This window comes from Blennius ocellaris (assembly GCF_963422515.1).
Source record: "Blennius ocellaris genome assembly, chromosome: 5".
Classification (NCBI taxonomy): domain Eukaryota; kingdom Metazoa; phylum Chordata; class Actinopteri; order Blenniiformes; family Blenniidae; genus Blennius; species Blennius ocellaris.
In genome coordinates this window covers 21,980,788-22,049,679 of record NC_137654.1, presented here as the reverse complement: position 1 = coordinate 22,049,679, position 68,892 = coordinate 21,980,788, and the positions used below count along the sequence as shown (strand labels likewise).

General features: G+C 42.3%; 6 protein-coding genes across 10 annotated transcripts; 3 read left to right on the top strand and 3 right to left on the bottom strand.

Annotated features, from left to right (window-relative positions):
• The first annotated feature begins 10,628 nt into the window (after positions 1-10,628).
• On the top strand, positions 10,629-16,451 carry LOC308130036 (transmembrane protein 198-like). The gene is made up of 5 exons (XM_080496214.1): positions 10,629-10,760; positions 11,911-12,223; positions 13,839-14,414; positions 15,668-15,795; positions 15,939-16,451. Exons 2-5 carry the CDS (start codon positions 12,070-12,072, stop codon positions 16,086-16,088), a joined length of 1,008 nt encoding a protein of 335 aa, XP_080352340.1. The 5' UTR covers positions 10,629-10,760; positions 11,911-12,069; the 3' UTR covers positions 16,089-16,451.
• Positions 16,452-16,936: 485 nt separating this feature from the next.
• Positions 16,937-21,573, bottom strand: LOC308130083 (matrix metalloproteinase-19-like). Of its 3 annotated transcripts, XM_080496271.1 has the most exons (9): positions 21,401-21,573; positions 20,649-20,737; positions 20,428-20,558; positions 19,416-19,628; positions 19,026-19,271; positions 18,886-18,945; positions 18,028-18,192; positions 17,737-17,864; positions 16,937-17,653 (listed from the first exon to the last, which is right to left on the bottom strand). In XM_080496271.1, the coding sequence occupies exons 1-9, from the start codon at positions 21,491-21,493 to the stop codon at positions 17,414-17,416; spliced, it is 1,365 nt and encodes a 454-aa protein (XP_080352397.1). In that variant the 5' UTR covers positions 21,494-21,573; the 3' UTR covers positions 16,937-17,413. The 3 variants fall into 3 exon arrangements, with proteins under 3 accessions (XP_080352397.1, XP_080352399.1, XP_080352398.1); XM_080496273.1 differs by lacking the exon at positions 20,649-20,737; XM_080496272.1 differs by lacking the exon at positions 20,649-20,737 and having other exon boundaries at positions 20,428-20,548.
• A 1,211-nt stretch (positions 21,574-22,784) lies between these two features.
• On the bottom strand, positions 22,785-25,969 carry pym1 (PYM homolog 1, exon junction complex associated factor). Its single transcript, XM_080496754.1, has 3 exons — positions 25,645-25,969; positions 24,390-24,483; positions 22,785-23,812 (listed from the first exon to the last, which is right to left on the bottom strand). Exons 1-3 carry the CDS (start codon positions 25,673-25,675, stop codon positions 23,305-23,307), a joined length of 633 nt encoding a protein of 210 aa, XP_080352880.1. The 5' UTR covers positions 25,676-25,969; the 3' UTR covers positions 22,785-23,304.
• Positions 25,970-30,356: 4,387 nt separating this feature from the next.
• On the top strand, positions 30,357-45,545 carry spats2 (spermatogenesis associated serine rich 2). Its single transcript, XM_080495967.1, has 13 exons — positions 30,357-30,493; positions 31,373-31,452; positions 33,047-33,155; positions 33,607-33,656; positions 33,842-34,064; positions 34,269-34,427; positions 34,640-34,775; positions 39,218-39,276; positions 40,478-40,587; positions 40,676-40,778; positions 41,518-41,669; positions 41,750-42,020; positions 45,483-45,545. The coding sequence occupies exons 1-12, from the start codon at positions 30,469-30,471 to the stop codon at positions 42,017-42,019; spliced, it is 1,476 nt and encodes a 491-aa protein (XP_080352093.1). The 5' UTR covers positions 30,357-30,468; the 3' UTR covers position 42,020; positions 45,483-45,545.
• A 1,706-nt stretch (positions 45,546-47,251) lies between these two features.
• On the bottom strand, positions 47,252-57,602 carry pan2 (poly(A) specific ribonuclease subunit PAN2). Of its 3 annotated transcripts, none has more exons than XM_080497015.1 (26): positions 57,526-57,602; positions 56,378-56,683; positions 56,102-56,271; positions 55,857-55,977; positions 55,661-55,738; positions 55,312-55,582; positions 54,824-55,169; positions 54,000-54,096; positions 53,730-53,849; positions 53,437-53,556; positions 53,215-53,343; positions 52,722-52,921; positions 52,484-52,632; positions 52,285-52,391; positions 52,100-52,198; positions 51,906-51,985; positions 51,591-51,735; positions 51,020-51,157; positions 50,865-50,924; positions 50,698-50,788; positions 50,453-50,610; positions 49,702-49,845; positions 48,248-48,427; positions 48,046-48,139; positions 47,635-47,838; positions 47,252-47,523 (listed from the first exon to the last, which is right to left on the bottom strand). In XM_080497015.1, exons 2-26 carry the CDS (start codon positions 56,660-56,662, stop codon positions 47,489-47,491), a joined length of 3,621 nt encoding a protein of 1,206 aa, XP_080353141.1. In that variant the 5' UTR covers positions 56,663-56,683; positions 57,526-57,602; the 3' UTR covers positions 47,252-47,488. The 3 variants fall into 3 exon arrangements, with proteins under 3 accessions (XP_080353141.1, XP_080353140.1, XP_080353142.1); XM_080497014.1 differs by having other exon boundaries at positions 57,486-57,576; XM_080497016.1 differs by having other exon boundaries at positions 47,647-47,838; positions 57,486-57,576.
• A 7,010-nt stretch (positions 57,603-64,612) lies between these two features.
• Positions 64,613-68,180, top strand: ormdl2 (ORMDL sphingolipid biosynthesis regulator 2). The gene is made up of 4 exons (XM_080496087.1): positions 64,613-64,667; positions 65,707-65,880; positions 66,646-66,797; positions 67,546-68,180. The coding sequence occupies exons 2-4, from the start codon at positions 65,707-65,709 to the stop codon at positions 67,679-67,681; spliced, it is 462 nt and encodes a 153-aa protein (XP_080352213.1). The 5' UTR covers positions 64,613-64,667; the 3' UTR covers positions 67,682-68,180.
• Positions 68,181-68,892: the final 712 nt, after the last annotated feature.

The following is a 68,892-nucleotide window of genomic DNA, read 5'->3' as shown; positions in this document are numbered from 1 at the left end:
GTTCGGGAGTCTGGAGGTAATGACGAGGAGTCTCTGATAGCAAATACATCAGACGCAATTCAAAACATCTGCCGACTCAGACGTGAAAATAAAGTTGGTGTTTTAGCAACAGGAGATGGACGGCAGATCTGACGGCGAGGGCATTATTGAAAAAAACATATTGTGATGATAATCACCTGCGACAGGTTTTCTGACTCTGCCCGGATTATTGCTCTCTGCTGCATCGCTGCATGTCTCTGCATCGCCATACACTCTGTTTTCTTTGTTTAAACAATGAGAGAGGCACCAATATAAAAGCTGTGTAGAAAAACTCAGACTTTCCGGTGTAGATTATATATTTATTCTGTGTTTAAAGTTCACATTTTATAAACAGCTTGTGGGTTTTTGCCTGTAGAGTCTTGGATTAACAAATATTTGTTCACCCCTGATTGTAAACTTCCTCTTTATTTACGCCAGTTCTGTGTGTTTAATGCAATAAACCTTGAAAAGATTCAACCAGTTGTATTTTTCTGGGGGATAAATTGGAGATTTAATGTAAATTTGAATATACTGAAGATGCTCGAACGTGTGCTTTGACCTCGAGAAGCACGGTGGGTGTACTTCAAATTCCCCTTTCTTCTGATTTGCATTAAATAGATTCTATCCTCCTGCAATAGAAACATGCTTGAGGCTTCTTTTAGGCATAACATTATGTGGTTAAAATCTATATGGAAAGATTAAAAAAAAAAGTTGTCAGGCGATTAGAGCAATAGTTTGTAGCGTCACCTCACAATAAGAATACAACAGTTTGATTCTAGATTAAAAGTTGTTTTTTATTTTTGATGGGGAAAACTGATGGACAATTGCTAGTTTGCTGTTGAGATATCGCTGTGGTCTACGATCTTAAGACAACCTGAAACGACTTCGTACTGACGTTCTGAAAAAGCTAATATATCATCATCACGGCGGTTTGTTTATAGAATGTGATGATAGTTCAACTAAGCGAATTAGTCAAGCTACAACTGAGTTATTCATGGAAATGTGCTACCCTTCCCCTCATCAGAATAAATTAGACAGCCTTTCCGTGTTGAATTTGCACCTTTTCCCTGAGTCTGTGTGGATTTTCTCTTTGCTCACTAGCCTCTTCTCTATTGGGATCATTGTCGGGTTAATCGGTGGCTCTAAATTGGCTGTCGGAGTGATTGTGACTTGCTCCGTGTTGGCTGTGTGATGAGCTGGAAACCGATCTGTGGAGTACCCTTTTACCCATCCTCAGCTTCGATGGGCTCTAGCTCCCATAATGTGGATAAAGTAGGTGTGGGAGGAAAATCGATGAATGTCAGTGAGGACTTGTAGCAGTACTGATCCACTCAGAGCTCCAAAGTGTGACCATGAATGGTTTTGTGAGCGGTTTGTTTGTTCTGTGTGTTGTGTGGCAGAAGAGAACAAGGTATTCTTCTGTAAATAGAAAAATACTTCTGTTCTTTTAGATTACCTTCCAGGTGCCCTTTTCAGGACCCTGGGGTTCACAGTATCTGCGCAAGATGCATTTAGTCGCATTTAGTGAAAACTGTGAAGATAAACTGACTATAAATAATGCTGACCACTTCCTGCTGACTGCTTTTACAGCAACAACTCTGACAAAATGGTGCAGGGTGTCCCATTTTGTCTTCCTGTTTGACAACAGTAATGGCAACTCTAAATATGGAGTGGCAGAATCGCAGATTTATTCAACCTCCTCCTGGATTCACCCTGCAAGGTGATGTCTAAAAGCAGCCCCTCCTCCACACTGAAGTGAAAATATTCAACAACCCCATAAACAGTTCAGAGTGACAATCAAGGTCTTTTTATGGTAATTTCGCTCCAGTTGAAAGATCCACGTGCTCTATTTGAACAGATTTGTCGACACACGCAGTTTATGTGGCTCATTAGAAATGTGTTTTTCCACCTTCTTTGTTCCACACTCCCACAATGAAAAAGTGCTCCAAACCTTTCACAGCATTAATGACTCACAAATGTCACCGAAGCAAACAAACGGTACACAGGAAACACAAAAGCTGCAATTATTTCACACCAATTTCAAATGTTAATGAAGTGTGGCTCATTTGAAATTGAAATGTATTAGAAGGAAAAAAAAAATGTTGTCGAACAAGAGAAACAATGGAGAGATTAACAAAAAGAGCTTTTATACTGTTTTTAACCTCACAGTTTCTGCATGTTTCTTCTCTCAGCTTCTAAAGGAAGGAATCATTTCAGCATTAAAATATGTAATTAAAAAAACAACAGCTCCTAATTAACTATATACATCAGAGCTTCTTCTTAAAACAGTTTGAAAGTAATTCTACAACTATTTCATTATTACGTCTACTATAAGAATCCTTTCTGAGCAGACACGCCGTTCCACTGCTGTCCCTTATGTGCGAATGAGGAGTTATTGTCCGTCAAAACCCAAACATTCATCATATAATTAATCAAAACTCACAAAAGCAATCAAAAGGATATAGGATAAAGGAACATATTTTACTTTTTATACCTATACATATTCATCTGACAAGCAAAACTAGAATTTACAGATGTTATCTTAACAGCAGGTTATCAGATGTTGAAACTCGTCTACAGTGCAAGATACAGTGAATGTGACAACTTCTGAATAGACATGATAAAACCTGACACCGTTTGCACTCCGACTATTATTTGGTGGCAGTCATTCTGGCTACTACTTATCTCTTCCTATGATAAAGAGAAGTAGTTGGTAAAGTAACCTGTGTTTCTTTTACTTGTCTAGTGGCAGATGTCCTCATTAAATCAGGTAGTGGGAGCTCAGATTGTTATTCTAGTCTGTTTAGGTTAAGTGGATATTATGGACAGTAAGCTCTCTCCGCTGCACATGGGCCTGTGAGGGTGATTTGACTGTCAGCAGCATAAACAGGCTGCAGTAAGGAACCATTTGTCATGTCAGATAAATTATCACACGTCCACGTGTTTATCTTTCAAACCACCACTAAGTGAAGCCTAAGTTTTGCCAGCTTTTCTCTCTTTGTTGCTCCGGATATGGAGATTTTTGCCGCCAGCACCTCACCTGTGCCGGCGTCAGTTCTGAACACCTATTGATCAAATGTCACTCATTAGCAGCCGAGTGTGGGATCGAGGCAGCTCATTTCTGAAATCATTAACTTGTCCGTGTTTCACTTTGGGTCCGGCGTGAGGCTCCATTTCTACGACAGTGTTTTCAAGCTGCGTCAAACTCTTTACAGACAGTTTAAAGGAGCTAGAATGTTTGCATCATACTGTTCTCAACATGCATTCATGTGTAGTTTTATTACATCAACACAGCCTCTACTAGAGTTCCTACATGAAACATACATTACAATTGTTTTCTACAAATTACTGACATTTAAGGAACCTTGTTTAAGGAGGAATGGTCCTGATGCTTTCAGTGGTGCAGGGATTCTTTCTGCCTGTAGATTAGTGGAAGTTTGTCCGGATGGAGGGAACTCATCTCCAGGAGATCAATACTTGAAATAAATTAATGTTTAATGTCAATCAATCAATTGTTTTTCTTAAACACATTAACATCGACATAATAACCACTGAAGTCATCACCTGATGAAGTTCAGATTAACTTCAGAGCAGTTTGACCTCTCACATTCATCAACAGTGCAGTAATAACAATACGGTGCACTTTTTTTCTGAGAACAAAATGCTTCAAATTGGTAAGGTAACAGCAATATTTCCCAAATATTTCATATCAACTTACATTACACAACATCATTCCATTTCTGAGTTTTAAAGCGGTTCACTAAAGAGGCCGTTGCCGTGAATAAAGGATTGTTTTCAAAGCAAGTCAAGGCTGTCATGTTCAGGTCTGTGTTTTTCTCTTTAAATGAGATGATATCTTTTGTGTATTTCTTTCCCTTTTGTTCTGATGACACCGCAATAGCATCAGTTGGAAAACAGATGAAATCATTTGAGAAATTCATTAAACAATGAATTGAACGCTGCAGATGGAGGTGAAGAAAACGGCTCTATCAGACCGAGCTTTATTCACAGACCATGAATAAGTCATGTGATGAGTAACAATGAGGAAGATAGGTAGCAGCAAGTATCATACTGTGTATTCTAACCTCTTTTGATAGTGGAGAACATGACAAGCTGTTCGTCTGTGGCAATAAATTATTTATCCTGCGTCTGTCAAGAACTCTAGTCTTCTAAGTATCAAAACAAATAATCAAAGGGCACCCAGAGTGTTGTCTGTTGTTTCAGGAAGCCCATTACACTGCCACTGGTATTCATTATTGCTCATTAATCCCCCCCTTGTTGGGTTGAATGTGTCTTTTCTAAAAGCTTTCTTCCCTGGAGAAATGCAAAATACAGCGAGCAGAGTTTATTAGAGCACAAAGCATGGACGAAGGAGAAGCATGTCTGACACTTTATTCCAGAGCTTTCAAATCTGTAGCTTTGCCTCCGTTTTGTTCTACAAAAGAAGTCTGACGATGCTCTGAAATAAGTGTCCTGGGGGTCTGAAAGCGAGAATGAAAAGCTGCTCAATCGAACAAAACACCTTGCTTTGCCGGTAAAAAGAGGTAACAAGGTAACTGCAGCACAGTTAGAATGCAGGTGTTGAATTTGGCCACATTCGGTGGATGAGAGAGGAGGTATGTGTGAACGACACCTGCAGCCTCAGTTAGCCTTTTACAGGCATTCAGTTCCAAACAACGCACAAATACTAACTGCAGGTCATTATTATATTGGTGGAAACATCATTGTTATGGCCTTACAAAGGAAAGCTGAACAAAAATTGAGGTTTTTGATGAAGTTCATAGGGTCAGACATAAAAGTAAATAAAATAATCCATGCTGTGTGACATTGTTAATTTTTAAATGGGCAACCACATTGTCAGACAGTCCATCAGTTTCAGCTCCTACAATTGGCCAAGTCTGCAATATGAGCACAAGCACAATCTCAGTGTTAAAAAGCACCTGTTTGTTACCATGAATGTATTGACAGCAGGCATTATAAAGCCCTCATAATGCTCTGTTTATGATTTATGAGTAAACCACACAGGCTGAATCCTAAAGGAAATCTATTCTTTTTAACACCATGCACAACCTTCGTATGGCTTCAGAATATACGCTGAGATAATATACCGTCTGTGTTTCCATGTGTGCTGTGCTTTTCTATGTTGAACCTTCCCGAGTCGGGAGGTGTTTCGCATTGCAGACACCATTCGGGCTTGCCTGTCCAAAGCGAGGTTGCTATGAAACCACTCGCGCTTCAGTCCTGAACTATAGATTAAAGGGATGACAGATAAGATGTATGCAGCTGTATTGGAGTTCACAGTAGCATGTTCACAGGAGATGAAAGGGCCTTTGTATGCATCAAGCTCCTGTAATCCCCATTGGAGTCTGTTTTCAGATATTTACAGCATATGTCCGACACGTGTTGCTTCCACCCTGGCCAGGAAAGCAATGGCTACACGCATACACGTTTAACCTCTGCTTTTAAATGTGTTTTATTACACTGGGGTGCTCTTCCTCTGAATTGCTCACACGAATAGCAACATGTTCTTGAATTGACCGTTTAAATCAAAGTTTTTAAAAGATGTACTTTCCAGATTATCTTATCTTAAACTAAATGTGGAATGTATTCTTTTCTGTGAAAATGCAAACTAGACCACCGTATGCCGTGAATACATTGCTTCATGTAATCATGTTTGCTCCTATTTATTAAATCCAGACCCCAAAAATATGCAGACAAAAGTGGAGCTGCTCACAATTTTTTTTTTTACCCTGAAGGCAAGATTAAAAATAAAAGCATCAACGTCACATTAAATTTGAATGTCAGAAGATGTGCGCTCACTCATTTTTCACTTATAAATACATGGCCGTGGCAATGGACATGTGACAGGATAAAACACGTGGACGAGTGCTGCAGTAGATGTGCAAAGCTTTCATCATTCTTCAGTCCAGCCCGTGCAAACATTTTGATATTGATTAGCCGTAACGGCATTGCACTTTGAACTTTTACAAAGCTTCACTGCATGTTTGGTCTTAAAGTCAATGAGATGTTACATCTATACTCACTAAAAATATAAAGTGCCCAGAACAACCCCGTGTGAGCCAGAGAGCCAATAAACCATTACACCACAATGGCTCATGTACCATGAGATATATATCATTAAATGTTTTATCATAAAGTACATTCATATAATGCCCAAAACAGGAAGGTCTACCTAGCAGCTGCTATTGGCAAAAAGAAAAATCAAGAATATTACAGTACTTGCAAGTAACATGTTAAAGGTTAAGGTTTATTTGAAATAAAAAAAAATTTAAATGCGGTGAAATATATCATTATAGTTAAACACAGTGTTGGACAAGTTACTAAAAATGTGTACTTGAATGGTGTTACTAGTTGTAACTCTGTGAATTTCCTTTATTGGTTACCTATTAAGGATGTCTGAGCAGTGTGTGTTTAGTTGTGTTGCTTTGTGTGTGACCACTCTGTGGTGAGTTGAATCCAGGGGAGGGGCACAGTTCTGCAAGCTGGCATGCAGAATTTTGGCATCACAGCAGCATATGCTGCAAAAAAAAAACAAAAAAAAAAACAGCTGAGATAAACTGCAAACATGCAGCCAGCTCTTATATAGGGATCAAAGGGAGACAGCAGCTTTGCAGCAGTTTTCATGCATAATAAAAGAAATAAGAAACTGCCAGCCTCCTGATTCCCCCCCCCCCCCCCCCATACCATAGTGTATAAGGAAGAAGAAGAAAAATGGCTGTGTTACAACTTCCAATTATCACTATAATCACAGTAATATGTGTTAATGTACCAGGCTGATAATAAATTGGGCGTCGCAAAAGTTTTACTCTGAGGAAGTTTGGTAGAATTTCGCACATTTTCTGAGCAAAATGTGCCCAGAAAAAGTGGAGTATGTGCTCCGCATGGCTATCGACAATTCCTCCTAATCGCATGCATGTATGTGTGCGTGAGTGTTTTGCATCCTTGAAGCAGAAGAATATGGGGAATCATACATATTCATTTCTGCAACCAATCAATGCATGATCTTTCAAAGAAGTGGCCGTGCATACTCTGCCTGTGTTAAGCAGAAACCTGACTCCCCATATATTGAACTCGAAGTGTCTGATAGTGTCGTCACCTCTGGGGGCGAAGATGTATATCTAATTATGTCGCGTTAAAAAGAAATTCGTTTCTTATCTCAATACTTACTTTGTGTGAATGCTGGCAATCAGTCAAATTTGTGAAAAAGTGATCCTCTGATATTTTCATGTTTAACCATAAAAGACTTCAACTGAAGTTTTATGTGCATGTCTAAATGTTTAAAATGAACAGGTTATTATTATTTATTTTTTTAATCAAAACTACAGCATCAGATTCTCTATAAATCTTTTTTCAATGAGGCTGTTAACATCTGAAAACAGGTCATTTTAAAACATGAAATAGCCCCTGATCAATATCCAATGTGCCTCCACCACAAACGTCATAAAGAAACACACACGGGGCACTTGTGAATTCGATTAACCACCATGTTTTTGTACTTCAGGGTCAAAAAACGGCATTAATAACATGTTATAAATACATTTTTCATACCTCCCTGGAGAGAAGGATGTCAGCACCTCGATATTAAATTTGTGCAGTCCTATTTTTTACAGGGAAGGATCTTTAAAAAGAGAGGTAGCCTTGCCTGCAGGACGTCGCATTATCAGATTTATTGCGTGTTATGTTCAGATTGTTGAAGGAAAGCTAAAGAAAATGTGCATAGGCATAGGAGAACATGCAAAAAGACACAAGGATTTCCTGCTTTTCAATACTATGTACATTCATATTGTATGTAATAAATCTGATATGTGCCATTCATACCCCCCAATGAATCCAAGCTGGTGATTTTGTATTCAAGTAGAACCGTTAACAATTGTTTTTAATTTGCACAAATTTAGTTATGAGAATAAAAATGTTAACTTTTGAATGTTGGTCAAAATGGAAAATATTTAAAGCAGTTAATTTTATGAAAAGACAGAATGAAATTACTTTTCAGGACATTTTGTAAACAGTTGACAAAGCATTTTCAGTAAAATAATGATTCTTCGCCTCGTTGGTGGTACAACAGGATGAGTCTATAAATCTGCCAAAAAAAAAAAGAAGAAGAAAAACAAGGGTGACTTGGACTATAAATGTTTGCACAAAATTCAATGCAATAAATTTCTGAAATAATTCAGTCCGCTCCACTTGCGTGCACAGACTCACCAGCAGAATGAGAACAAGACCTCAGCATCACCACAGGAACCGATAAAAATAAATGAAATAATCTCTAAAGATTTATCTCACAAAGCACTTTTGTTAGTTTTCACGGTTTGGTTTTTTTAATTTAATTTTTTTTAACTTTTTAAAAGCGTGCTATCCTTTGATCCAGGTTTGCAGACAGTACAAAGACACATTTGACTGATGAAAGCGCTGCAGGTTGATTCACTTTCTATTAGGCCTTTCACAGGAGGAGCTTAATCCTGGCAGACAGATACATTCTCCTGCCTGCATCATCCTTATTGCTGCTCAGTGTCCCTGCCGTTATATGACAATCACTGCTGTCATTATTAATCTGCTTCTGGTCCCCTGAAATTTGATGTGCCGTGTCGTACCTCGGCTGATGAAAATATATGAGTCCTGTTCTCGTACCTTCATAGTTTTACAGTAATTAAAAAAAAATCTTACTTAGGTATAAGTGTTTATTAGGACAGCCTAATAAACATCAAAGTGAGATGAATTTAATAAAGGCTGATTGGGGCTGTTTTAGAAAAATGAAGGGTTATGTGAAATGACAACCACTGAATCCTGTTTGCCTCAATATAGTACTTCTCCCACATGAAATTATGAGATCACATTTATTCTGAGAGAGAGAGAGAGAGAGAGAGAGAGCGAGAGAGAGAGAGACCATGTAAAGTAACCATGGAACAGATACATGTACAGTATATAGGCTCTGAAAGAGGCTGTAAAGAAGAACAGGAGGCAGAACTCCACCATGTTTCTGTGCTTTCTGGATGCCTCCACAGCATTTGACCCAATCAATCATTATTGATTGATTGATTGGTTGATCATATACTTAAATAATTCAATGTACTGAGCAGAATGACTTAAAAGGCAAATTGGGTTAACAAGGTTAACAAAATTAACCTTGTGCTTGCCTGCTGCATCTCTGAAAATGTGTGCAGATTAATTAACAAGTACTTTGCTTAATCCGGGTCTCTTTGTTTCCGAGGTCTGGACACATTAATGTTCAATTTGAACCATAACAGACTTTTTAAGCACTGCCATATGTTCTATTAGTGATTATGTTATATAGTTTTATATCCAGAAAATATTTTATACATAGTTTGATAATTAAAAAAAACCCAATAAACTTATGTTTACAAAAAAGAATGAATGAGCAATATTAAGTGGTATTGTAGGATTGTAATGTTTCTAACTGGGTGCTCAGCATTGTGTGAGTCAGTCTAATGACTGATTGACACCTCAAATTCAGCTGCAGTTGGTTAAATCTGAGTTTTAGCTCTTCTTTAGAGATTTTTTTTAAAACTAATGACGGTCAGAAAGAGTACAAATCCAAGCTCGATAAACTAGCAGCATGCACACACCAGCAGACAGACCTTACAAAGGTAAGCTGGTGCTTATTTGTGGCTGCTGATGCATGACAGCTACTCTGTGGATACAGCCTGATGTTAATGATCCTCAGAGTGAGTGAGGCACTCAGTTGGCACATGCTTAATGAGGAGCTCCTCCTCCAGCAAACAGGGGTTTAGTGAAATAGTAACAGCTGCTATTTACTGAAGATAACAGCTTCACACAATGTTAATCCCAACCCGGGTCATTAACCAGCACCACTGCACTTCTTCAACAGTTTACATTTCTTATAATCTTATATTTTTAATAATTGTCAAAACGTTCATGTTATTTACAGTAAATGGATCACAACATATATTTTACATAACCAATAACAGTGGTGTGTAATTGAGAATCACACACAGGGGGGGAAAAATCTAACTTAATATGTGATGTTTTATGATTTTTAGTATTGTGAATTTTGGGGAGGAAACCCATCCATGCACAGGGGGAACATGCATACTTACACCATCTGAACTGTGACACACACATACACACACACTGTAGTAATAATAATAATAATAATAATAAAAGAAAAAGAAGAAGATGAAGTAGAAGAATTCTCCTTTTCTCTGCCATCCAACAACAAAAGGATTAAATGAGATTCTTGTGGAAATTCCCCAAAGTGAAGGTAATTCAGGATCTACAGCAACTTGAGTTTACTTGAATTTGGCATTAATGAAAAAGTTGCACTGAGTAAAAAAAAAAAACCACACACACACACACACACACATACACTGACCTGACCTACAGAGGGATCATAGGTAGTGAGAGTTGAACCCTCAGCCGGCTCGGCCTTGGACTTGGCGGGGGCCTCGTCCTGACGCTGGGGGCAGATGGTCTCCTTCTCAGAGTTCAGCCGTCAGCTGTTCACAGCCACAGTTGAGGGACTTAGTGCGTCGATGAGGGCTCACTCGTAGTTCTCACAGGGAAACACACACACACACACACATACATACACTCACACACTCTGAAGCTCCTGACAAAACTCCTGACTCCTCTCTCGCGTCTGGATTCATGGTGATTTAATGATTGAAAACTACCAGTGAGGACATTTCTGTGTCTGTTCTGAGGTTCACCTCCACCGATTGTGAAACTATGCCTCCCTCAAGGTAAGCTTGTAATTACTCCTTTATTTCATATCCTTACTTGGGAGGTTGATTCATTCCTGTAAATTCTCACTGAAATGCACTCTGTTAAAGTCTTTAAAGTTACCGTATATAGATAATCAAACAGAGCCTTTCCAGAATTATCCTTTATTTATGACTGAATTGAACAAAACATTCACAAACTAATATAAAAGGAGTTATTGGCATCACTTGTTCATCTTGCTACAGCTTGTTGGACTATTTTTTTTTTTTTTTTTTTTTTGTAGTATTATCGTTCAGCTGTGGATTTTTTTGTGTTAGAAAGTGTTTTCGTGTTTCACACTCACCTCTATAGGAGGACGTGGGGCCGATAGGAGGATCACTCACCTGCTAAAGCTTCTCTAATTCCATTTGCTGACCGTGAGATCTGCCTGAGCTGCTTACACTGTCTTTACAGTAGTGCAAACTGCAGCCGGGCCGTTTTACTATGAGCCCAGATAAGAGGAGTCTGTAAATATTATAGTTATACTTCGTTATACTTCGGTGCAGTTGGACATTTTGTGTCTGCAGGAGTTGTACTTTTTGGGCAGGTTCATCTGCAGACTTACCTCCATTTCATGGTCCAATAATGAATATATAACTTGGTACAAATACATCAGTAGTTATAATATTATCTCTTCAGAAATCAGACCAAATGAGTGTTTAATGTAGGGATAATAAGGATGTTTCGATGCTAATTTAATCTCGAATAATAGTGCTACTTTTTAGTGTGTTTCATTACTCTGACAGCAGTCTGTTTTTGTTATATTGTCCAGTAAACAGATGTTCAGAACAATACGTCTGAATAACGATGGCACAAAGTCACCAGGTCATTTCCTCATCTGTATCCTGCTCTTGAACAAAACACAGAGTCAGAGGGGATCTCAAGTTTCCTTCTCTTGTTCCTGAGCAGGGAATTACAAGTGGGTTATAAACCACTTCCAGCAATATTTTCTCCGAAACAAGAACTAATGGGTCTTTTGAAAGTGTCACATGTTCTATTGAATGACGGTCGTAGTTCTGCAGGAATGTTTTCCCAGGATGGTTTTAGACTGACAGGAAACCAGAGCTGTGTGTTTCATGCTGTGAGGGTTTTATTAAACAGTGTTGTCTTTTCTTTTTTTTTTTTTTGCAGGTGCACAACAGGAAGCTGTTTAGCTCACGTTCCTGGTTCAGGAGTTTCCCCTTTGCCTGGACGCCGCACACAGGATGTCCCAGTTCCATCCCTTTAGTGGACGAAGCAGTTTCACGTCCGAAGCAGCTGCACGGCAAAAAGAAGTTCTAATCCCCCAAGATGGCAGCCCCCCCTCTCTATGTTACCGAGGAGCCCGGTGTTGGCTTAACCGAAGTGGACATATGTACATTCGAGATTAATATGAAGTATGAAGTCATCCAAACTATTGTCTGCTCCGTTTGCCTCTCGTTCGGCCTCATCTACTGCTTCTTCGGTACGTATCATGATGGGATTGATTGTGACTAATGATGACTAATGATCAGGCATTTCAATATCCTATATTCGGATATTTGTATTTGCACACACACACACACATAATATTAAGTGACTCATTCGCAGACTTTCTGCTGACACATTCGGCACGTGAAGGCCTGCAGATTAGTGACCTTCCAGGACCAGAATCGGGCACCACTGCCTTAAACCGTGGCAGGTGGCTGCAGGCTGCCAGGGGTTTAGTGTGGATCAGCCACTCAGAGCTGGAGGGGGGGCAGATGGGTGGTGCCGTGTCAGAATCTCACAGAGGCTGCACATTTGAAGTGCCACCTGTTGGATTGACATCTGTGACGCCCTCACTGATGTCAGCGTGTTAAAGCAGAGGATAGACAGTTCGTCAGAGCTCCAACAGTGAGCTCCTGTTTCTCTGTGTTGGTAAAATTTTATATATATGATACTAAAAAGGTTTTAATTTAACACAAATGTTGATGTTCAGAGGGTAAAAAGTCGTTGCAATATTTTCTCGCTGCATTTGAGAATAAATGCAAACTGAATCTCACAACTAGTTTCTGTATGAATAGACATGGACATCACAAGTTACTGACATTTGTAAAATGATTAGCTGTTTTAGAATTTATTTAAATTTTTTTAATTATTACAACAAAAAAAGAAACTTGGAACTTGTTACTTTGGAAAGCACCTGTTGTGTAAACGTGTCCCTCAGTTAGACCCGGATCAGTTTCGTGCACATTGTTGTATTACTGTGTTGTTGCTGTGTTAGCTGAGGGCGTTATTAATTAGTGAAAGCAAGATGCTCTATAATCTGGATGTTTTCACGTACTGGAAGAAGCAGATTACGCACCAACGTGCACACAGCGGCAGACGGGTCTTATGAAGTTCAGCTGGAGTGATGCTAATGAGTCTCGATGGACGCAGGATAATGTTAATGTTACTTACAGCTGGCATTTCCCATGTTGATGTCAGAAGGCTTAAAGTGATGCTCGTCCTGAACTGGACTTTGATGGAATACTAACAGCTTGTGATCGTGCTGGAAAGTTGATTCGGACTCAGCAACAAGCTCATAGAAACTTCAGGGTTTCTGATTTAATCATTTCATAGCAATAATCAGTTACTTACTTGTGGCTGTGAAAAGTATCTGTGGGACAGTAAGTATTTTGTAATGTGTCAAAGTGTTTGATACAATAAAGAATAAGAAAATAACCTAAATGACATCGGGGCCGAGTGTGAGGTTTGGCCGGAGAAAAAGGCTCATCTTGAACATGAGAGCCAGAGATATAATCACTCGATAATGAAATCAGTGAGAAATCAACCAGATGAGTCTATACATTTACAGTCCATGACCGTATTTAGGAGGAATATCAAATTTAAAGCACAGACCAGTTACTTTAAATTGTTTACTTTTGGCTATTTCCGAACTTCGATATACTGAAAGTATTGGAGGTTGCATGCTCTCCCTGTGCACACACGCTTCCTCCGAAAAATTTATAAAACTGCAAATCATAAAACATCACATTTTAACTTAGATTCCCCCCCCCCCCCCCCCCCCCCCCCCCCCCCCCAATTAAATTATGACACGTATCTTCCAACTCTTCCAGGATACCGCTGCTTCCGGATGGTCATGTTCTTCTCGGGGTTCCTGTTTGCGTCGGGCGCCGTGCTCCTCTTGTACTACAAGGAGCCTTCGCTGAACACACATTTTGGGATGGAGACGAAGGCGGGCATCGGCCTGGGCGTGGGCGTGCTGTGCGGGCTGATGACCATGCTGGTGTCCACCATTGGACTCGTCCTCAGCGGCCTCCAGCTGGGCAGCCTGCTCTCCCTGTCTGTCCTGGTGGTCGTGGCTCAGTTTCACAGCCTCGCCCCAGCCTGGGTGCCTCTCAGCGTCGTCCTGGCCGTCAGCATCGTCGCAGCTGTCGTCATGCTTCAGTGGCAGAAGCTGTTCAGCGTCGTCTACATGTCCGTGTTCGGAGCCGCCATGGTGACGCTGTGCGTGGACTACCTGGTGGGGGCGTTCATGCTGCCAGATCAGGTGTACGACCTGTTCTGTGGAGTTGAGCCTCGACCTCTCTGCTGGTACAACTGGGCGATTGGCGGGATCTGTCCTGTTTTGAGCCTCATCAGCGTGCCGGTGCAGTGGTGGTTCACGGCCAAAGGGGTGTCACACAGAGAAGGTCAGTTTCATTCAATCTGCAACTTCTGATACTTTCTCTCTTATTTATTTATTTATTTTTGGTCTGTTGTTATCTGCTGACGTTTCACAGCCTTGTTTTTTCCTTTTTATGACTTTATGTTCTTTATTTCATGGATCTTTGACTTAAATAAATGTGTTCTATGGTGATTCAAGTTCAGGCAATAACTGCTTGAGATAGTACTAAGATCTGAGTTTCTTTTCATTAAGTCTATGAGATTTTCTGAGAAAGTCTTCACATATCAATGAGTCTCCCCACATTTTTGAGAAAACACTCTTTCTCCGCACGTCAGCAATGTTTTCAAAGCAACACTTCCGGCATGCATAACAGTCTCCCTGAGCCCGTCTGGCTCTAAGGTGTCTAGTTTAGAGATTTTTTTCTTAGCCTGCGGCAGCCTGTTCCTGTGCACATCTTCAGAGATTGTCCTCCTTGAAAGTCTCTCTTTATTTATCTAGAGTCTCGGAAACTTTGGGCTCCATACCTCTGCCAGGTCTTTGCTGTACTATTTGGCTCTCTTTCACCTTCCTGCTCAGCTTGTTCAGGGGAGAAACTCAGGAGTCACTATTTGCCATGAAAAAACTTCAGTCAACCTCATTTACCATCTCCACCATCCCCAGCTGAGGAGCGCAATATTCTGTTTTATATCAAATGCAATAGTTATCTTCCTCAGAAATGTATATAAGATCAGTTTATCATTAAAATACAATAAACTGTATAAAGGAAATGAACATTGATAGGTCTAAAAATGTCACATGATGTTTATAAAAGTTATATTTTTGTACCAGTGTTTTGCATCATGTGAAAAAAGGAAAAATGTAAAGAAATCAGATTTATTTTTGTTTGTTTTAATTCTCCTACAGTAGCTGTTTAATAACTCAGTTATACCCTTTCATTGGTTTGCGAGAAACGGCTCTTTCTCAAGTAAATTCTTTTAACACTTTCTCTGGTGTTAACTCAAACCCTTTGCAAACTCTCTGTTCGGACTGTAAATTGTTAGATAACTTTCTATATTAACAAGTTTTACAGCATTGCACAATAGTGCAATTTTTATCTTTCATATAGGAAGAAGAAAAATGCTGTGCTTGAAAACTTCTTGCTCTATTGTAACATGACTGCAAAACAAAATTAGAGTTTCACAGTGGACCTGAGATTTTTTTTATCCTTTAATCGTGAGAACAGAACCGGTCTGTGATGCTCATTGTGAATTATCTCTCTTTCTCTTTGAATGTGGTCAGCTGATTTTACGAAGCAGAGAAGAAATACCAAGAAGTGCAGGTATAAAGAGACGCGCAGAAGACATCCACCACACCGTCGACGCAGGCCTCCTCCCCTGAAGCGCTATGCAGGGGACGTCCTGGCACCGGTCAGTGTCTGACATTGAAATGTGTCACCCAGCGTCAGCTTTTATTTCTCCAGAGACAGACTCTATATTTTCATCTTCAAAATGCCGCGTATGGAGTTTGTCCTGTGAAATAACAGCGTGCCTTCCTCCTGTTCTTGTTCCAGAGTTACCTGCAGAGCCTTCAGGAGCGTCAGATGGGGACGGGCTCCTCCACCAGCAGCGTCAGCACCATCACACACACTCTGATCGACTTTGACTTTGAGACGGGCTCCATGGTGCCTCTGACCGCCGCCTCTCCGGTCTACACTGTGTGATCCAACGCAGCATTGAGTGACTGCACACTGAACCTACCTTGAGGTGTCTATTGCACCAAAATGTCTTGTTTTTTTTTTCTATTTTCCCCCTCCTCCAGTTCTCATCCTCTTCTGGTTCGAATCTTCTTTGTCGGATAATTATCTCAGATGCTCTGAGATGATCTTTTCAGTGACGACCAGAATTTTTGATGCACCTGCTGGATCATTATCACTACACAAACAGCAAATCAACATTCCAGTCTGCAGATATTCCTTCCATGTCTTTGGGTTTGTAGATTTCAGATGCATTTAGATTTGCTTGCAGTTTTACTTACAAGGCAAATGCTGATGGATTCATATCAGCATTTGTAATGAAATCGAGAATTTGCATATAAAGGTGGTATTCTGGACAATTAACCAATAAAACATTGACTTCACATCACAGTCTGGTATTATGAGGTTTGTTAATTATTGCTCTATTTGAATGTTATTTAAAACTTGACTAAGTATAAAAGAGAAAACTTGAAAATATCTGCTTCTCTTATAATAGAAGAGAGACATCAGAGATTCAAAAGTGATACAAAAACTGCACCAGATTTATACAGGTTATCTTCTTATTGCACCAAACTGCAGCTGAAAAAGCAGCAATTGTGCTGAAAGTGTGGGGAGTGGTTGGTTGTTATAAAAGAAGATGGGGTATTTCAACTTTGAACGGTTGGTGCATCACCTTTGAGGCTGATCGTGTGGTTATTATGGCTCATCTCATCTCAAATCTTTATTTCAAGATTTGCTATCCCTGTAAGGAGTTTGGATCCACCCCCCTGAAACACCCTGCATGCATAATTACAAAAAAAATAGTTTTGCCTGAAAACCAGTCAGTTACAGATTCAAAATACACAAATTGACAGTTTCCAAAAATATATACTGAGTTGTGTTATTGTGCATGGCAGATGTTTTTAGACTGTATATAATAAATATTCATACAATAATACAGAACACATCCACAAGTCGCAATTGCCACAATCAAGTTTAAGTTGTGTCAATATTATTGTAAAGCATGACAAACCATAATGGGTATAATTCTTTCAAAAATGGCAACTGAAATATCCATTCAAGTTTTCCCTGCTTGACAGTTTGTTTTTAATCAATATTTGGTAAAGGAAAGGTTCAGCAAATATATTATAATATGACCAGGATATGAGCGATCAGCAGACAACCGAGCTCAGTCAAATCCACCGATACAGATCAGACAGTTTATGTGACAAATACAAACGATGTATTCTTGTCTCCCTGTTCTTCGCCGAGCAGAAGAGGTCAGTGTTGAATTCCTGGCGGCCTCTAGTGGCTCAGTCGTCACACTGCATCCAGCGTGAGGGGACACTGAGGGGATAGCCCCTCTCCACAGCCTCTTGTTGCTGGTTTACACGCCAGTACTGAGCACCTTTGAACAGGTAAATATGTCCGTTTGTCCAACTGAGCGCCGCATCGGGGTTGCTTGGTGCTCCACGAAAAAGCTCCCCGATGGGTTTGGGATACGAGCTGAAGTCCGTTGGACCGACTTCATCCCACTGCCAATATCCAGAGCCCTATGATAAAGAGGAGATCGTCAACTGGAACCTTTTCTGTGTGGTTGACATGTTTTAGAATCAAGAACATTTGAGTTTCATACCTTGAAGAATACAATTTTTTCGTTCTTGCTGTGATAAAAAGCTGAATTGACGTTTGGAGGGATGTTGAGCAAACGCTTGGGGAAACCACGGTCAAGTTTGAAGCCTGTGTACCGCCACACTTTGTCTTCTGAAAGCACATGAACACAAAGGGAGCATTCTCCAAACACATTCATGTTAAACCCAGAAACTAAACAAAAAGCATGTGTTGGTGTGTTGTTGTTCTTTTGTTTGTTTTGGGTTTTTTTGGGGGGGGTTTTTGTATTTCTGTAAAACATGTAAAGAAAATCCACCTTTCAGAAAGTATGTTTTCCCTGTGCGCTGAGAGTGAGCAGCCGCATCGAGGCCCGCTGGGACCTCCCTCCACAGCACAGAGGTCAGGACGGGAGTGTTGAAGCCCCAACTGGACAATGTCCACACGTACTGACCACTGAAAAAGAACGTCTTACTCAAAGGCCCTGCAGGGACAAAATGCCAGAGATAAAAAATGTTATCTGCTTGATGTTTTGTGCCATTTCACATACAGTATATTTCATTGAACAGTAAAACATTTTTCCAGCACGTTATTGTGCTGATGCAAAACCATAATAAGAAACATGTACACAGCAATGAATAACAATCCACTCAGCAGTGGAGTTTGCACATTCTCCTTTTGCATAAACATTTTTCTTTTTTCTTTTTCACATACTCTTATTTCACTCTCATGGTTCAAAAATAAGTATTTGAATCACACACATCTTGTCGTAACCATGACGAACAATAGCTGAAGTGGTATCGGACATAAAGATACTGTATATAGTAAGAATTGTCCAAGATTTCCAGAACAGGAACACAATTATAATGGACACTTCAGTTCACACTTCCCATAATAACAGGAACAATGTGTGATTTTGCATCTTTCATGTCATGATTGTCAAAAAACACAAACAACGTATCCCAAAAGTCATATTTCGGCTACTGTTCTGCTTTGCAAATGGTGCATTATTTTGTTGGACACCAATAAAGTTGTATTTAATGTATGTAAAATACTACTTTATAAACGTGTGTAAGTTATGCAGGAGACCCGTTACATCGTCACAGAGTTGGTGTGAAAAAAACGATGAAGCGATGCAATTTTAATTTGAAGTTTGACTGCATTTGAGTCGTCATACCCGACATGACTGCGTCCGGAGTGGCTCTGCAAGGATCTGGAACAGCTGCTTCTGGTTTACCTGAGAAGAAGAGGGGAGAGCTTGTGCACGTTTGTTCTGTCCTGCATTTTGATCACAGTGTGACGATACTCTCAGCCTACCGTACAAAGCCTGGATCCCGTCTACGTCATCTGGGTGTAGCTTGATGTCGGCGCTGTACCCGTTGTATATGGGTCCCATCAGGGCATCGTAGAACTGAGAGTGACCCAGGCCAAGAGCGTGGCCGATCTCATGGGCCGCCACGATCCTCAGATTGGAGCCGGCCGCCTCCCCCTCGGTCCACCGTTCATCCGCGTCAAAGTGCACAATGCCGGACTCGGGGGCCTCAGCGTGGGCCAAAACGTGACCTGGAGGTTGACAAAATGTCAGTCACGGTTTTTGGATGCAGACTATTCTGATTTTAAATATCAAATTAAAAACAAATCACTGAAGTTGGAGAGTTTGAGACCCCTGCTTGAGGTCATAATGGACTATCAAGTCTTCGCTCCTACCTCGGCCATCGAACGGCACCGGACACGTCTTGTCATTTCTGTGAAAGGAGAGTTTGATGTCTGCTCTCCCTCGTTGCAGCTCCCTGAACCTTAGAGGCGAAACATTGCTCCAATACTCGAAAGCTCTCTGGATCGCCAGGCGGGTTTGTAACCGACCCAGGTCAGGGGTGAAGTTGTAAATGCGGTAGGTCAGCATCTTCTTGTGCCAGTAGCCTGTTCGCATAGAGTCTCAGTTATTTTTCACTCTTTTCAGCGGTCAAAGGGTTAAAAGTGAAACCATGTCCAACGTCATAGCAACACCTCACTCTTTGTGTTAAGAGTCGTGATTGTTTGGACATGTTTGTAAGAGATAATGAGAGAAGAGGGTGTATGCAGGAGACAGAGGGTTTTAGAAAAAGATGCTCTACTGTGACAAAAGGAAAATACAGGAAGAAGAAGTTGAAGTGATAACATCTCTACCCTTCAATAGTAGAGAAATGTGATCGGAGTCTCCATGACTTTGTAAAGGTATGATCTAAAAATGTATGAAAATGCATTGAGAAAAATATTTTCTTCTATATATACAGTACATGCACCAAAACACATAATTGAATCTAACAAGCTAAATATTTGTATTTGTTTATTTATTCAGTAAAATCAGTTTACAGATTAAATTAAAGTTTGTTGTGGCAAAACAGATTTTATTACATGTTTTATAAATATACATAAACTGACTACAAAGGAGGAAAGCTCATCCTCAATTGAACCAATATATCACAGATCTGGAAATGTATATCGACACTAAAACTGTCTGCAAGTGGCAAGAATGAGATGCAACGATAGACATCAGGAACAGGAGTAAAAAGGGATTAAGGGATCTTTATCCTTCCCAGAGGGATTTAATACTGGTGGCCTCAGGAAAAATGAAACAAAGGATGGTCCAGATGCGGAAAAAGATAGAAGAGCAACCTGCCCCGTCAGATGTACAGATCCATAAGTAGGACAGGTTCACAGCCTGTCTGCTATTACTCACCCAGGACTCGATAATTCAGAGACCTGCTGTCGAAAGACTCTTCCAGGCCACATCGCGGTTTCTTCATCATCTCCAGAGTGGCTGAGTCCAGCTTTCCTGTCACCTGCAAGTTTGTCGCTTTCTGAAAAAGACTAACATCAACAGGAAAGTTTGGGACGTTTGATGAAGGAGAGTCTGAGGAATAAGGTTAAGATGTTCAAACTGGGTGAGGAAATATTGACCTCAGCGCTGCCTGGATGTGCTCTGCTCGCTCGTTTGTCTCTTCACTGTTGAGCGGAACATGCAGATAACCGTACTTCTTTAAATAGACCTGGAGAAAAGAGGTCATGAGGGGATGGATTTATTGAATTCACATCCGTATTTGTTTTTGGTGACCTCAATCAGACTTCTATTTCAGTCTTCAGGTTCCCTTTGACCCAAACCTGTTTAAGTAAGAGCCACATTTCATCATGTGACAAAGTCTGAGGCCCAACAGCTTCTTTTTTTTTTTTAATGTCTCTTATATTATTATTATATTAAGACTTTGGATATGTCATTCAGGTCTTTCATGTATACACATGAATAAAACAAAACCACTATTAATGAACATATTTCTATTGATGTGTATTAACACACTCTAGACAGAAGGATTATCAAAACAAAATACTTGACGAAAGGATTTGAAGCTTCGTGCAAAACCACTGAATAGAAGGCTGTGGATCTTCTGTCCATCTATTCATACACTTCATCACACTGAGCATCACAGAAAGCCACAGTCACACACAAACACACACACACACTAACATTCAGACCTGCAGTAAATTTCCTGACACACATATTAACCTCACTTTGCGTGTTGTTGTGGGGGTTATCTAGAGCACCTAGTTGAAATACGAAATGACTGCACACGCGTGAAAAACATGCGACACTTGTTCTTCCCCGCATGAATATTTAAAACGGAGCCTCAGCGGCTCCGCCTTGTGCATTTTCTTACCGCCGCCTCTGTGAGGTGGTTCCCATTCAGGACCACAGAAGAAGCTGCTGTCATCAGAATTAGAAATGCCATCACCTCCAGCCTGCTCCCCATTATAAAACAGTAAAAAGTTACAATTAAATTAATAAAAACAACAACAACAAAAACGCTCTGGATTGAGTCAGGTTGCTTTCAGGTTTTGTTTCTCCCTCTGTGCAGCCGCATCCCTCCTCTGTGACCTGAAGCCGACGCTTCAATCGTCCAGCTTTTTATAACCACTGAACGCTGCTCCAGGCCCTGCCTCAAAACCTCGCCATGAGTTAACTCCAAAAAAAACCAGCACTTATTTCAGACGATAACGCCTCCGTCCACCGTCATCTGAAGCCATTTGTCTGGAACAGTGTAAGAATAACTTGAGGGTGATGTTGTTTACGTCAAAGGAAGCCAATAAATTAAGAGTTAACTCGGTTGAAAGGGAGATCATCTGCCCACCAGCCAGTAAAAGGGGGTGGCTTATATCCAGATGGGAGTAAAATAAAACACTTTGGTTTGTAACTTAATGGTTTTTCAATGTGTGTGACAAATGCACAAGAAAAGCTGCTGCTCGCATCTTAGACTGTGAATTTTAGACAAAATGTGACTCTTTTCTTTTATGGTCAATAAGGAAAACAAGTCGGCCACACTCTGCTCATAAGACGACAGCAAATTGCTCCGAATGTAGGAGCTCATTGGAGAGAAAACAATGGCAACCTTGAGTAACCATCAATACAACCTGTCTGAGAGGAAACGGGAGACGCCTCCTTCCTCTGCTGCGACCGAGTGGAAATCAACGTCATTTAAAGAAAAAAACAAAAACTGAGGAGACGCACAAATTCCCATTTTGATGATGAAACACTCAATAATCACAGATTGCATCTCGGCTGAGGGACAATTTCTGTCTTTCAAGTTGTTTTCAAGCAAAAACGGATCATGATATGATGCCGTTTTGAAATGTTAAGTGAGATGTACTCAATTGTTTGATTACATTTTAAGAAAGTGGCTTTTGCTTATTGTTTCCCTCTTTGCTGTGTAAAAGTATATTTTCCTTCCAGTCAGATCATCTGGTTGAAACACTTTGAAAGTATTGAAAGTATCAGAAACGCTGAAAACCGAGCCAAATATGACTTTTGGACTTTTTTTGTTTTCCAGCCGCTCCAGGTCGTCGTGCAGGTCGCAGGTCTGATGGCAGTAATGGAGCACGTCCACAATGTGGCTCATATCTGTGTTTTTAATAGTTTTTCCAACACAAACTGAGCTCCATTGGCACAGAAGAGGAAACTCTAAACGGGCTTCATCTACACAGATAATACTTGTTTACATGAGCTTTGTTCACAAAAACTAATGTACAGATCATTTACCTGCCTCATCTTCTAATCAGCATCTTATAAACAGTTAGCAAAATATGTTTTTCTTTTTTACGTAATTAGAAAAAAAAAAAAAAAATCCCACTGTCCAACCCCTCCACTGTGAGAAAGTTCAACTGAGAAGCAACACAGAGAGGTGAGTGTATTTTAATAAAAGTCTAAACTCAACAGTAGTGTGACTACAGGCGCTCCCGCGCTCATTCATAAAAACCATATTTTTCTCAGACAGACGACCCAACAGACTCTTCAGCACAAGAGTCCTCATGATACAAAATGGGGGGGGAAAAAAGAAACGAAACATGCACAAAACGAGCCACAACGATGGGAGTTAAAAGTTATTTATAAATGGCTGGCTGACTGAGTCACGTGAATCTAAAAACAGAAGCTGTGGTTCCTGTCGAGTCCGACTGATGAATGAGCAGGACATGTTTGATGGAAGCTACGATCACAAAGCTGCAAACGTCCACTGGTGTGTGCGTGTGTGTGTGTGTGTGTGTGTGTGTGTGTGTGTCTTTTATTGCTTCATGACTCCATCTCAAGCTGCTGCAGCTCCTCCTGCAGGGCCTTGGCCCGGCCCAGCTTCTCCTGCTGATCCTTCGTCAGCTGCTTTATTTCCCCAGAGTCCACTTTCTGCTTCAAATCCTCCACTTGTCGCAGCTTCTTTTTGAGGTTTTTAATCTTCTTGGCCTTCTCCGCCGCGGCTGCCGAGGGGTCGTCGGGACAAGGCGGGACAGAACACTCCGTCTTGTTCGCGGACTCGGAAAGGGAGACGTTCTCCACGGCGTCGCTCACAGACTCCACATCCGCGTCTCCGTCGACGTCGCCGTCCTGGCCCGGACCCTGCTGCTGTTTCCGTTTCTCTTTGCGTTTCATGTTGCGCTTGGCGGATTTGGAGAGGCCGGCGGTGTCGCTCTCGCCACCGCAGCCGGGGATCTTTTGCTGCTGATTCGGCGGCGCCGCCTCGGACTGGCTGAGTCCAGGAGGAAGATCTGGCTTGCTCTTGAAAAACTTGACATACTTATTCTCGTACCTGAAAGAAGAAAAACGACACTTCAATGAGATATTCCTGTTTATATTGGTTGTACACCTACACACACACAGTTTCAAACTGCATGTTCCGACAGCAAATCTTTGTCAGTGTGTTTCGTCTTTGATCCGCTACATAATCCATAAACCACACTAATCCCATGACTGCATTTGGCGTCGTTCACAAGATTGTTGTGTTTGTTAGAAAAGTTCTGCCGCATGTTGTACGTCACACAGTGACAAATGTGAAAGTTTTCTTATTTCTCTTCTTCTTTGAGGCCCTGGAAGGAAATGACCATATAAGGAAATCTGTTAAAAACAGGTCCAATCCCCAGATGCACACATGCTTTCATTTATTGTGGCGATCAAATAATGCAGCCCTGAATACTATAAACATTGAGTGATTATGGAAGTAATTTATGTATTTATAAAGTTCTATTAATTCTTAGTCATCGCAGGAAGGGAGGAAAGACAGAATGGAATGGACATGGAATGGGATCCATCCATAAATGGATGGATGGATGGATGGACAGATGGATGGATGGAGTGTCCAGCAGTGGTTGAGGTAGACGTGTCCTTACACTGGGACTTCTTCCTGAGGAACGTAGCCATCCTTCACCTTCCTGGGCTTCCTCCAGGTCCCGTCTGGTCTCTGAGTGGCAGCGATGTATTTCCCTGTAGAGCAAAAAAACCCAGAATGAGTCCAAGAGTTTCAGACCCCAGGCAGCGGACCCCTCTGCAGGTAGAACACACTGATGTAGTCACATGAACCTGGACCTGCGCACTGATCATTTCATTACAACTAAGAGCGAGTCCCAAGAGCAGTACAAAAGAATTTAACACGACTATATAGCGGAACATCACAAGGATGAAGATTGGTGTCCAGTAGATGGCAATGAGGACCAGATTACTTTTGAGTTTTTAAGCTGTGTGGCGAGCACAAGAAATAAATAACAGGAAAATATCTGAGAAGTGACATCACGCAAAACAATGATACAGTGTGTACATTAGCAAAGAAAGGCAAAACAAATCCATTGGCATCCATTATTCTGCGTGAGAAATATCACTATTGCATATCACTCAATATTAGAGATTTAGGATTTGATCCATTTATTGCTTCAGATTAATAGCCCCCAATCTGAGGGGCGATCGGCTCCGGACCTCTACAGAGGGGCAGGAATTAAGTAATTTACAATGGCATAAACAGTGTGGAGAAAGTGAACTTTTGAAGTTTACTTTAGTGGCATACAAAGTTTGTTAAACTGTGTGTGTGTGTGTGTGTGTGTGTGTGTGTGTGTGTGGGGGGGGGGGGGGGGGGGGGGGGGGGGGGTATTTACATGTTTGGTGAATGAAGTTGTGGATTAATGTAAGATTGCTTTTTATTTCGTTAGCACTGACTCATCTAACTAAATTAAGCATTAAGCAGGTATAGAAGTAATTCTAAAGTCTGCATCTCCCTCCATAACAACACCAGCATGTAGGCTAGGCTAAGTAGCATTAGCCAGTGAGGACTGAGCTCCATTATAGACGTATAATGGTGCGCTTGGACTCTTAATCAAAGTGAAGTTATCGGATTAATGCTTTGGATCGATTTAAGATAGAAACTGACTAAAAACAAACAATCTTTTATAAATCGGTGGCAGTAGTAAAGTGAGCTACTCGCCGCTAGGTAGCTAGCAGGTAGTTAGCCGTTCGAGGAAACTGCTTATAAAACAGGAATACAACTGAAGTGGGTGAATCGGGGGCGAAATGTGTTACACGTGGGAAAAGTCTGGACTTGTATCTGTTTAAGAAGCAGATTTCGGCTTCAGGGGCGCAAGGGTCTGCAGGTCTTACCAGACTCATCTGTCACATAGGGGGTTGCCATTTTGGTGCGCCTCTCGGCTCCCCTCTCCTCTCTGTGCTCTCACTCTGTAACGGAGCCCCTCGCTGTTTGTCTCTGGTTCGATCCCGCTGAGAAGCCCAGCTACGGATTCGCCGAAAGTTGTTAGAGAGTTACTGTTTCGCCTGAGGCCACCGCAGCTGTCATGGCAGCGCCTGCTCGCTGAGGGCGGGAGGTAAGAAGTGGCATATCGAGCGCACCCTCGTCCACCGTCCACGGATGTGACGACGTGGATTGCGGGTTGCCATGTTTGGGTGGTCAGTCGCATTACGACGGATATTTCAGCAGATTTACGTGAAAGTAACGATCATTAAAAATAAGACATGCAGGCAGGGCCGTAGCCAGGGTTTCGGAAATACTGAGGTCCACCATTCATTATCCCAAGTAGTTGACCGAAATGAATACCAATATTAAATATAAAATTTCAATCAAGTAATTTCAATATATGTTGTGAATATGTGTGTCATAACATCGGTCTGGACGTGTCCTGAATGGTAGCGGCAGCTCTCCTTGGAGGTATAGGTTTTGTTGGGTTTTCCTCTTTTCTCTGTTAAAAGCACCAAGGAATGAGTGTGCTGTATTTGATGCTATATAAATAAAATAAACTTGAATTGAATTGAATTGAATTGAATTGAATTTAATTGAATTGAATTGTTCTATAAATATGCTTGCCTTGCCTTGCCTTGCTTTATGCAAAAGAGAACATGCGATCTCCACACAGATAGACCATCCGAATTCATACCCATAGCCGTTTTACCATCTGGACAGAGGGCTGGCCACTGCACTATGATCTGGGTGGACATAGTAAAGTATATACATTAAAAGTATTTTTAAACAATAAAGAAGATATAGATTTATTTATACTTAATGTTTTTTCTATTATTATCATGCTTGACAATGCTGTCATAAATTCACTCCAGAATTTAAATGAAATGTAACACCTGTTTCTTTTCCTAAGTCTCCATTCCGTGCTGTTAAAAGGGGGTCGTTGGAGCCCAACATGGCAACCCGCGGCAGTCCGCTGCTGGAGGAAAATATTGCCCACAGCAGTAGCGGAGCAGCAGACTTGTTCTTGGCGTTGAAGACGACCGGCGGTCCGGGGAGCTGCACCAACCCGCTTCCAGAAGCCTCTGCTCGTTCTGCTGCCTGGCTCCAGGTGCGTGTTCGGAGGTGTTTCGGGCTGAGGCCCGGGCGGACTCGCTGCGAGTCGTTTTCTCGGGGTGTTTTGTCGGGATGGTCTGTGACGAAAAGCCCCGCAGCAGCAGCAGCCCGCTAGCTGCGCTAACGTTAGCTCGCGCTGCGTTCAAGCCCCGCACAGAACTCCAGAGGCTCGCATACCCGCCGCACACAGGCGGCGACCCGGCCGGGCGTCGCGGCACCATGTCTCATTGTGTGTTTTTTTTTTTTTTGTTTGGTCGTCGCATCAGCGTTAAATTCCCGGTGGGTGAGTCTGGTCGGTGTCGTTAGGTAACGTTAGCAGGCTAACGGGAGCCGCCGCTGCTTTTTTCTTTCTCCCGGACTGAGCTCCGCTCCTCCGGAGAGCCCATCCTCCGGAGGATCGGATCATCGGAGCCTGTTTTTGTGCTGCAGTCAGATGGAAGTTTGCAGAAATGTGCAAATATGAAGTGAGCTTACGATGTGTGTGTGTGTGTGTGTGTGGGGGGGGGGGGGTTGAAAAAACGGGGCCAGGCTTTTCATAAGCGGTGGTGTTTGACTGCAGGCTTATTTTAGCTAACGTTGCAACACGAAGCTGGACGTTCAGCAGCCAGGGAGGCTGATTTAACAAAAGAGCTGCATATATTAATGGGTTTTCTATTTTCTTCTGTCTTCGCAAGTGTTTTAATCCAAATGTGCGGGCTTAAAAAAAAAAGAAAAAAGCTCCTGCAAGCACATTGAATGGGGATTTTACCAAGAGATGCTGAGCTGCAGTGAGGGAGCTCTGGTTAACATTTCTTCCTTTAAATTGTAGATGTTTACCCTCCTCTGACTGTGAGGTTAGATGGGCTCTGAATCTACACAGGGAGGGGGGGGGAGGCTGTTCTGATGAGATGAGAGATGTGATGTGGTTTGATGGTGTAAACTAAAATGGTTTGAACTCAAATAGACCTCACCTGACCTGTTTGGTGATTTGGCTGAATGTTTTCAGGGATTCATGTCGATTGCAGAAAGTTTTCAAGCCATCTAATATAAAACGAGTCTTTTATGGTGCTCAAAATTGTTTGTTTCTTGTGTTAACCCAAAAAATAATTACGTGATGAACTTCTTTTTGGCTGAGCACATAGAACTGTGCCCATGACATGTTGTATTTCATTGTCCATCCACCTTCTGTGCCACGTGGAGCCCATCCCAGTCAACTATGGGCGAGAGCAGGTTACACCCAGGACAGCTCACGAGTGAAGACCGAGCAAACCCAATACCTTCAGACAATTCAGTCTCTCTAATCTGGTTTTGTTTTGGCATAATAGTAAACCCACACATTTACAGGGAGATTCTGGTGGCGCAGTGCAACCCTCTGCAGCATATTGCAGTTATCGTTCATGCGTTCGCGTCAATAAGAATTTCCCACCGCTGATCATTTAAAACCACAAGTTGGATCAATCAAGGGTCACTTGGCAGCAAAAGATCCGCCCTGATATGACATTTATGATGACACTTATTTCCATCAGCCAACAGGACTGTTTGTTTGACCTGCGGTCAAGTTGCGCTGCCCCATAAATGTCAGTGCGCGACAATGGGGAAGCAAAGTTCAGTTTACCACTAAATGCCTGTCATGGTTTAGTAATGTGTCGATCCACTTGTTCAGGATTGAAATGCTCAATGGCAGTGATTCATAATGTGTTGAATGTTTGTTTTGTTATACCTCCAAGCCCTACTTGGTTTTTTTTTATCTTCCATTTTATAATTTGACAGTCGGCAAAAGATTTGTAAGTAAGCCATCTTTAACTTCTTGATCTGGTTTTCCAATATGTTTGAGGACAAACCATTAATTAACAACTGAGAGCCTGACGGATGAAGTGACAGATAAAACAATTGGTTTCAGCTCAATAACACTTCAGGCTGCAACCCAAACAAACGACAGCATGATGTCAGGATGAAAGATTTCCTGACATTAAAACCCCCAAACGACTAAACACTAAGTAGTGAAAAAAATCCACAGATTTACCTGTAATGGATATAAATCTTAATTACGAAGCAGTTTGCACCGTCACAGTCCACTTGAGCACAAACTTTCTGTGCTTGACTGCTCCTGGTGATTTTCCTACGACTTTAAATGCATAATTGAATTCACAACGAAAGTGCCCCTGCATTGTGGGAGTTGCTGAGCGAGTACCACTTTTGTTGCTCAGCCGTTTTAATTCTTGTGAGTGGCGTCACTCGGCATGGGAAAGCCTGGCCGCCTCTCCGAGACGTGAACGCTGATCCCTCTTAATAAACAGATTGTATCCGAGTGTTTGCACGAGCGGCAACTGCTGTGTCACTTGTCACTGTGCTGATGCGAGTTTGACGTGCGTAAGAGGTGTGGTCACACCGGGACTGCTGCCGTGCCAAGTTCTGATCCTGAGGGTGTGTGTTTGTGCAGCCTGGTAGGTTTCCCTTTCTAGAGAAGAGGCATTAGACAGGAAACAGAAAGTTTAGAGGAACAGCTGGCTCGTGAATCTGACTCCAAACAGCTGGATAGTCTGGCTGGATCAAGAGTTTTTGTTTTTTAAGGTAAGAGTGAACATAACTTGATTACAACAGGCAGAAGAAGCCTGTGTTCAGTTATTATTTCCAACAATGTTTTAGAGAGCAGCATTTCATTTTGTTAAAGGACAAAAAAAATAACTGTTTTGTAGTTTAAAGACAAAGTCAGCTTCTTTTTTGTTTTAATCTAAAGCTCAACAAGCCCATTTGTGTGGTCTCCTGAACTTCCTCTCATGCAGCTTGTCATTTTATTTAATTTAATTTTATATCCAGCAACTAAAATAAGTTAACATGTTCAAGGGTCAACAACTTGTAGCTGACGCCAGCAAGTAACAATCTGAAGAAAAGAAATCAGTTTTTTTTTTAATCTTGCATGTGACATTTTATTTGCGTGTTTGCGGCCATCGGACCGTGCAGAATGGGCGACCGTTCAGCGCTTCCCACGTATCGTTTTTCGCCCGCCACTTCTGCGCGGCGCGCCGAGAAAGAGGAATTGCTCTCTTGAAGATGTCGCCCCGTGGCCACGCTAACTTCTTCCTCCAAACTAAAAGCCGGCTCTGCCAAAGACAACATGAACTGCACATTTTGACAGTCCCCGCGCCAGACAGAATGATAATTCACTGAAATCTGTTTTTCATTCACATTTTTATAACCGGGGGGGGAGGGGGATGCATTTCGTTTGATTTTGTATCCACTCTTTGTTCACAGATGTTACAGAAATGGAAGTTTGGTTTGCGTGCATAGTTGTGCTTGTAAGACTTGAGTTTCACTCACTGCATTTCCTAACAAAAGTTTCTGTGTCTCCTTGCAGGTTTGGATTGCCTCTGTGTGTGTGTGTGGGGAGGGGAAAGGCGGGGGGGGGAAGCCTGAATCTTTGCCTGCGTGCTGGAGGTCTGGATCTGAACTGTGTTCTTCCGACCCTTCTGCCAGCCGTGAGCCTCGTCGACACCTTGTCCCACAACTAAAACTGAACATCGCCTCGCTCCGGGCCTTGGGCTCAATCCCAGCTGGAGTGTGCTGACAGGAGTGTGTCGCCGTACAGGACAGAGGAAGCGCTCAGCAGGCGGCATCTTTGCACACGTCTGCGTGACAACATGGCAAAGAAAAACAGCCAAAGGGGTAAATATCGTCTCCGTCTTTATGGATGTGCTCCGATTACAGGTCGTTTGTGGTTGGAGATTATTTAACTGACAAATGCGCGAGTATCCTCCCAACTCGTCACCAGTGAGTGTTCACGGTGACATTAACCTACTTTCATGCACAAGAGAAGAAGGAGAAAAAAAACAACTTTTTACTAGCCTCAGCGGTTTTTCTCGTCTTTCCCTTCCTTGTCTTTAAATAGTCATCGATTACCTTTGGACTTTACTCTTATCCGTTTTTGTTTATCATTTCAACAAGAAATGCCCTCAGCCTCTTTTTTTTTTTTTTTTAAGTTTCTTTTTCCCTTTTTAATGCTGACTCTGCTGTTTCCTGACTGAGTTTTGCTCTGCCCCTGATAAGAAGAGTTCCTCTTTTGAGGAGATCTCTCTGCAGGCCATTGCTGGTTTGTTGGTCGTTTTAAATCGGTTGCAGATTGCGGACATTCGAGGCACAGATGTGATGAGGTTTTGCTTCTTTTTTCTTTTTCTTTTTTTTCCCCACTGCTTGCATTTGTGCTCAAATGTCTAAATAACACATCCGTCCTCCTCCACAGTTCGCTGAAGCTGGCATCTCCATTTGCACATCGTGTGCACTCGTGCACAAAGCTGCTTTTCATGTAGTCTTGCTTGGCTTTTGTTTTATTTTCTCCCTCCGCTCATTTTTCCCAGATTGAGTTTCATAAACAAAACAAATAAGGATGATATATATATATATATATATATTTTTTTTTTTTTTTTTTTTGAGGGGAGGGGATCCAGGAAATCTCAGTGATGTTTTGTTTTGCAAATAATGTCCAACCGTGACTTGCAAATGCCATTTAAAGCCTGAAGTGGATTTTCTGTCTCTGCTGTCGTTCAGATACGTCCGGCGTTGTGTTTGACACTCGCTCCAAAATGGTCATGTCCCAGGGAGGGACGGCCGAGAGGATGAAGGAGAAGGTAAGAAGACGTTTTCACACTGAACACGAACGGCGCAGAGAGTGAGTTTGCAGAGAATGAAAAATCCCTTAATTTGCTTACCGTTCAAGTTGACTTGCACACTTTTTTTTTTTCCCCCTAATGAGAAGCAATTAGAGCGATCGCAACATAACACAATTTCCTCAAACACTTGACATATGCAGCGTCATTACCTACTTACCACATAGCTGTTCAAGCAGAAAGAAAACATAATGACTTGGAGGGTTATGTGAGTTTTAGTTTTGGCAGATTGCTGGAACCCATTAGGACCTGGAGCAATGTTTGCATTCCCTGACATCCAGGTGCATTTTCAGCATAGTTTTAGGGTGTGTCGGCACTTGCCGGGTTTGATTAGAGTGAGGGTGCACTCGCGTTTGTCAGGTTTGGTGCTTGTCAAATAAACTGATGCACATCCTGCATTGGCGTGGTCTCTGTGCAGGAACGCTGGCATCTCAACGCCAAACGAGGTGGCGGTATCTCCGTCTCAAGCGGCGTTGTCTCTCTGATTTAAATCACACGATTGTTCAGCGTGCTTTGTGCTCAGAATGACCTTTTTTAACATCCATGTGAACAAAAATTGAATGCTATAACACTGTAGGGCTACGCGCTTTTCAGGTGGTTTTGAACATCGGGATTGAAATGGGAGCGTTCGCACACACGGCGAATGTTTGAACAGAGTTTGGTTGTCTGTGCTGCATTTAAAAAAACAGAGCTTGAAAGGCATCAGAATTGCAGTGTGTTTGCAGTAACATTATGTGTAATGCAGTATATTATTCCCAGCATGCGGTGATGTGCTGTAGAATATCTTATCATTAAAACCAGTTCATGTCCAATTCCTTCTTCAAAACGCTCCGTTTAGAGAGGAACAGTCGCGTCCACACGAAGCTGAAATAATGCAACTCACCGCTGTCGGGAGTCTAACCTCATTCCAGCTGTCGGCCCTGTGGTGCAGCAGCTCCGTCATCGCAGTAATGTCTTTATCATGCAGAAGTTTTCTTGCCTTCTTTCAATACCTGTTTATTGCATGCTCGCTCTGCCAGTTCTCCACCTCAACTGACTCCTAATGGTGTGGTGTTGGAGAACAATTACATCTTGGCTCATTATAATGTCTCATCAAAGAAACATCAAGAGGATGTCTGAGATGAGTAGTAGATAATTAAATGTACGTCCATGTGTTTAACTGTGTAAAAACTGCTCTTTTAGCTGAACTCCCTGCGATAAGTAAGTCTGACAAATACCACAACCAGTGACACAGTTTGCATGTAGATAAAAGTCCAACTGGACATTAAAGAAAATGGCATTAAAAGCATCCGTGTGCAAAAGGAGGATCCCTGAGAGACGTGCGACTGATAAAACACAAACTCGACAGAGCGTCGCCCCCCCCCGGTTCTTGGACAGATGCACTCGCATGCCGCCTCAGGACTTAAAGGGTTAAAGGAAGGGAAGCAGCGTTTGTTTGATTTGCACAGTCTTACTCATCCGCTACCAATGTTTTTGAAAGGTGGAAACGATCTCCATTAAATATTAATCCCCTGTCAATATTGTGTGATTTGTGGTTTGTCTTTCCCCTCCACAGATCAGCGCCGTCAGAGCCGTCGTCCCCAACAAAAGCAACAATGAGATTGTTTTGGTGTTGCAGCATTTCGAGAACTGTGTCGACAAGGCCGTCCAGGCCTTCCTGGAAGGTATTTAGTGCTATATTTAAAAAAAAAAAAAAAGTAAATATCTTGATATAATATATATTGTGAGCAGCAAATTCAACATGAACCAGATTTTAAACTCTTGTTTCAAACTCCTCCACAAATGCTGTTATTTCTGCATGTCAAGCGCGGCCTTATCGCTCCAGTGCATTTGACCTGCCTGGGCAAGCCTCGCACATCTTTTAGTTTTTTATTGTCCTCAACCTTCAACAGCTTTGTCATTACGTAGGTCCTGCCTGGCATGCAGGGGTTGCGCGTCACTTTGCGTGCCTACCATTTTTTCAGGTGTAATTATAGAAAAGAGGGGTTGTCCCGCGACTTTGTTCTTCAGCGCCGTCTAAACAACGCCTTAGGGCGTTCAGATTTCGAAACTGCATTGTGAGCTTTTCAAAATCTGTCGAGCGCCTCCGTCATCACCGGGCCTCTCTCGTTTCAGGCAGTGCAGCCGAGATCCTCAAAGAGTGGAATGTGACCGGAAAAAAGAAGGTGAGCAGCTCGATGCCCACGTCTGACACGTGCCCCTTCGTTCTCTGGATAAAAGTGGTCTAGGTTTTAGTTTGAGACGTTAATGAAACTACACGTTGTACTTCTTTTGTGTTGCATTAAACCCCCCCCCCACCCCCCCGGTCAATGTGCAGCTCCAGATGACTCTGATGCCTCTTGTCTTTCAGCCGAAGAAGAAAAAGAAGCCCAAGCCTCAGCCGGAGGCCTCGGCGGAGCCCGCTCCGCCCGAGGCCGCGTCGCCGGTGGGGGGCAAGGACGAGGTGAACGGCTTCCACGCCAACGGGTCGGTGATGGACGGAGAGTCCCTCGACTCGCTCAGCGAACAGTTGGACTCTGCCTCGCTGGATGCAGCCGAGCTGGACTCTGAACACGCCGCGTCCGAAAACACCGGTGAGTGGAGGAGCACTGTGGCCCAGATGTGATGGGCGACAAGCAGGAAACGAGTTATCAACATTATGTGATGTTGAGTGGAACTGTGGGATCTTCATTTGGATCATATTATGAATTTTTGTTTTTTTAAATCGGATTCTGAACTTTTCTATATGAAATGCATTTTTGTGTCCGTTTGATTAACATGTATTAATTCTCTCACAGGAGCAGAAGCGGAAAGTCAAGGCAGCGCTCCAAGTCCCGCCTTGCAGCAGACGGGCAGGAATCACCAAGCTCCCCGCGGCAACAAGCCTCGGCACCGGCAAGGCTTCAACTCCAACCCCCCCGCTGATGAGCAAGGATCATCAGGAGCAAAAAAGATAGGCGAGTCACCTTTCGTTCATCGTTCCCCATTTGTAGTCCACAGAAAGAAACCAAATAGTGACGCACAGGCCGAGATGAGACAAGTGGTGGTGTTTTTTTTTTTCCCCCGTCTTCAGTGTTCACTTCATCACATGTCATCTGGTTATGCAATCTCGGCACTACAGGAAAAACACTCGGCGGTACTCACGGCCCCTTCAATGTCTCGTCCTCAGCTTCCAACATTGACCGCTCAGTCAAGGACCTGCAGAGATGCACCGCCTCACTGACCCGCTACAGGATGGTGGTCAAAGAGGAGATGGACTCCTCCATCAAGAGGATGAAGCAGACGTTCGCTGAGCTCCAGAGCTGGTTTGTACGATTTATATATATATATATATATATTGTCACGTAGCACCTGATGGGGCATGCTTGAAACAATTTCCTGCTTGTATTAGTCCTCAAGGTGTCCTATTTTTATTCCACTTTCAAAGAAACGACTTGAAAGGACTCGAACTAAAACTGCATTTTAATCAGAGAAGTCAGCAACAGAAATAAACAGGCTTGGTTCTCACGCAAGAATTTGAAATATATTGATGTTTGCTTCGGGAACAGGAAGGGTGGATCAACTACAAGGACACTATATATGATATAAGCCCGTCGCTCCTTTACTGTAATGTTTTAATGACATGGGAGCATGAGCATCTCTACTGGCAGTTTTATTTATATTGTGTTAAAAAATATATATATATATCTTTGCGGAGGAGGATATTACTTTAATATACTTTTCAGGCGTATGTTTTGACATACAACATAAATGTTTTCCATACAGCGTTATTGTTTAAAAACAGTCGTCACTCTAAAGCAGCAGCATACAAGAAGTCAGAATAAAACTCGTATTCACTACAGGGATCAATTCCCTCATCTGATAGGAACATGTTTTTAATCTCTGTGTGTAAACAGACCATCATGAGATGGGTAAAGATATCTGGTTCCTTGAAGAGGAATTTTGTTTTCTTCACTGTTGTGGCGTCATCAAATTGTAGTATTGTGCTGATAAACACAATGTCAAGGGAACCGCTGAGCCTGCTCGAATATACAGGGTTATACCACTAGACTCCCGCTTATAAGATGAGGAGTGCTTTATTAATCCCGAACGAGCTCGGGCCTTACAGAAACGTGACCGATGCCAGGCTGCCAGAAGCATGAAGATTACCTTATATCTACAGTCGGCGTGACGTATTTGCATCGTCGCACCCGTATTTCCATCCATGCATCTATCGATCTCTGATTAAGGGCGAAGGTCTCAGTTCATCACAGAACAAACAAAAGTGAAATGATCACAAAATCACTTCTTGTCCTCCACATGCTCCTGCACCGTGCAGGGAGACTGGGGGGGGGGGGGGGAAACCCAAAAACAAAACATGAATGCCCAGGAAAACCATGCAAACGTCACTGATGGTCCCCCAAGCTCCTTTCCAACTGGAACCAGAGATTTCTAGCTCTGGGTCAATGTTGACCACGACAGCAGCATCATCCATTTTTATTTCCATCAGGACTTCGTCTCAGCTTCTTAACTGCTTCTTGTATTTGTTGATACCAACAGTTTCTTTCAAGAAGCTCCAACATTCACATGACTTAGGGTCTCACTCCTCCTTCGCTCTTTTTGCAAACTTCTTGGTTGAAGTTTGTGTCGCTTCTTTACCAAAGCAGTGAAGACGATGTTGCCGCATCATCAGAGTCAAAGTTCGATTATATCCACCTTTGTTCTTCCTTGTGAAACAGCTTTGCGTAATAAGACGTTGACCCGTGTCCATGTTGACCCTCTGCTCGGAGTTATTGAGCCTCTGGTTACGTGGGACAAATAGCTTAGAAAGTAGATGCGCCAATAAATGATTTTAACAAATTTAAATAATAAAACGTCACAATTAATATTCAAATGTTGGGGCTGCTTTTTCTTGCATAGGTCACCATAGTAAGTCGATGCAAATTCTCTGGGTTTTTTTAGCCGGAAATGCCACAATTGGTTCAAATTTGCTTGATAAAGTCATTAATATACATTTTATTTTCTGCCGCGTTGATCAAAGAAGCTTGTAAATGTTGCAGACTTTACAGATGCTACAAGGATTTGTCAGAGAAAGTCCAGGTTCAATTCAGTTCTGGCCTGAGCGAGCGAGTGAGTGACGGGCAGTCGCCTCGTTAGGAAATCTCCAATATAAACCTCCAAAGTAAAAATGATCACTCACGGACACAGTCTGAATAAAAATAAATAAATAAAAACTCCTTTCCCAGCTTGGCCCAGTCCAGTAAGAGTGACACAGATCCACGGCTCTCACTCCGCGTCATCTGGCCTCGTCTGAAGGCAGAAGCGTTTCCTCCCAAACCCCCACAGAGCGACTCGCGGCCGAGAGACGATCGCGTTTCCAACACTGGCTCAAACCCAACGCCTCCCAAACACACAGCTTCACAGAGGAAGTCGGGTCCGTCACTCCCCGGATTTATATTTCTTCCTCTGGACTGTTGCTTTTTGAAAAAGCAACAGTCCGATGTGAAAGTCTCAACAAGAAGAATCGTAAAACAACACTGAATTATTTAGTGGCGTTAATTAGTTCGAGCAGCCAGCTGGAAGTCGCCCAACTCAAGTCGATGACAAGATAAAATAAAAAAATCGGAATTGTTACTTGATTTCTAAGAACGTGGTTTGTCTGAGAAGTATATTAAAAAAGACAAAAAAATTTGAGAAGTGTGACTCGGTGGAGACAGCCGAGTAGAGAAAGTCGCAGTTTGGCTGCTTCACAACAAATGAACTTATCATACAAGATTAATGAAGATGTGTGCTCAGCTTGTCAAGGATAACCCGTGTTGGCTCACTGGAGCTTTTCTGTCAACAACCACGTTGATGAAGACGAAATGCCAAAACCAAAGACGACAAACTTAATGCTGGAAAACCTCCTGGAGCGAAGGAGGCCACGAGTGTTTTAGTCAAAATATACGTCTATATTCTTTTTCCACTGCATCGCCACTTTTTTTTTTTCTCATTTGAACGTGTCCCACAACTGTATTTTAGCAGTTTCATTTAATTTGTTTGAAGAATTGTTCTCGCTGTCCTTTTAAAGAAGATTTCTTATGATCTACAATAGTTAAAATGTGATATTTCCTATTCACAAACATTTAGTCGCATAAAATTAAGAAATGACCTTGTTAAACTTGATTGATAGGTTGGGATCGTAATTCAGTTCCTAGTCATTCACACACACAAAAAAAAAACCTGGAGGTTCCAGGCTGCTGGTCCAGCTGTGTAAGGGTCCTATTGGAGGGTCGCCACTTCATCGCAACCTACAGACTGTGAGGATACTGAAGCCCGTCACTTCCTGTGTTTGGTTTGAGCCACATCTGGATAATGTGCACCAGAACAGCTGCTGGGCGGCAGTTTTTTACTCCTACAACTAGAAACACTAATGCATTCAGTGTCATTGAAACTTATTGAAATGGTGCATTGTTCTACATTGATATTGAGTTGCACCAGAGGGTTTTGAATTGTGATATTTTGAGATACGTTTTTTGATTTTTATAGTTGTCATGTAAATGTTTTACATTACATTTGATTTTAAAAAAGAAAAGAAAAAAAAAACAGGCTATAAATCCAAATTCTAGGGTAGTTTTACTCGTTGGATTTGATTGTGAGGAAAAAGCTGTTCGTTCCATTGTGTAGATTTTTTTTAAATTTTCATCTCGGCCAGAGATTACTAACCTTTTTCTTGACTCACATTTTTACTATTGTGAACCCAGACGACGCCCCATCACACCCTGAACAATTACAACAAGGTCAAGGAACCTCCGAACACACTATATGTGAAATGTATAATATATTCTGTAAACATGAGTTCCATTTTTTTTCACCACAAAAGATTAATGCAGATCCAATATTTTCCATTGTTACTATGAAGGCATATTCTGTGTTAACAGTCGTTTGTTTTTTGTTTGTTTTTTTGACTGATTCATCTTTCCTGACGCTCCATTATTTCTCCCGCTGCTTTCACATTTGAAGTTAAATGTTGAAACTTGATAGTTTTTTGACATAAATGAATTAAATGCAGACTCGTCTATTTTAAAGACAAAAAAAAAAAAAGTGACTAATGTTCAACCTCTAAAAAATTAACAAGGCTTTGTGACCCTCTGTGAACCTTTGTGTGTATTCAGCAATAAGTGTGACGGATTAGAGAGTTTGTGTATTTCCCATAAATATATAAACACAATTGAGCCTTAAAACGGTAAAAAGCATGACTCTTCTTTCTTTTCACTTTCCAAACTTAAACTCTCATTTGGCTTAATTGGACATTTTGGGTGGAGAAGAGAATAATTATGAGATGGCGTTAATATCTATAATTAACTTTAATTCTCCATAATGTCTTTTGTAGGCGTTTTAACTTATGAATGACTCTGATGTGGTCACAAGGCCATTCATGAAATCCTGCCCCCCCAAAAAACCTTGATAAACTGGTCGTTCGTCTCCAGATACTTCAGATTTTTCTGTTTAGATTGTTTTTCCCCAATGCTTCACTTACGATTCAGTGCTTTTCTCCGTGTTTTATCGACGTGTCTTCATTGACTTTACAACTGCACAAATCTCTAAGCTCTCTTATACATGTTTTTTGTGTTTAGTTTATACAAATAATTTTTTTTTTTTTTTGCATCAATAACAACTCCCACTTATTTTGCATTGCCATTCACTGTCGACACAAACTGTGCAGCAACCTCGGAGCAGACGCAGTAAAATTGACTTGTTTCTTCTTTCTTTTTTTCTTTTTTAATAGTTTAATGGACCGGGAAGTGACTCTCCTGTCAGAGATGGACAAAGTGAAAGCCGAATCCAGTAAGTCCCGTGTTTTCCAGAGCGTACCACTGAGCGCTGCCGGTCACTCGCCACCCAGAAGCCTTTTTTTTCTTCCCATAATATGATCACCTGACACAACGGGCCTGCACAGTCTGACCCAAATGACTTCCGGAGGTTTGCCAAAGAGATTGTTGTCGTACAGCAAGTCCCAGTTTCTCCCAAAAAACGCACTGGGTGCCCCTGGGGTTTAGATATACCTGCAACATACCACCCTGTGTGTGTGTGTGTGTGTGTGTAACATGACGGAGCAGGACGACATATTTGTACAAGTAGGCCATTCTCTGCCGCTCCGTCCTCTCGCCGTGGAGTGTCGTGTGATCCAGGCCTGGAAAAAGTGAATAGTGTCAGGTGTCGAGGGAGACTCAATGCTGCCTTTGTGTGGAGTGTGTGGTGAATTGAGAGGAAAAGCAAAAGGAACTCTAGCGCTTCTTCCACGTTACAAAAGCCAACGTCCCCCCCCCAGAATCCGACCCCACCACTCGCCTCTTTTCTGCGTCGTATCTGCAGCAGCCGACGTCTGAATCGCTTGTTTACCTGAAGTGAGCAAACGCCTGATCAAGAGTTTCAACTCTCAATTCATCGTGTCGTTTTCTTATTATCTGGATCTTGACTATTTTAGTCCGACTGGGCTGCAGAGCACTGAAAGTACCTTTTAATGTGAGGAAACTCCGTGCATTTTAAAATGTCGGAATAGAGTCTTAAGAAACGGGCAGAAGCCTCCAAATCACTAGACTTTACAGGCAGATGTTTTTTAATAAATAAATAATCTGTGCAGGTGAATTTTTAAGTTTGATTTTTTTCGACGGAGAAAACCGTCGTACCTTGAAAAGAATACGCATGCAGACTTTTCAGAGAGAACAAATTATTGCAGAGAATGTGGTTGTTAAACTCCGTTCCTTACAGTTCGTTATCGAGGGAATCTGTGTTTCAGACCCTTTGTTTCTCCATCTTTTCCCGCTCGGTTGTCTTATTCTGACAACTCCATTAAAATGGTGAATCACACTGAGCCGTTGTTTCTTGCAGTCAGGACTAATGAGGGCTCATTTAAAGGGAAGGGGGGGGGGGGGGGGGGGGGGGGTTAGTTTTTGTCTGCCGATAGTGGACGTGAAGTTCAGCTACGGCATCTTTACTGCGTGCGCCGCGTTGGTCTTGCTCACTGCAACCCCGTCGGATGTTTCAGTGGTGATCCTGGACGCCCGGCAGAAGAAGGCGGAGGAGCTGAGGCGGCTGACGGACCAGTCGGCGTCCATGTCGGAGGAGCAGCTGACTGAACTGCGTGCAGACATCAAGGTATCCGCCGTTCGCCTTCGCCCGTCTGCCGGTCAAAAACGCGCCTTTGAATTCGGTTGTCTTTCTCCCCTTTTTTTTTTTCCCGCAGCACTTTGTAAGCGAACGTAAATACGACGAAGACCTTGGAAAAGCTGTGAGATTCACGTTTGATCTGGAGCCTTTGAAGACGAGCATTTCAGGGTTCGGATCAGGTACCTCCTCTTTTTGCTTATCTCAAAAGAAAAGCATAATTTTAATGATCTTTAAAAAAAACAAATAAAGCACTGCTTCCATTTGTAATGTCGCCCACAGTGGGGGAACAAACTAATCATGGGCAGAGTGAATGTGGCCGTTTTTGTCTTTGATTGATTGTTTTCAGACTGACTGTGGTTTCTAAAGCTGCAGATCCATCAGTTACACATCATGTGTCTGGAAGAAGTCTGGTTTTGTAGTTTTCAGTTTAAAAAAAAAAAAAAAAAAAAAAAGTTCTGTTCAACAAAATAGTTGTAAAAACAAAACATTTCTACAATTCTATCAAGTATTCTTTTGCATGTCTGACATTGTGTGCAGTTATATTAAGGGGATAACCGAAGTTGATGACAGATTATAATATGGCTTGAAGGCAGCGTAGAGTGTATACATCAAAATATGTTTCCAACGTTTATTTACTTGTCTTCTATCCTAAAGACAATCTCAAAAATATTTTAACTCTTTATACCACACTTTATCAGATAATTGAGAATGAATTTGATGATATTTTACATCGTTTATATCTTAGAAATTCTGTGAAGAAAATACAACTTTAAAGTTGAATTATTCTACCCATTCCATGCATGCGTCATATTCACTGTGGCGTTCGTCAGGCCGGCCATGTTGGGATGTGATGTGGTTGTTTAGGTGGGCGGAGCTCTTGTCTGTGTGTGTGACTTTGGCCCGTTGCTTCTTCTCCAGTTTACCATCCACGTACCGGCTACTCGAACCGGTCCCGCTGCAGCTCCACGTCGTCCTCCGTCGCCAGCCCGAGCCTTCAGGACACGCCTCCTCCTCCCCCCGCCCAGGTGCAGCCCCCGCCCAGTGAACACCGCCCTCCTCCCAACAAACAGGTGAGCTGGCGAGCGGGTCAGACGCTCCGTCGGGTTTCTTTTGCTCCCAGTGGCCGACTCTCCGCTCTCTCCGCCGCCAGATTTTCCAGGGGAACCGGCGCACCTTCCAGGGTCAGGGTTACCACTCGGGCGGGCAGCGGTACAACGGCGGCTCCTACCACGACAGGAACGCCGGCCGCACGAACCACCGCCACCAGGGTGACGGCGGTGGTGGTGGCGGCGGCGGCGGCGGCTCGGCGTCTCACCACTCCAACAGCTCCAGAGGCCCCTCGAATTCCTCCTCCCACCACCAAGACCGGCCCACTCACAACGGGCTGCCCCAGAGGCCTCCGCGGACGCACTGCCCTTGACGTTAGAAACCGTCTGCTCAATCAAAACCCATCCAACTAACCCCCGCACCCCCCCCCACCCCCACCTCCCCACCCCTCCTCCCTCTCCTCCCATCCCTCCACCCACCCCCCACTAACTCCTTTCAATGAAGAATAGAATACAAGTTTACATATTCAGATCAGTTGAGTCGTAGTGCCGCCTCTCGACATCAGTCCATTCATCCTTCAAACTTGAAAAGCACTCACTGTTTTCTGCAATCGTTCTTCTCTCCTTTTTTTTTTCCCTCCCTGGTTAACAGCTTCGATCAACCTTTTATCTCCGTTTCCACCCAGTGAGAGCTCTCACTGCTTCGCAGTTACTTTTTGCAGCGTGAGCTGCAACAATTTGTGCACTAAATCAAGTTCAACTTTTAGTACCATTTTCTGTTTTTTTTTTTTTGTTTTTTTGCCGCAACTTTCTTCTGGATTCTTGATTTAAACTTGAGATGGTTTAAATGGTTTTTTTTTGTTTTTAAATTTCCTTGTCTCCAGAACCATTTCATTGCCTTCACGGTAAAAAAAAAAACCATTGTGAAAGAGCAAAAAGTTGTTCTTGCATAAACAAGGATTTCTGACCCGGGAAGAGTCGACGTGCAATCAAACACTACAGACTGTCGTTATTCTTTGCGAAATGAAAACGAGACATATCAAACTGTAAACCCGAAGCTTTTCGTACGGCTGCTACAAACTGGAGGGAACTTATTGATGCGAGGACTTTAGATTTCGAGAAGTTGCCCCATTTGGAGGAAGAAGTTTTAACATTTGGAAATGCACTTGTTCACTCGTATAAATGTATGAAGCGTCTCCACATCTGCACCGATTCCTTTCACTTTTGTTTTCCCACTGCAAAGTCAAACCAGCTCGTGTTGCAGCACCAGTAACGTGATTTATCACCACATCCAGCACTGCCTTCCCCCCCCCCCAACAACCAATCACAAGTTCACTAACGGCACGTCACTAGAAATCTCACTGTTTCCAGACCATCGATTACCTTCTTTTATAAGTATAAGGTATATATTTTCCCACTTCTGCGTATGCTTCACATCGTAGCTGTAAGGCAGCAGCACTTATAACCTTCACTGTCATTTTGGTATTTTCGCTTCACCTTGTGTAGCGCCGGCACACCCAGACCTCCCGTCGTCTTGCTCTCCTCGATCCTCCGAATCCTGCAGAAACACCGGCCGTACTATAACTGCGCAGTAGAGTGTATAAAGTATAGAACTACAGGTGGTGATTGATCTTCTCTTTTTCTTTTCTTTCTTTTTTTTTCTTCCTTCATACCACCGCTCCTCTTAACAAGTAGAATAAGTGCATTTCCTAAAATTTGAAACTGTTTCCCCTTTTTTTTTTTTTTTGCCTGAGGCTGTGATGCGTCTCCCTCCTGCTGACCGGCGGGGCGTCATTCTTGACTTGTTGTCCATTATTTTCTAACCGAGAGGGCTCATTATCTATTTGTAGACTAATGTTTAAAGCTCTGGACAAAACGCACGTCCTCCGTTGTGCACACGCTGTTTCATACTGAACATTTACTCGGCTGGATCTTTTCTTCCTCACGCGCAGTTGCTCCTCGTTGGTGTTTTTCTCATTATATATATATATATACATATATATATATATATATATATATATATATATATGTGCACACAAATGGCATATTAATGTCGTGCTTTGCCTTTAGTCACAGACTTCACATTTGCCTTTTCCAGAGTCGTGGGCATCATTGCAGCTTTCTGAACAGACGCTACGCATAGAGCAGACCTGTGATTTGTAGAAATTAGATTGAGGCGCAAGATCTTTTCTTTCCTTTTTTTTTTTTTTTATATATATATATGAACCGACTTTATCGATCTATGGAAGTGATCAAACAGATCTGTTTTCTACGGCTGCTGTTGAGGCAAAATTTCCTGATGTGGTCGGGTTTGTTGAATACCTCATTGCTGATTCTTTGACGCGTCGTCTGGCGGTGGGACTGTCGCTGAGGGACGAGGACCCCCTGCGGTGATTCCTCCTCCTCCTCTCATCCCCTCTGTAATTGTGTACATACAACAGAGCTGCGAGGCTGAAGTGAAAATCCGGTTGTTACATTATTGCTGCATCTTCTTCATGTGTCGTCTTCCTTCGAATTTTTCACAAACGAGAATTCATTTCAAAGACTTTTTTTTTTTTTCTTTCTTCAGTTTTTGTTTGGGAGTTGTTGTTTTTTTTAATACATATTTTTAAATCATAGGTTTTTTTTTAGGAACACTTTTCTCTTTTATAAGTTAGTTGTTATGGAGAAAAGAGTGCAAATGTGTTTGCAGTCTTAGGTTAAATATGTGCTGGCTTGATTAACTAAAAGGATATTGTGAGAAATATGCCCGTGGCTTCCTTGTCGAATTATTAAGAATATATTTCAAGCCGTCGTGAGCGACTGGATACGAGGATCGTGGAACACTGTGCAGGGCGGCACGGCACTGGGGGGGGACCCGGACCCGGTGCCCCACCCCACCCCCGTGTTCCAGATGTTTACCCGAGTCTGAGCTGCTGTGGGGCATCGCCATGACTCACCGATCTGAATTGGGCGCGGCGCAGCTGGTAAACAGAGGCTCCCCCAGGAAACGCTGTTGTTCTGCATGGTAGAGCCACAGAAAGTTAATCCAGCCGGGGGCGGGGGGGGGACGAGCCGCATGTACTGCTAGTTTCTCTTCGCAGCTTTGACGTGTTGCTGATGTTTTGACTGAAGGGAAAAAAAACTAGGTTTAACAAAAAAAAAAAAATTTGCAGTAGTTGAGTCACACATCCAACACATTGATGAGGAAGCGCAGCATATTTGGCAGGGCGTTTCATCGGAAACGCTTTGTGGAATCACAGATCCTTCAGAGACTGAATTTGTGTTAAACTCTACAACTTTTCTGTGCTGATTGCAGTTTAAAAAGAAAACGACAAAAAAAACAAGAACTAAAGGAATCTGCTCTTATTGCAGCATGTTGCTTCTGTTGGAGGATTCAGACCCGAGTGGTTCGTCCCCTTCAGTCCTTTTCTTCCGTTTGTTTTTTTTTTTTACATTCCAAACTGTAGGGATTAGTAAGTTTTCGCCAAAGACGTGATCATGTCCCATTTAAAGTCGCTGCCTTTTCTCTCTTCTTTTTCTCTGCTTGTAAAAATGTCCAAAGGGGATGAAACTTAAGCTTCACATTTTCTTCTTCCCTCCCTCCTTTGTTTTTTGTTGTTGTTTTTTTTCCCGGTTCCCTGCTGTACATACATATAAGTAGCTATATAATTTTGTGCTCACGTGGGGCATTTTGTATGTGATATTCATATTAGGCATAAAGGAGGCGAAAACATCTAGTTCATTCATCCTAGTTAGACCTCGTGTTCTCCTTCTCTCAAAGTTTCTGAGACAACTGTAAACTCAAGTGCCTTTTCTTGTCTCCTACCGACTCATCCTCATCACCCCCTCCACCAGAGTATGGACCAAAGACATCGACCGTCCCCGACTCCGCTCTTTTCTCCCCCTCACTGAATGGCACACTTTTCATTTACTACAAATAAACAGTTTGCAATATGTACTGTGTATGCTTGGTTTTTTTAATACCTGCCCTGCTGCTTGTACGCAGCCTCGGAGCTGAAAGTAAAGCCGTCAAAAGGGTTTTATGGCTTCGCGTGTAACTGAAGGAGACGATCCTTGAACAGCTTCAGGGGCTGAAGTCAATCTTAGTGTTCTCATATTGAACACGATGTCCCAAAGACAGACGGATGGCATTTAGAACACTGCCTCAAACTCGAACCTTTATCAGACAGACTGCATTTCATAACTTCTGTGTCCATTCTTTTTTTAATTCTGAAAGTTGTTTCATTAAGAGTCCATACAGTATTTGGTGAGATCTTTTCTTTGGAGTGTGCATGTTCTCCCTGAGCCACTTTTCTCTAGGTAACTCGGCTTGCTTGATTCAGATGTGCATTATACAGTAACTCAGTGCGTACGGACAGTATTCAGCGTTTCACTTTTCCAACATTTTGTCATGTTGCATCCTTGTTTTACCGTCAATTCCACGTACAACACCATGCGATGACGTGAAAAATGTTTTTGGGAGATCCTCATTTCTTTTTTATTTCTAATAAATTTAAGAAATCACATTTACAATCACAGCCTTTGCCATGAAGCTCAATTGAGCTCAGGTGCTTCCCGTTTCCACTGATGATCCTCGAATATTCTGCAGCTTAATTGGAGTCGTCCTGGTGTAAATTCTGTAATTTTAGATAACATTCTCAGGGCACAAATCTGGGGAAATCTGGTGGCGGCATCATGCTGTGGGGATTGTTTCTCAGCGGCGGAAGAGGGAGACGAGTCGGGGTGGAGGAAAAGATGAATGTAGCAGTGTTCAGAGACGTCCTGGATGAAAACCTGCTCCAGAGCGCTTCGGGACAACTCTGTAAATATTCTCAAGTGGCCCTGCCAGAGCCCAGACTTAAATCCGATTGAACAGCTGGGGAGAGATCTGAAAATAGCTGTTCCACCGACGCTTCCCATCCAACCTGATGGAGCTTGAGATAGATGGCTGTGTCAAGCTTGCGGCATCATATTCAAAAAGACTTGAGGCTGCAATTGCTGCCAAAGAGTCAACGGAGTTTTGCACAAAGGCTCTGAATACTCATGTACATGTGATTTCTGTGTTTGTTCAATAAAATTGCAAAAATCCCCCCCACAAAACTTTTTTCACATCGTCATTATGAAGTATAGTGTTGAGGGGAAAAAAAATTATTTAATCCATTTTGCAACATAACATGTGGAAAAAGTGAAACTCTGAATACTTTCCAGATGCACTGAATAAATTGTCTGAGCTTTTGTTGGCAATGACTTTGCTGTGATTTCATATCATCCATCAGTGTGAGAGCACAAACTCCAACTCCCTCCCTCTTTACTCTGAATGACGAGTGGAAAAGATGAGTCAGACATCCAGCAGGGGGCATACTTACATTAAAAAACATGATTTGTGACGCGCCAAGAGTTAAATAATGAGGAATTCCAACACTTTTATCCATGTTGCTATTTTTTTTCCCTTTTCTTCTTCGTTTTATTTCTGAGTTTGAAAGTAATTTGGGGACACGTTAAACTTGAGACGAGGCTCAATGAGTAAAAACACAATATTGAATTAAAATAGGAACAGTAAACTGATGTGCTGCAGAGATTCAACGGTTTTTTTCCTCACTGAAAGACAATCAAACACCAAATATTTCACAGCTCTCATGTTTTATTTACATGAACAAAAACAGCTGCTTCATTTTCTTAAAGAAAAGTTAAAAAATAAGAAAAAAAATCTGTAAATACAAACTAATTTTCTTGTTTCAAAAACATTTCCAAAGTGAAACTTTGAAGAGTAGTCGACTTCACAGACCTCCGTTGAGACGTCACACGGTGTGAACGAGAGTAAACCTGGTGGGGTTGAGGTGGAGAGCAGGTGCGGGTGCAGCTCACAGCCCCATCACAGAGGGAAACGCGGCAGCACCTGATGAAGGAAACGACACGGCCGATCAGCAGCTCGCTCAATTTCTCCGGAAGCGCTTCAAGTCTGAACTCATCCGCCCGGGCTACAACCGAGTCGCTCTAAACGTCGTACTTTTTGGGCTACCTTGACCATCTCCTGCGTCCGAATCGGGGACTTTCCAGTCCAGCTGGCGGCCTTTTTCGTAGAGTCCCTTCAGAACCTTCCTCACTTCGTCGCTGTTGCCTCCTCGACTCAGCTCCAGGAACTTCCTGTACAGCTGGAGGGCGGTGCGTGCGTCCTCGATGCTGTCGTGAGTTTCCCCCTGAATGTTGAGGTCTGGGAGCACGGAGGGAAAAAAAACAACAAATCACGCCGGCTCCTGTTGCTGCATTTTACCTGCACGTTACTGACAATTTAACTGATTTTAGGCTGTTCGTAACCTCTGAGTTTCTTTAGTGTCGAGCTGCCAAAGCCAGAGCTTCTCCCGTGTCCACAACAAAAGGAATCTTAACATTTTTATGAGCCGAGCCTGAAGCTTCTTACCCAGAAAGTACCAAGCAAGAAACCTCAGGGAGATCATCCTCTTGCGAGGCAGATGAAACAGGTAGACCGTGTCGATGACTTGATCTTTCAGGACCTTAAAAAACCGAAAGTAAACTTCAGAAGTCAGAATGAAGAGGACGTTTCATCTCGTTTTGATCATCTGTACTCAGGCATGATCCACAGCGGGTTAGAAAATATATACCAGTAAATTAATGACACGGAAGTCCTTCTGCAAGCCGTGACCAACGAAGCGGACTCCCGTGTCGATGAGGAAGCGCAGCTTCAGGTAGGTGGACTTCAGAGTGGTCAAATGCTTCGAAGAAATTTTGGCATCCAGGTCTCCTGGTTTGATGCCGGAATATTGTGTCAGATAGTCGACCACCTGGAGGTAACAAACAGTCGCAGATTTACTTGGCAAAACAAAACAAAACAAAAAAAAAACACACCATCACTACAACCTCTCAAGTCAACATTTGCTTCGCAGGTTTTATTGTCACTATAAAAACACTGGTCTTCTTTAACCGGCCACATAAAACCTGAACAAACAGGTCGAGGCGCAACAATCACCACAGCAAGAGCACAATAAAAGTAAACAAAGTTCAATGACCTGAGTGGGAAATGACATAACGTTCAACAGTCATTAAAAATTCTGAATGACTGAGTCAGTTTTCTGTGAAATTCAGACTGACGTCTATTATGGACCAGACGATCCACACTTTCCAGACAACAACAAGCCTGAGCGAGGCCGTGAGGCAAAGGTGTCAAACTTTAACGCAAAGGTCATTTATCATGTGGTTATTTTTGTTGATTCACATCAGTCCGTCCATGAAAATTAATGCTTTGCTTCCATCATGACTGTTGCGCCTTTATTTTTTTTAGCGATTAGAGTCGCTAGTGGAAGTGGTTACAGAGACCATACTAATCCTTTATTTAGACAACTAAAAACACTGAAATTTAAAGATTTAGTGGAGTATAACCTTCTAAAAACCATGTTTGAAGCTCATCTGGAAATTTTTCCGAACAAATTGCAAAACAGATTCGCCAAGAGAAAAAGTAGATATGAACTGAAAGGAACTGAGGTTTTTACAAAACCCAGGTTTCGATCGGCCGTAATGGAAAAATGCATCCCAATCGAAGGAGTCAGTCTGTGGAACAGTCTTGATTGTAAAATTAAAACTTCTAAATCCATTGATGTATTTAAGAAACTTGTTAAATGATCAATGTTACAGAAATACGACACTGCGGAGTAGCAGATCTACCTTATTTATTTATTTTGTGTTTGATGTTTTGGAAATAAAACGGCTGCATGTGACAGCTCAAATGAAATGAACTGGAACTGTAAACGAGTTTTGTGTTGATAAGGGGCAGACATTATAAGTTTGACTTCTTTCTGCTCCTTTTCATTCATATGAAATGCTGTTGTTGCATTGTTTTAAATGAATGAAATAAATAATAAAATGAAAAAAAAAAAGAAAAATTTTCAATAAGCCTGAGTTGAACTCGCCATGAGTTCTCCTTTTCATCAACAAAATAATAATGCAGAGGTTTTATATAGCGCTTTACATTGCGTTATTCACTCACTCCATACTCGATGGTGGTAAACTACGCATGTCGCCACAGTCCGTCTTTGTGTTTTCACTGCACGACGTCGCTCACCTGCTCCTGCGTGGAGATGTAGTCGTCGATGAAGGGAACCCCCTCGTTGGGCCCCTGTCCCCTCACACAGGTGATCCTGGCCACAGACATCTGGCTGGGCTTTATGGTCGACTTGGTGCCGTCGCTGCGCAGCTCCGCCTCCTCCTGCGGGTGAAACGCCGCCGCAACAAGACGCTTTTAGTATTTTCACTGGTCAGTGGGGTTTCGAGTATGAAAATAAAACCATCAACATGGCCTCAACAAACTTTAAAGAATTTTATGTGATTCAGTAAAACAGCTCTGATACAAATTGAGCCTATATTAAGTTATTAATAATGACCATGCATCAAATACAAATATATATTATTTCATCATATGTGGCCCGACTTTGTTCCTAAATAGGTTTAAGTATTGAAATCAACTTTCATCAGCTTTTAACAGATTTGATTCTTAAGTAAAATAATAAGTTCAAGTTTAACTACGGAACAAGCACAATGAAAGAAATGAGTATTTCAATACGAGTGAGCCAAACCAGAAAAACGTGGCGTCATTAGGGTGGAAGTCATTTGATGTCAGTTCATTCAGAGTAATTATACACACTAACAGTGAACATGCAAGAGAACAGCCAGAACAAACGATCTTCAGTCAATTGCCAGCCACATAGCACTCACTCTATAATACATCAAGAACAACAATCGAATCTTTTAATAATGTACATTATTGAGAATAAGTGTTGATTTTACTGCAAGTGATGCCGTTTTCACAGACTCACCTGATTGAGAGTCACAAACTCGGCGTCCAGCCCCACCAGGTCACCGGCTTGCGGCATCTCACTGACCATGAGAGGGATGAAGGTGGCGTGGCTCTTCCTCTGCTTTCGAGCCAGCGAGGCCTCGGTCAGCAGCACGCTGGCGTCGATGGGATTTTTAACTGAGACGAGAACCGAAACAAACAAAGTCCGAATGGGTCTTTTTAAGTTGGAAGTAAAACGTCCAGACTGGATGTTGTGAAACTCACTGCGCAGGTCGTATTTGGTGTGGTAATTTCGCTTGGCGTAATACAAGATGGCGGGAACTTTCCAACTCACGTCGAACTGCGCCGCCTCAGTCTGCGGGAAAAGAAGAAGTTGACATCGCTGCACACATTCAGTCAGTGTGTGTTTAAGGATTGGGGAGAACATTTACCTTGTCAATCGGTTCAATTAAGAAGTCATTGAAGAGGTACCACTGCTGGTGTGTGACTCCCTGAAACACACGCGTCCGTTTGAAAGTGAGAATAAATGCGAGCACTGATTTGCACTCGTCTGACCGTCTTTTTTTTTTTTTTTTAAGCTTCTCACCTCTTTTCTTTGATGGTAGGTCTCTCCCACTTTGATGTGAGCCACCAGGTTTCCCCCGGTGCGAGCGTCCAGGATGTGTGGTACCGTGACCACCAGGTCATAGAGAGCGGCGCCCTCCGCCTCTTCAGCGGCACTCAGCTGCTCCACAAACATCATTACCTTTTAGTCACAATTTACTTCATTTCCCAAAAAACTTTCAAATGACGTTTGCATCTCAAAAAGTCCAAATCATTCAGGTTAAGTTCATTCGTCGGGCTTCAGCTGTTCTCAGTCCCGAATTCCAACCTGTCACTTTCACTGTCGTTTCACCACACCCCCTTGGTGGCAGTTCATTCCCATTTTCAGATGGTTCAACTGCCAGCACACGACGAGAACCATCGCCAAGTAAATACTGACAATATAAAGTCAAATTTAACACGAGCAACCAGAAATCAGAGAATGAAAGTTGAGGTTTTTTCATGTTTTGCTGAAGCAAGAAAATAAAATGTCCACTCGATTTTTTTTCTCAGATTATCTGCCAATTAAATAAATTCATGTGACACAGTTATATCTGAAGACCGGCCGTCCTCACCTCCTCTCCTTCGGGCCAGCGGTTAATCTCCAGTCCCTGACTTTTGCTGATGGACATTTTCATTGATAGAGGGATCCACACGTGTCGCAGGTCTTCTGCTCGAGTGTCGAAGGTGATGCCCTCCACACTGCAAACCTCCTCCCCACTACAAAGATAGAAACAGTTCAATTCTAGGTGGGGTTTATACTTCAATTCAAATGTGCTTACTAATGACTCATATAATCAGATTTTTTGTTGTTGTTTTTTTAAAGTAGGGCCCAGGAGAAAACACAGCACAGTGCAACGCTAATTATTCAGTATTGAAAGGGTTCTTACTCCAGGCACCATTCAGTGGGCAAAGGTGGCGGCTCTTTAGGCTTGGAAGGTTCCATTTGCATGGCCTTGTTAAAAGCGTACTGTGAAAAACAAACAACTGCATTAGTCGTGACACAAATAAACATACGATTCCTCTGGAAATGTTATTATATTTGAAACGTGGCGAAAATAAAACTAGAAGTAGCGGCCCCTACCTCTGCTTGCACTTTCCAGAATTCAGCCTCTTTGGCACTGTTGACCTCACAGTTGATGACCAGCACGTCTGGTAAACACCTGATGTTGCGTGTCTGCACCTAGAAGATGGCACAGGAGCGTCACCGGTCGATGGACAAATTCCTAAATCGCCCGCTGTTACGTTTGAATAGAAGCTGCGACTCACTGTGGGCTGATATTTCTCGCAGTTTTCACACCAGGCCTGAGTGCTCTGCTCCAGGCAGATGCTCCTCTTCAGGATCTCAGCAAAGTCGTACTCCTTCACCGTTTTCTCTGATCGGAAAAAATGAGCGCATCATCAACAAATAGCCCTCGCTGGTCCAGCTTTGGCGGTTTCTCAGGCTGAAGGAGCGCATGACACTCACCCTGGGAGTTTTGTTCCGGATAATGCATGGTGAAGAGCAACGTGAGGGACGAGCGCACGGTTTCTTTCCCACAGCGGCACAGGCTGCTGTTTTCAACTTCACACCCAAACAGCTTTCCGATGGCAGACTCGCCAGAGGAGCCCAGCGAACTGCAAACAAAACGCGGACGCAACGGACACGTTTCTTCGCTTGCATTTCAAGCCAAACCTTTAAGCGCCTCCGGGAAGTGTTTTCCGACCTGCTGCTGGCTCCTCTGTAGGCCTGCGGACCCTCTTGCTCCTGCGTCTCCTGGTGGAGCTGAGTGAGGATGAAGCGATTCCAGCTTTGGATCAAGCGGCCCAGCCTGGCCTTCCCCGTCTGCTCGTCTGAGTCCGCCAGGATCAGGCCCAGCGCCGAGGCTTCGGGGATGGTGCGAAACGCTCGGAGGAAGTTACTGGCCTTAAGGAAGGAGACAGAAGGCGTTATGTTTTATATAACAGACATGCACAAAATGCTCAGACTGTGGGGGGGGGGACTCAAATGCACTTCACATCGACTCTGATTATTCATGTACAAGGTTATATGGCATCAACTGAGCAGATTGAAATGTTTAACAAGAATTTAAACAGATCAGTGTTTATTCAAATCACTTATGGTCCAAGTAACCACAGAAAGGGAGACACTTAGTAATATTAGCAATGGCAAAAGGATCAATTTACTCTTATTCGGTTCAAAAAGTAATACAAATCTACCTGGCATGGATCTCCTCGTGACAAGTCCAGCATGTGGAAGAGGAAGCCGAGCTCGCAGGCCAGACAAAACTCCTTCTGGCACAAATGATTCTGCACGAGGCACCGGATTGGCTCCAGGAAATACAAAACCTATATGAAAGACAACATTTTTTTGTTTTTGTTTTTTCTTTTTAATGTACAGCAATAGATGAGGTTTCACCAACCAACAGCTGAGCTCCTCACCTGGATCATGCAGTTACAGTAGGCGTTGGGAATGTGCGGCTCGAGGCCAGCGAACAATGTTCTGTTGTAGTGTTTGAAGTCAAAGTCCTCCAGCCCCAGTTTGGAGTATTTGATTGTGACCTGGTCCAACAAAAACATATACATATTACGCACTTAATATTATTATTATTATAAGATGCAGTGGCTGTTTTCTGGCCTCAAAAGAAAGGATGAAACCATACTAGCATAGCGGAATACAAACAAATAGAGGAATAATTTTTTTTTTAAATAGACGGAAATATATCAAGTCCAACCTTTCGGAACTTTTTGGGGACCATGTAGAGGTGTGGTTCTTCGTCACGCCCAATCGGTGATTCAGGGATCTGGTTATAATTATCATATTCCAGCTCCACATCTTTAATCTTATAAGGAACCTGGAACACAAATCACATTTAAATGTCGTCAAAATTTACAGATGACTTTGACACATTTCAAAGAGAAGATGTTAAAACTGTGCCTTGAAATCACAGAAATGCGGAATGTGTTTAACTGTTAACTATTTGAAGTGTACGCGTTGAGCATGCCTGGTTTCGAGGACGAGTCCGAGGATTTGCAGCGTAACCGATGAAGCCAACAGTTTTCATCGTGCGAAGGATTTCCGGGTCCACGGGAGGAGCTCGCCTGTCGGAACGAGAGGCCGTCAAAAGGCAAACCAGCGAAATCTAAACTTCATAAATACCACTCGGACTTCAACAACAGCACACAAATAATGTTTACTGAAGATACTGGAAGTATAAAATTCTAAATGATTGAGAGAAAAAAAAAAAAAAGCAAGCATGAGAATAGAAACATTTGAAAAAACTACCGTCAAGCAACAAACTGTATTTTATATCTGCGTGCCAAACAAGGTGCACCATTGTGGTCACTTCAGTTTCCAAATGTCACATAATAAAAACATAAAGATATGTTTGGCAAATACAAGCACAGAAAAGAGAAACTGTGAAGGTAATAATTTGTGTGTGTGTGGGGGGGGGGGCTGTTTATGCATATTACAATTTCCTCCCCCAGTCCAAAAACAAGCATGAATCATACTTGTGGGTAATCTTTTAGTCAAATACTAAAAGATTGTCCACAAGTATGATTCATGAGTGTGATTGTCATTCTGTGTTTTCCCTCCAGCATTTCCTGCCCCCCCCAAGTTGATGGATTGCTAGGACACAATAATACAGCTCACACTTTTCAGCACGATACCTTCAAAGACCAATTAGTCATTGAATGATCAAGATTTAAAAAAAAAATAACATAAAAAATGAAAAAACACCTTGCAATCAATAATTGGACAAATGCATTTGGGCAATGGCCAAGTCATGAGCAGCTTCGACACACACTATAATCACGGCTGTATTACCGGGGGCTGGGAGTGACCAGGGCAGTGGGCCAGTCCGACAGCAGCGCCTCGGTGCTGGTCAGCGGCGTGGGGATGAGAGACAGGGGCAGCAGGTCGTGATTCCAGTCCAGCTGAGGCAGCGTGTCCACCAGGCAGGGCAGCGCGAAGTCGGTCTCCCGAGAGTAGTCGTTAAACGAAACCTCCGGCGCGTCGGACCACAGGTGCACGCATCCTCCCGAATCCCCAAAAGCCAAGGCTTGCTTGCTGGACGACACGTCGAAGCTCATGAGCAGCTGCCCCACTGTGTTGACGTGAAAGATGTCTGCCAGGTTGGCGAGTCCAGTGGGCTCGCAGAACTGACATTGACCTGGAGGATGGAACCGGATCGTTGCAGAAATTACAGACCCAGGCATGGCAAGAATCAAAAGCATGTTTTTTTTTCTTTTTCATTTACCGTTTTGCCAATTCTGATAAACACCTAAACAAAACATGAATTCGCCGGTCAATACCTGTCTGCGAGATGATCACCAGCCGCGAAGTGTAGGTAGGGATGAAGCGCAGGAAGAGGGGGTCAACGTGCACCTGAAGTGGAGTGACTGCTCGCATCATGCGGAGGTCATACACCATGAGGAAACGGTCACAAGCCAAGCCGTTGAGTCCGCGACTCGAAAACCCGCAGGCGGCCAAAAGGTTCCCGTGAACGTCGAAGTCCGACAGGCTGCCGGAGAACGCGTCGAACTCGTGCTCCGTTTTGAAGCTGCGCAAATCCCGAAGGGTCACCTGCATTTGACGGATGGTGACATTTTAATGGAGAAGTCGAATGTCATTCCTGAACCGTCGTGATCGGGTCAGTCGTACCTTGCCAGAAGTGTGGCCGCAGAAGAAGAAGCGACCAGTTTGCCGCATGATCGCAACTCCAGGCACCTCAACAGTGAACTGGCAGAGAGACAGACGGTCGATGGTGTTTTTACAAGTAGAACGTGAATAAATACTGTGACATTAGCAGGTCTTTGATCGATGCTAATACAAGACAAAGGATATCTCAATATCTTACTTTTTGTGTTTCTTGAACTGCATTTAAATCCATCTCAACCACATAATTTTGCAATCCCCCCATGAGTAATGTATTGTTGTCAGTCATGAGTAGACTGTGCATATCAGCGCCTTCGTCCATCCTGAAATACACACGACAATCTTTAATCAAATAAATTACAAGAACAATCGCTAAGATTAAAAAGTTTTAAAGTTGCACATAATCTCTGAATACAATCAGCACAAAGATTTCGCCAAAATACTTACGGATAATCAAACATGACAAGACCCCCGCGAGTGTTGCATTTCAGGTTGCACTTGGACAGAAACAACACACCCGTTTCCAAACTCTGAATGTGTCGAATGTCATCTGTTGAATGTACTTGGAAAGAAGAGTGGCGGCCCATTGTTGGCCCAAAAAATGAGGTTACATGACCCTGTGGGTAAAAAAACAAACAAAAAAACCCACGAAAACATGAGGACCGAATGATCAGCATCACATCATAGAAACAATTTGTAGTCCTGCAATATGAACGCCCTTACTCTATGGTTTCCCATCCACAGCATTTCCTCCTGCATGTCAAAATGTGTGGCGGTAACTGGAATGCCGACTTCTGAAACCACGCTGTGCAGCTCGGAGAACATGCCCTCCATCAGGTGCACAGACTCGGGGACGGGCACAGCCAGCCCCTCCGGGTCCAGCTCCACAGCCTGCAGTAGGGTCGGGTTGAGGTGTGGGTCCATGGAGGGCTCCAGCCCTGCGTCCAGAGTCCCATGAAGACTGGGTGAGTACTCCCCCATTCCGGCATCGAGACCGTCAAAGTTCATCTTGGACACTTCTAAATCAATCTGCAGAGGAAGATTAAAATCACTGTGAATAATTTTTGTGCACGCGTTTGATTGGTGCAACTCAAATATCAATCTAAATCATGTAGCTTTTATCTCTGATGCAAGCTTTTCCTGGAATATCACTTTTAATTCTACAGCAAAGGAGAAAGTCAAAGGAATGTATATCATGTCATACATTTCTCTGGTTATCCAAGTGGCATCATCTGTTAAATACACTATCCAGTCTAATCTAGTGAACAGCACTTGAAGTGGTGAAATGTCTACTTCATTTTCTTTCAATTCTACATACAGATTTGTAAGGTCAACAAATGAAGAAAATACAGAAAGAGGGACCTGGAATGGGATAAAGAAATGCCTTAAGGGTTTATCTCTGACAGGTCTATGTGTAGTGGTTTTAGATCTGTGGCCGCAAATCAAGAGTTAAACGGTCAAACATTCCAATAAGACATTTCAACCTTTGTTTCGTATTTAAAGCGCACTGAAACCGACTCGAACAAACCAAAATATACTCACACCTGCCAAACAAACAGCATAAACAGCCTTAAAAGCCAATACTGAAGCTAGTAACAAACAAACAATAAAACATTTTAAGTAGTCATGTTTTATCATTTAAGCTCCCAGTTTCATTCCATCCCGCAACAGGGTTTATATTGATCGTGAGTGTAATTATTGCAGACAGCTGACGATTATTAACCAATGATCGTTAGCTTATTGAGCCAAATAACAGCGGCATTTATGGCTAAACCGAGCTAATCAACCTCTGCTAAAAACGTTATTTGTGTTGGGGGGGTTAGATCGTTACCTTTCGACAGAATTAAACGGTTTAAAAAGGTTTCCCAGACCTGCTTTTGGCCCAATTCGCCACACGGGAGTCCATGCTCACCGCGTCCCCACAACAATAACACATTTTATAAACTCTTCCGGGGCAAGGTGTGTTCAGGGGCAGCTGGGATTCTAGATTTGTTTCTGTGAGCGCGTCATTAAAACCCTCACGGGTCCGTTATTTTAGTCCGCAGTTTTGCACAATGAATTAATGCAGCTTCCAACGTTTGTGTATTCAGCTTTATTCGTTTTTCCAAATGTTAAATGTAGTCACGTGTGGGGAAAGAAATTGCTACATTCGAATGAGTGAAATACGCAACTGGGTGGCTTAACTGCTGGCCCGTGAATGCACCGTAATCTTCCGTTTAGTTTGGGACAATTTAAATAAATAAATCAGATTGGTCAGTAAAAATGTGGTAACTGTTCACAAAGGTAATACCGGTCTGAGATGTCTAAAATAAAGCATGCATACACTTTTGAGGTTATAGTTTGCAGTGGTGTTGAAACACAATGAAACAATTTAATGCATATGTAATGGGATGGATATACACTTTCAAACAATCAATCGCTGCATGAGCTAGAAACTTAAAAATCATCTTGTACACTGTCAAGCTGTAATCCGAGAGCTGGAGACAGTCCCAGCCAATAGTTGAAGGTAGCATATCCCTGGACTGGTCATCAATACATCAATACACAAACATTCACACCTATAAGCCATTTAAAGTCATCAAGTTGGTAAAGACAAAAAGAGAACATGCAAACCCCACACAGAAAGACCCCCTAAACCCAGATTCAGACCAGGTATATCTCCACTTGAGAAGAGAATGCCAAACATTAGACCATCATCCATCAGCAAGTTGCCCAGTGATTCTCTAATATGGGGCAAGAACACTTAAGGGCATCACAGCAGCAGAAAAAATTCTGGTGTCCAGTGGGAGTCCTTTTCCTAACGTGAGTGCATCATTTTACATTTTCAGCAGAAAATTACTATAAAAAACAAAGGAGAAGAAAGCATACTTTATTGATTTACTTCCCTGCCTATCCTAATCAGAGTTAACATTTCCTACATATATGTACGTAAAGTTAACTTTGATTAGGGTGGATGGGCTGCCACAGTAGCACATTATAGATTGTGTGCAGAACCATAAGTATCACCACCATTTCAGGCTGAATAAAGTCTTAACAGGTGTCAAATTAAAAGCTTCCTCTGAGCATGAAAATAATGATCTCACAAGTCTCAAAAGACAATGAGCCCCCCATCAGCCACTCCAACTTTCATGCTGTATGTTTTATCTCACATCACATAATAATTGATGTTTAAAGTAATGCTTTCCATTTTTTTCCACATTATAACAATTCATTCTCAAACAGGAGCTCCCGAGTTAAATGTGTCTTGAATTTTCCCTCACACTGAGAATTTAAGTTGCAAATATGTTGTTTTAATTACAATGGTTTGTTCTTGTATAATAAACTGAAGCACTAATTTGTCTAACTTGTCCTTTTTTGAAGGGGCCAAAAAAAAATGATTAATGACTTTATGTGGTGTGTGAGTTGGGAGAAAACGCTGACAGCATTGAATTAGTCACTTCCATCTAAAGAATTCTTAACATCAATGGGAAGGATAAGGGAAGTATATTGTGCCTTCCCTAGCATTCGACCTCACAATGCATATGTTTTCTTTTCAGTTGAAATGCAAAGGGTTTTCTCTGGTAGAAAAAGGGGGCAGATTGTCGACACAGATGGAAAGTTTGTCCAATGAGACACAGTTCAACTCACTGCCCTGAAATGGTAAAGGTTATTCTCACTTCCTCGATGTGATGTGAAGCTTGACCGGTTCACGTTCGACTACTATACATCACTATCAATTAATAGTGCTCTTAATATTTGAAACGTGACTAATTATATGCATGTTTTTCAGTGAGGAAAACAAATACATTTAGAATACAAAGTAGGAACTCTATATGTACTATAAACGTGTGAAGGCATAAGAGGATCCTGCTTTTACATCCCACTTTCATTTCGCTCTCTGATTATCCCTTCACATGGTAATTCAGACTCAGTGTGTTGCTCATTCACACGTTCATTGTTCCTGTTTGCACTCAGCATGAACTCACCTGAATGATGCAGGAAACCCCTGGGTTGAGTCACTGCGGTCTGACCCGCATCCAAAACCACTTAAAAGCATCAGCACCACCACCGGGCGCTCACAACATCCACCCAACCCGCCCACAGGAGGACACCGCCAGGACGCAGACAAACAACCAAACCCTCATCATGGACTTGTCTTTCACAGCGTTTGCCGCTTTTCTTTTCTTTCTGCTTTTTGCCACGGCTGCACGCGCCGCTCCTGTCGCCTCAGGTGCGCAAGATGCGTGCGCGGCTGTGCGCGCCAGCTCTGCGCTTCTGAACCAAGTGGCCAAAGCTGCTGTCGAGGTACGTCCAATAACGATGTTATCATTGTTTTCGGAAGCGTTACATTGCTATACTGCATTGGAATATTCATATATTTACGTTGAGGCGATTTTTTTCCCCTCAAAGTTTTTAATTTGAATTACTCGTAACCCCAACTGACTAATTTGACTTAATGTTTGGCATATGATTTGGAATATTACTTTGCAAAACAGCAGAATGTTTTTTTTTGCTTGTTTGTTTGTTTCTATTTCTTTTGACAATTAATTTTCCTCCGAACTATATGCAGGAACACCGTGTCACCACACTTCAGGAAAATATCAACACTTCACTTGCTTGGATAGAGGCAAAAGATATGTGTGATCCCGACTCCCTCAAACGCAAGTCTTCGGTAATACCAGCAAAGCACACATCACTATTACAATTCTATCAGCTTGCCTCTCACATCACTTAAGTGTGGGAGATATTAATGAATGTAAAAAAAAAAAAGCCTGTCACTACTAATTCTGACATTTTATTCACAATTTCTTCCCTCAGCCATGTCTTGGGAAGATACTCGGTGTCCTCTCGAGCTACAGCTCTGAAGTGGAAAGGGTCTCCACATTTCAAAGCTGCTCAGCGTTTGCCAGCGAGGTGAAACCAGCTCTGCACAAACTGCACACAGACATGAGCACGTGTATGAATTCCCCCTCGGAGTGGAGGCAGGACGAGGTAAGCACATTTTTTTCCATCAACTTCAAAGGAATTATTAACTGTTCCAGTGCCAAATGACATTTTTTTAATTGTTAATTGATTCCAACACAGAAGTCTCACACCAGTGAAGAGAAGCTCACGTCCTCCTGGCGGAAGGGTCCACTGTGCCACTACGTCATGGCCAGGCTCTTCTCCTTCTCCATCCTCACTGCTCGAGTCTTTGCTGTTGGAGATCCATCTCTTCACTCCAGCTCGACAGCAAAATGCATGTGAACGTGTATGTGCTGACTTGCAGTTGCACCATTTGTATGATCACATTGATCAAAACACCTAGTGCTGTTTTCAGTAACATGATGGATTTACAAGTGTTTCTTGTCTATTTCTGTCACGCGATGCACAAAATAGTTCCAGTGGAATTATTTGTTTTTTTCTATTTATTAAAATCATATTTATTTCTTATTTATATGGACCTATGTAATCTTAATACATGCAAATAAAACAATGCTGTATGAAAAGGCTTCTGTGTGCTGCATTGGAAAAGAATGTATTGTAAGAAAGAACAAAAATGGAAAGTTCTTGTCATGAAACATAAAAAGTTGTTGAGGAAATTTAGAAAGTTACCTGAACTTTGGAACTCAGTGTTTCTATGAATGAATTCAATTCAGAGCACGCAGAGATAACAAAAAGGAAGCCGTGCTTTCCTAAAACATCCCTGCTGCTCTTCGGAGATCTACAACTTCCTGCACATTTCCGCACAGTCGGCATGTTTTGATCACAGCTGATATGAGTGGATGTCATACTCTGGTGATGCAATGTCAAGTCAGCTGTCATTCACAGCAAGAAGCAGGAAGTTGTCACGTTTAAAAGGGAAGAGGAAGTGAAGGAGTGAGCTCAGTGCAAAGGTACAGGATTACTCAACAAGGAAGTTCTTTCTGCCTGACTCCATATTCACAATTTATTCAGCCTTCCCTTACGTCCCGCCCACAGTCATCAACTGTCTGAAGGCAAAAAGTCCACCGATTGTGCAGGAAATCAATGATTCTGCATGTGTGAATGCAGTGTTTATCTTTTTTATTTGATAAAGATAAGAGCACAAATAAATACACATAGAGATAAAAGACACAGGCTTATCGTGACATAACACTAATATCAAAGTAACATGACGTATTGGATGTTATGTAATGTGGTTATAAGACAAAGTACGTGACACATTATTAAAAGATATAAACTTTTCGTGAGCATAGGGCAGGATAGAGCAAATGTTAATCGAGATATTGTGATTTTATGATATCTTTTGTCCTGGATTTAGCCTTCATTTTCACACTGTTGATGAAGTGATAAATATCTTTGACCTGATGATGCATAACTGAAAGTCACCTTACACCTTCTAACTCATTCTTTGTGAAACTAAAAGACCAGATGTAGTAGTGAACAATCATTCTGTAGAAGAATGGAAATTTTGCACCAGTTGGAGGACAATAAATAATGATCTAGCACCAAATGATGAATCATTGACATGCTACAAAAATGTTGCTTATAAAGGTTATGTGATAGGAAAAAAAATGCGTTTTTATATGTAGGTTGCAAAGTGAACATAAAAGAAAAAATGTTTAAGAAAGTCCAAATCTTAAATGTAAAGTAGGAATTTTCAGAATCAACTAAAAAGTAGTGAGCAGAAATAATAAAGACTCACATTAAAATTGACATTGATAAGATGAAAACAGAAGTGTAACGATTTGTATACATGGGATCACGGTGGCATTATTGGAGTGCAAAAATAAAAAATAAATCAAAAGTTTGAACATCAATGTCAAAGACCACTTCCTCCCACCCCCTCGGGGGGGGGATCCGGAGCTGCTCTGAAGCAAACTAAAAAGATATCATCTCTGCAGTGATTCCTTGGAGTAGTATAAGCTTCTCAATCCGTCACAAAAGTCATGTTTCCATGTCTGACTTTGCGGTGCGTGGCACTCCAGACTCTTTTTTTTTTTTTTTTTTGCACCAGCTCAGTTCTCCAAACAAAATCATATTAAATGGCACTTTGGGTCAGGACTTTTTAAAACTGTGAATTTCATCATTCACATCAGTAGACCACACTTGTGGGAATCACACAGAACAGGCATCAAAGCCTCTTTTCTATGCTCAAGGATCTTGCCAGAGTAATTCCGTGGTTAAATGACGGGTTCATAGAAATTTTTGGGATAACAAAGGAGCACTCAGGCACAGAGGAACCAGCGATAACACAGCATGGACACAAAGGCATTATTTGTCTGTATACACACACTAGAAAATATCACAAGACACATCCTGGAGCATCCACTTCTGCTTTCAAAACACTTTTGCACAAACCACCTGAGCTGTGGGATTTGTGTGGATTAGTGTGGTTTTGTATCAGATGAGCATTTATGTACCACTTCTATGAGGAAGGTACCATATCATACCATCTTTATTTAAAAACAACCACGGTTGAAAACAAAGTGCTGTACATGAAGAGTGTGATTTGAAACATCAAACAAAATAAGACATACAAATATGAAATACAACTCAAACAGGAAAACCAAAAAATCAAATAAACAATACAATTTAAACAAATAAAATCAGGTCAATGTCATGCTGGATTGAAAGCCAGTGATTGAAGTTGTGTTTTAAGACGTGGACAAAGGCGTGCAGCTGCGTTTTGAACCAGCTGGAGACGTGAGCGGGAAGTCTGGCTGACTCCAAAATAGAATGAGTGACAGTATAATCCAGTTGAGACGTGATAAAGGCAAGGATTTCTGTCTCAAAGTGCTCGCTTGGAAGAATAGGCATCAGTTTTGCTGGCTGCAATGTCATTTAGACATTCGATAGTGAAAGTGAGTTTAGGTATCCTTCCATTTCCACAGTACATACATTTGGCTGTCATCAGCACAACAAAGAATAGAGCCGAGGGGAAGTAAATAAAGTGAGAGAAGAAGGGGCATTAAGATTGAGCAATGTGGGGAAAACAAACAAAGGAGAGAAAAAACGGGGAAGTGGAGGAGAATTCAGAATCAGAAATGTTTATGGTCATCGGTTCTATCTAACAGATACGACCGCCAACTAGTCCGGGGCAGAACTACAAATACCCACAAGATGTTGTAAGCAGTATGATAAAATATTGTGGTCCACGGTGTCGAAGGCAGCGGCGAGGATAAGCAGGACAAGCGTCACATGGTTCCCAGAATCTAATGCCATGAGAATGTCATTGAAAACCCCGTAATAAAGCTGACCCTGTGCTATGGAAGGTTTCGTAACCTGACTGGATAACCTCTACAATAGACTAAATCAGAAATGATTTAGGAAAAAACAACATTTACCCAAGATTTTTTTTAACTGTTGTTTCTTTAATTGCTAATTTTGTTTTTTTAATTGGTTTTATTAATAAGAATAATTAAATAAACAGCAGGGTTAGGCAGTTACATTTCGATGCACACAGTGACAGAGGAAAATTACAATATGTACAGTAAAATAAACATTAACCAACTACAGTGTCCTGATTAATAAACGTTTGCTTTCCCTCCCCTCTTTCCAACCCAACTTTTCAAAACTAAACCAATGCACCAGATTTATGAGTTCGTAAAGCCCACAGAACTCAACTCTATGTTACGGATCAGGAGTCAGATCAGGACTTCCCAACATTTTTTATAAGGAATAGCAGTTTGGATACGGACATATAATAGACGAGAACAGATTGACCAAGGCCTGGTTTCTTAATGTTGCACGACTGCATGTTTAAGAACCACACCTGCATTGTTGCAGGCGTTTTAGCAGCTGTAAGGGAATTAACATTGAGCCCTAAACTGTGGCTCACGTTCATGTTTTGGCGCAGTGGTGGGGGATTTCTTGGAGCTCTTTTCTGAAACTGGGGCCACTTCCTTCCGGCTCACCTGTTTACCTGCAGCGGATGAGGGGGGCGGGGCTGAAGCATCCAGAGGAGCCGGCCCACAAAACACCACGAGGGCGGGGTTTAAGAGAAAAAGAGAGAGAGAGAGAGAGAGAGAAAGAAAAGGAATTTCCTGGTTTGCTACGACAACACAGGAAGGTAAAGTTTACCCCGGCGAAATGTGACGATTAAATGCCTTCGTGTGCCACCTGGGCCGGGCTCGTTAGTCGCGGGTTAACAGGGGCGTTGACCCCGCCAGCGTCAATCTGTCCGTCCACATTATAACTAACGCCACGTTCGCCCGTCAACCTGTGGATAGCAGTTAGCTTGTAGCTACCGAGCGTCACTTGTACCTGTCGTCAACTCGTAACACACTGACCTCCGTGTGGGCAGTTATGATCAAGCGATCTCGTATCGCTATGCTATTTCCACAGCTTTATTGTTCAGCTTTGGTTGCGATTGAAAGTTGCAGCTAGTTTAATTAGCAGAGTGATGTCGCGGTGGGAAGCGCGTGTTTTACCATCCGGTGTCACCCCCGGCGGGTGGAGTTGGCAAAGACAAGAAGTTGAAATAAAGTATCACGAATTCAGGAAAAAAATCACATGAAAAATGATGTGAAGGCAAAACACGGTACTTTAAACTAGGTCAAGGAACGGAATTGTTGGTCATTGTTGTTTGGAAGTCCCGATTCCGAAATTACAAAGACATTGTTGTAAGTCAATATCCTGATCGCAGTACTCACTGATCACATATCGCATGTTTAACTAATAAAGAGTAGCATTGAATTTAATCCATCCCTCCATCTTTCATACCACTGCATACAATTCAAGGTCGCGGACACAAACAACCAAACACTCACATTCTCACCTCAGGGAGATATATCCCTTATATTTATACTTTCCCTATACAGTCACTTGAAAAAAACCGAGTACTATAAAATCCATCCATGAACAGGGAGAAGATGCAAACTCCATACAGACAGGCCCGGTTCTGCTTCAAACCCATGACTTCTCTCACAATAGAGTCCCCATTTGCAGTCTGCATTAAAACCACAATAGCCAGAAGAGACGTTGGTGTACTTTTGTGTATTTGACTATACTGTTTTGTTTTTTCTTTCTGCATTGTGCACCAGTACACAGTGCTTGCAGTTTATTTCCTTCATACTCAGCTGGTATATTCACGCTCCTCTTTCCTCCAGATGAATGTGGGCGTAGCTCACAGTGAGGTGAACCCCAACACGCGGGTGATGAACAGCAGAGGGATCTGGCTCACCTACCTGCTGCTGACAGTGGTGCTGCACATCGTCCTGCTGAGTATCCCTTTCTTCACTGTGCCGCTCGTCTGGACGCTGACCAACGTCATCCACAACATGGTTTGTAATGTTGACCGTTTGAATTGCGGTATTTTCTTCGGGCCGCACCAATTTGACCGACTTTTTATTTTGTGCGCGAGCACACGGCATGTGTGCTTGTGTTTCTTGCAAAATGATCCATTATGTCAAAAACTTAAGGTCCATGTGAGAAAAGTTGTGAGTTGTTGGGTAAAAGCATGTCTTAAACTGAGAGTAAAATCATTCAGGTGGCGGCTGAGTTGAGAGTAAGTTTGCAAACGAAGTCAGGAAATTAAGCCAAGTTAAAGTTAACAAACTGAACAACCACTCACAGTCAACCTATCAAGCAATGAACCCACCGGTTAGAAAAACTGTGAGCAGATTCACCAACTTGTCATACAAAAAAAAAAAGGTAATCCCCAGTTACAATGAATTTAATGAAAGCTGATGCATTGATTTGTGAGTCTCTTATTGTCGTTCAGAATAGAATATAAATAATGCAGATATGCAACTTTTCCTTTGATTCAACCATCACAAGTTTTTGTTTTTTAATCAAGAGTTGCAATTTTATTCAAAGCTTTGGACTCCTAAGGCATAAATGTGTTTATTTTCTTGTCCTTGTCATCATTCATGACGTGAACTGATTATCTTTAGTTGGGGACTTTGTAGTCTGTATGTCTGGGGTATTTCTTTTTTTTTTTATATATCAATGACTCAACAACTGACTGACTGAAAATGTTTGTTTTTAATGTGTACATGTTGTGTGTCTGTGCTGTGTGGCATCCCCCCCCCCCCCCCCCTTTGCAGGTCATGTACCTGTTTCTTCACACAGTGAAGGGGACTCCCTTCGAAACACCAGACCAGGGCAAAGCCCGTCTGCTCACACACTGGGAACAAATGGACTACGGTGTCCAATTTACATCGTCGCGCAAATTCCTCACCATCTCACCCATCGTACTGTGAGTCCCTTTGTTTTCGCCGCCAGGCTTCGCGAGTTTCACTTTTGCTTGGGCAACCGGCCCAGCATCTGTCCAGGTTAAGCACAGCGGTTTCATGAATCGAGTGCGTTGGCGGTGAAACTCATGCAAATCTTGAGTGAGACCTTCGGCCTCTTTTGTGAACCATATGCAGGTCAAGCAGTCTGCGTTATCAGTTCGCTCAAAAATCTGTTGTGAAGATCGCCAACTATCGGACTGATGTTTTTCACCAGGGAAGGTAGAAGCTGTCAGCTTTTAGGACTCGATGACTTTAGTTGGTTATTTTGGGAGCGGTGACGTTTTAAATCACCAATCCTTGATTCTTTCTTATTAACTGGATGTGACAATCCGCCATTGTTGTGAATAAGACCTGTATGATATCACATTTTATTGTGGGGAAGCGGTGGCTGAGAGGTTAAAACAAGTTCATAACCTGGCGGTTTATGGTTGAAATAAAACCGTATGATCCCGAGCAATGCCCAAGTGCATTCAGTATAAAAAAATCACAAGATACAACTATTGTCGTCAACTTGTCAGTTTTGTTGTAAAGCTGCAGAGCTGCTGTCTCTTTTATTTCTTTTAGAGGCCTTTCATAACTTTACAGATGTTCAGGCATCTGAGCTCATTGATAAAATGTCAGCGGAAGACGGATGAGTAAACTGCTTTTCTTGTATTTTCGGGTCTTGAGCTTAAGTCCATGTTTATCCTGATGCCCTCGTGTCTTTTGCAGGTATATCCTCGCCAGTTTCTACACAAAATACGACCCCACGCATTTCGTCATCAACACAAGTTCCCTCCTCAGCGTCCTCCTTCCAAAGCTGCCTCAGTTTCACGGAGTACGGATATTTGGGATCAACAAATACTGAAGGCGCCGGGTGAAAATCCTGGTGTTTTAAACACCAACTTGAACTTTTTAAGTTTTCTGTTTCGGCTGAACTATTTTATTTTCAACGTTGATTAAATGGAAATCAGTTTGTTTTAGCTGCACGGACTCGGCGGACACTTCCGTCAACGTTACTTCTCAGGCTGCATTCCGCGGCCTTGGAAAAGGTGAATGCACTGCTGCTGTTACAGCAAAGTAATTCTGTTCTTTCCTGATGTTCCTGATGTAAAAGCCAGACGATTTAGTTCTTGGTTTTTTTTTTTGAGAAAAGGCAACTGCACTGCTCCCAAACGTTTAATTATTCTCTCTGACATAATTGTCTTTGTTACAAACTGTGCTGGCTACAAGTCTGCAAAGCTGAGTGCCTGTGGGTTGTGTCTTCATTGACGCCTCCTTTTTTCTTTTTTCCCCTCTTTAATGCTTTTTCTCTCGATTTACTATGAAGGAATTACATGCAGCATGCAATAACACACCAACAATAAATAACCTGTCATGATACATGTCTGATTCGGAAGCTCTGTGTGCACTTTTTAATTCCACTTTGTCCGGGATAGGAACTAGTTAAAGGAGGTCTTCGGGATCAAGCGGATTATTTACAGGATAGTTTTCAGGCTGTGGGAAAATCCACTAACTTTACATGAAGCCACCATGAGGGGGGGGGGGGTGGGCTGTTACAGTGTTTGATATATGCTTAAATATTCAAGGGATTTTCCCGCCTTCCACAGCTGTGAATGCATTGCCGGAAGATTTTCCTCTTTTGGATACCCGCTTTGGGGAAGTATTTCAAAGGAAAAGCAGGCGGAATGCGAGTGTGGTCTCGCTGTTGATTATGCGAACCAGCGCAGGGCCGTTGCTTCCTGCCCCGACGTGTAGCGGAATACATAAGATTATCACGGTTTAAATGTCACCCCGTCCCAGAGTGACCGGATAGGGTTAAATGAAACTAGTGTGGGAGAGGGAAGATGAATAATGAATAGTGTTTTTTTTTTTTCTTCAATGTATACTGAAAGCTGCTTGATTTGAGATAACACCATCCGGTTTGAACAACACATTAGGTCATTCGCTGCAGTTCTCCCCATTTCTGCTTTTGTTTTTAATGTCACGTGAACTTAGCGAACTCTACTGAGCGACAGTGTCTCATTGTGTCAGATGTATTCAGAAGGGATGCTTTTAAGCATTTTGTTGTTTTTTTAT

What these genes read in the sequence shown, in the direction of transcription:
- LOC308130036 (XM_080496214.1), top strand. Translation starts at nt 12,070, where the DNA reads ATGGCAGCCCCCCCTCTCTATGTTACCGAGGAGCCCGGTGTTGGCTTA. An exon ending in CCTCATCTACTGCTTCTTCG is followed by an intron (nt 12,224 to 13,838) that starts GTACGTATCATG and finishes CAACTCTTCCAG; the next exon opens with GATACCGCTGCTTCCGGATG. An exon ending in CAGGGGACGTCCTGGCACCG is followed by an intron (nt 15,796 to 15,938) that starts GTCAGTGTCTGA and finishes TTCTTGTTCCAG; the next exon opens with AGTTACCTGCAGAGCCTTCA.
- pym1 (XM_080496754.1), bottom strand. Translation starts at nt 25,675, where the DNA reads ATGGCAACCCCCTATGTGACAGATGAGTCTG. An exon ending in CTATGTGACAGATGAGTCTG is followed by an intron (nt 24,484 to 25,644) that starts GTAAGACCTGCA and finishes TTTGCTCTACAG; the next exon opens with GGAAATACATCGCTGCCACT. An exon ending in CCTCAGGAAGAAGTCCCAGT is followed by an intron (nt 23,813 to 24,389) that starts GTAAGGACACGT and finishes TTCTTCTTTCAG; the next exon opens with GTACGAGAATAAGTATGTCA.
- pan2 (XM_080497015.1), bottom strand. Translation starts at nt 56,662, where the DNA reads ATGAACTTTGACGGTCTCGATGCCGGAATGGGGGAGTACTCACCCAGT. An exon ending in CACGAGGAGATCCATGCCAG is followed by an intron (nt 52,922 to 53,214) that starts GTAGATTTGTAT and finishes TCCTTCCTTAAG; the next exon opens with GCCAGTAACTTCCTCCGAGC. An exon ending in CCTACCATCAAAGAAAAGAG is followed by an intron (nt 50,925 to 51,019) that starts GTGAGAAGCTTA and finishes CGTGTGTTTCAG; the next exon opens with GGAGTCACACACCAGCAGTG.
- spats2 (XM_080495967.1), top strand. Translation starts at nt 30,469, where the DNA reads ATGGCAAAGAAAAACAGCCAAAGGG. An exon ending in CGTCCAGGCCTTCCTGGAAG is followed by an intron (nt 33,156 to 33,606) that starts GTATTTAGTGCT and finishes CTCTCGTTTCAG; the next exon opens with GCAGTGCAGCCGAGATCCTC. An exon ending in ATCAGGAGCAAAAAAGATAG is followed by an intron (nt 34,428 to 34,639) that starts GCGAGTCACCTT and finishes TCTCGTCCTCAG; the next exon opens with CTTCCAACATTGACCGCTCA.
- ormdl2 (XM_080496087.1), top strand. Translation starts at nt 65,707, where the DNA reads ATGAATGTGGGCGTAGCTCACAGTGAGGTGAACCCCAACACGCGGGTG. An exon ending in CCAACGTCATCCACAACATG is followed by an intron (nt 65,881 to 66,645) that starts GTTTGTAATGTT and finishes CCCCCTTTGCAG; the next exon opens with GTCATGTACCTGTTTCTTCA. An exon ending in ACCATCTCACCCATCGTACT is followed by an intron (nt 66,798 to 67,545) that starts GTGAGTCCCTTT and finishes TGTCTTTTGCAG; the next exon opens with GTATATCCTCGCCAGTTTCT.
- LOC308130083 (XM_080496271.1), bottom strand. Translation starts at nt 21,493, where the DNA reads ATGGGGAGCAGGCTGGAGGTGATGGCATTTCTAATTCTGATGACAGCA. An exon ending in TCCGGACGCAGTCATGTCGG is followed by an intron (nt 18,193 to 18,885) that starts GTATGACGACTC and finishes TTGTCCCTGCAG; the next exon opens with GGCCTTTGAGTAAGACGTTC. An exon ending in GAAAACATACTTTCTGAAAG is followed by an intron (nt 17,865 to 18,027) that starts GTGGATTTTCTT and finishes ATGTGCTTTCAG; the next exon opens with AAGACAAAGTGTGGCGGTAC.